Source organism: Pinus tabuliformis, chromosome 5_2 (genome assembly GCF_031772625.1).
Source record: "Pinus tabuliformis cultivar Carrire ecotype Pingquan chromosome 5_2, CPIR1, whole genome shotgun sequence".
Taxonomy (NCBI): Eukaryota; Viridiplantae; Streptophyta; class Pinopsida; order Pinales; family Pinaceae; genus Pinus; species Pinus tabuliformis.
In genome coordinates this window covers 192,778,827-192,850,915 of record NC_142306.1, presented here as the reverse complement: position 1 = coordinate 192,850,915, position 72,089 = coordinate 192,778,827, and the positions used below count along the sequence as shown (strand labels likewise).

General features: G+C 33.6%; 2 protein-coding genes across 2 annotated transcripts; both read left to right on the top strand.

Annotated features, from left to right (window-relative positions):
* Positions 1 to 28,650: 28,650 nt before the first annotated feature.
* Positions 28,651 to 29,898, top strand: LOC149158219 (subtilisin-like protease SBT2.5). The gene is made up of 3 exons (XM_089437724.1): positions 28,651 to 28,883; positions 29,301 to 29,442; positions 29,588 to 29,898. The coding sequence occupies exons 1-3, from the start codon at positions 28,813 to 28,815 to the stop codon at positions 29,651 to 29,653; spliced, it is 279 nt and encodes a 92-aa protein (XP_089293850.1). The 5' UTR covers positions 28,651 to 28,812; the 3' UTR covers positions 29,654 to 29,898.
* Positions 29,899 to 56,847: 26,949 nt separating this feature from the next.
* LOC149158218 (subtilisin-like protease SBT2.5) lies at positions 56,848 to 58,150 on the top strand. The gene is made up of 3 exons (XM_089437723.1): positions 56,848 to 57,121; positions 57,539 to 57,680; positions 57,826 to 58,150. Exons 1-3 carry the CDS (start codon positions 57,051 to 57,053, stop codon positions 57,889 to 57,891), a joined length of 279 nt encoding a protein of 92 aa, XP_089293849.1. The 5' UTR covers positions 56,848 to 57,050; the 3' UTR covers positions 57,892 to 58,150.
* Positions 58,151 to 72,089: the final 13,939 nt, after the last annotated feature.

The following is a 72,089-nucleotide window of genomic DNA, read 5'->3' as shown; positions in this document are numbered from 1 at the left end:
TTTTTGCAGGACTATGCCAAGCAAAGAAAAAAGAATAATATGATTTCCAAACTCCAAGGCCCTGATGGAGTGATAGTTTCACATTTAGAAGGTCCTACAACCCTTGCAAAGAGCCACTTTGAACATCTCTTTTGAGCCCCTGTTAAACCCTCATTGGCATAAGTGAATAGAGTAGTGAAAATGTTTCATAAGCTTATGAAGGAAGAAGAGAATATGTAAATCATGAAGGAAATCACAAAAGATGAACTCAAAATGGTTTTATATAGTTTTTAGAAAGACAAAATCCAAGTACTGCATGGTTGTATAATTATTCCTCAAGGTTTATGACATCATTGAAACTGATCTCCTAGGGTGGTTGAGGAATCAAGGATGGAAAGGTATATGTTTCCATCCTTCAATCAAACCTTCATTGCTCTCATTACAAAGTTTTATCATCCTTCTTCTCTGGAGGATTTCCATATTATCTCTCTTTTCAATGTCATTTACAATTTGGTGGCAAAAATGATATCTTTAACAGCTAAACCCATTCTCTCAAGGTCCATCTCCCAAGAGATTCACTTTTCTTGAAGGGAGAAAAATTCATGAGATGATAGGAGTTGTGAAGGATGGTTTACACAATCTAAAAGGAGATGCCATGAGGATTACCTTTCAAAAGCTTATGATTATGTCAACTGGATTTATCTCAAGCTTCTATTGACCCAATTCAGTCCATAATTCATTGAATGGGTTATGAGTTGCATCCATGCTATATCTTTCACTACACTTATCAATGGCTCGACTTCCCCATTCTTTCATGTTCAAAGGGGACTTAGGCAAGGTCACCCCCTTTCCCCATTGTTGTTTCACACCCTAAAAAGCCCTAAGGCACTTCAATTGCAGAGTTTTTACCCATCAAGCTTCTGATTTCAACGAATTCCTACTGGATTTTAGAAAAATTAAATTGGAAATGTTTTCAAAGAGTCACATTAAGACAACTCGATTTTAAATTAGAAAAATTTAAATGTTTTAAGTATTTTTCCCCTTTTCAACAAAGTTTTGCATCAATTTTTTGCAAAATTTAGGAAGATGTGTTAGAATTTTAGGTTTGAGTTATGGAGTCTAAGATAAATTCACACATATCCAAATAATGTTTATATTATATTAGTTAGTTTAATAAATATTATATAGCGTTAGTAAACATTTATTAGTTATATTTAAAACATCGAAATAATGTGACTCGTTACTTTTATTATAATGGTTGTATAAAAAAATGTTGTAGGGAAAGTTAGTCATTGTCACTCAAGTTAAAAATTATATTCCAAAAAAATTTCTATATAAGATCATTATGTCCAAATTAACTCAGAATCATTTAATGGTTTTGCCGAAGTTCATCTTGTGTTATAATTAATAGGAATTTGGAGGAGTTAGGGAAATGGATATCATATAAAGGCTAAAAATATGAAATGGATGTGGTATCATTTCTCATAGATTTGTATTCCTAAATAAAAATTCTCAGTCAACTTCCAACCTATATGTTGTATAGTCCTCTGCATGGTCAAAACAAGGCCCTCAAAGACATGTGTGAAGCAGCAGAACAAAGTGTATGGAGTTAATAATGTTAGCTTTCACCTTCCTCAATTCTAGAGTGTCATGGTTATTCATATCAACCTTAAAAATTACTCTATTAAGATAGATTGATATGTACATGAACATAATACATTGATATGTACATGAACTTTTGCATAATTTTGAAGTGTGAAAAAATCATATTTGTGAAGTCAAACATCTATTAGCTACCTAAATTCAATAGTGAATAATGTTAGCTTTGACCATCCTCAATTAAAGGGTGTCATTGTTATTCATATGAACGTTAGCAATTACTACACTAAGATGGATTGATATGTACATGAACTTTTCGAAAACATTATTGTTAGTCGAAATTATGATGAAAGCTCCAACAATCATGCATTTAAAATCCAAAATTATATTATTGTTCAAAAACATAATTACAAAATAGTTAGGGATTATTAAATTGTGGTCAATGGTTGAGAATTCCAATGAAATTCATGGATGAAAAATTCCAAACAGAGCTCATAGTTAACAGAGCCTATAGTTTTTACACCTAGAGCCGCTTTGCATCCTAGTATGATAGAGGTGTTGTAATGTTTAACATTTTCATTAGGTCAAAATAAAATAAAATAAAATAATTAATGATTATAATTGTTAATAAGAAAATTTAACTTCGTCACATTACATGAAACTTGAAAATAAAAATAAAGAATAGAAAACATAAAAAATAAAATTAATAATTAGAATTAATTAGAATTAGTTGAGTCGAGAGGCTCATTCTATAGCCTAGTGTGAAGACGATATCTAAGTATGTTTTTCCCTCTTAAAATAAAAATGAAATATTCTCTAAATAGAAAAACAATATCCACTATAATAAAATAGAAAACAAATCTCCTATGCATATTTAATTAGTTGTCCATATGACCGAATATACTTTTATATAAATTAATTATAAGTAAAAGGAAATATGTGCGTAAAATGTTTAAACCTTATACTTTTCAGAAATATTTTAACACATGATATCAACTTCATATATATCTATATATCGAAAAATATATTGAAGAAAATATTTTAATGTTATAAAAAATAAAATATCCAATGTGAGTTATGAGTAAAATATTTTAATATGAATTAATAATGACATATATCCGTATATCCCACTTTTCCTCCTTTAACCTTTTTTGGGCAGAATAAAAGTCCTTTGAGTGCATGCGGGTTCGCTCCCTCATGTGATTATAAAGGGAAGGGATGTAAAGGGTGGCGATGGAAATGGTATGTAGCACCTTGTAACATCGTAAGGCCTCTAATTTAATTTAATTTTGACATGATAGGTATGAAATCATCTCTGCGTCAACCATTTTCTATCCAAGGTTGATTTAGGGAAGAACTTGTGACTAAGGAGTCTTTTTAATTACAACAAAATCCAAGTCAATGTTTTTATATTTTCCTTATGCAATGCAACCTCTAGGTCGGTCTTTGAACTTGTGGTCATGATCCCCTCCTTATCATTGCAGGGCCTTGATTTCCTAGGTATTTCTTTCAACTATTCGGTTTTGGTGTGTGGGATCTGGTACCTTAGCAATTTTTTGTTTTGGTTTTAGTGGTTTAATCATCACTAGTTCCTCAGAGTCAGAAGGGGGATTATCATACTTTCTACGTTGTAATTTGGTATGGGTTTGTTTTCATTTCAAGTTCACACATGACTTTCCCTAGTGTTGGTATAATGAAGGTTGCAAAACCCTTGGTCCACACCTAATTATTGATTATCGTCTTACTCTCTTGTTACAGGTACTTGTCTACTGTATCAATGTTACTTCTTACTTCCCTCTATTTTCTACCGCAGTTTATTATGGTGTGCTCCCTTTATCACAAGTTGCCTTGGTTCTTTCTAGAGTATCAATTCTAATTCCTTTTTTCCGTCTATCCAGAGGTTTTTTAAGAAGGTGGGACTTGTCCCTAGCTCTATGTATTGTGGGTTGTGGTGATGAAATCATCCTCTTTCGAAGCCCGTCATATCTATATTTTTTGAATATGCTCCTTAGTTTAGTCAAGAGCCCTAATGGTAGTTTTGAAGCTTATCTTTATTTCCTTTCTCGGGCAATTCTCTTTGCAACTATGCCACCTTGTTAGAGAATGGAAAGTCATAGGGGATGTTCCAGTTCATGGTCCAATTCTCACTCTAGACACATTTTTTAATGGACGTCTATGGCATCTTTATTTGATATAATACCCTCGGAAGTTCGAAAGGAATTTTAAAATCTGGAATCTTAGAAATTTGGGGACAAAGATTATTTTTCAAATTTGGAAGTCAGAAATCTCTAACTCAAGTCGATTCCTAACCTTGGTAAATTTCGAAATAAAAAGTTGCACTTCCTACATTGTGTTGCAGGTTATCAACAACTCGACTCCCTACTATGTTTGGTTATCCATGACAAACAAGTGGATCATTATTGGATATTTGTAGGGCAGGAAGATTCTATATGCCTTCTCAAAAGCATTTGATACTGCTTGGATGATATTCGAGTATGCGTACAAAAGGTGGAAATATATTTTTTGTTGGAGTGAGATTGTGTCTCGAGAATCGTCTTTTATGCTCTTGCGGTGATTATTACTCCACTGCTCAACATTGCTACCCCTCTCAACTATGTCCCTTTAGCGAACGGAGACCCAATGTTGCGAGTGGTCATTCCTGAATAGTAATACATGCTTCCCTGTCACTTTTTGTTTTGGTATTTTTTCTCCATATTCTTGGCTCTCTCCCGCCGTGGTGGATTTCACAACTATCAGCATAGAACATCAGAGTAGTTGCACACTTTTGTCCCTGCTAGCTCTTCGATCACCTTGGTTCTTTTTTATCTTTTTGTATTAAGAGAATATAGCTTTATAATGTATATGTGTGCTAGAGCTTGATAGTGGGTACATTTGATGCAATAGTTAGTTTGCACCTAAAAAAATTTGATCACTTTTTGTTCATCTTAGATTTCTGCTTAAGATACATGTACGCTAGTAATTGGATCAAGGTATATCCATGTTAATTCCATGTCTACCAAGCTTCCAAAGGGTTCATATCTCTTGAGATGAAAATCTCTTTTAGAATGCAAAGAAATTTGATCCCTAAATCTAGAGTTCGAATCTAGGATGATTTTACTTATATTTTCAAAAATAAAAATTGATTAGTTTTCCATAAAATTGTGATAAAATATTACCACACAAATATCCAAAAACCAAAATATTGAAAGAAAAATTATGGTAAAAATTATTTAATTTAATAATCTTGAAAAATAAGTATTTAGTTTTCAAATTAAAAATTATAATCTATATGAATCCATCCTAAACTAATAATAATCCACCATTGCCAATTAGCCATGTAAACGGTAACGTATAACTGAGCAAATCTAAAAGCTAAAAATACCTGTTTCTGAGATATTGTGACCAAAATCATAGGCGAACATAAAATTCAGTTGAAACCTTTCGAACCATCGGTCACACCTCAGTTTTTCAAACTCTCCAAAATTAAGGTTTTTTTTTTGCTTAAAGAACAAAGTAATGCTTCGACATTACAACCCTAACGTCATATTCATTCATGGGCTATGACAAAGTATACTTACCCTACTAGTCAAGGCCTTTTGCAAAATATCGTAGGATACTAGTCAAGGCCTTTTGCAAAATATCGTAGGATCCAAGTACTTTCTTTCATAAATGTAATGATATTTTTGCTTTAGCTGTGGTTAACATCTCATCTCAAACAGTCAATATGGACTGATACATCTTACCCAAAAACACCATATTATCTCTCCGACTCCGCGCAATCTCTCAAGATTTAGCTACACTATATATGAAGAAAGCTTCTCAAGATTCAATTACAGTGGGGAGTTTCTCAAGGGGTGGTGCCATACTAGTTGATTTGTGCATGCAGAAATTCACCAAACGAGATTGATGTTTATGTTAACAACAAGCATGACATGGTACTGCAGAAAACACTGGAGGCAGGGACTTATAAAAAGCATTTTTCTTGGGTTATTGTGGATGGCTTCGCCATTGAGATCACATCTGAGCAGGTACTGTATATATATAACAATTCCTTCCATGCCCCTTTTCTTCTATTTATTTGTTTAATTTTTATCTTACCTGTTCTATGGGTAAGCGGAAGTGCTGAGATCCGCAGGAGGAGTAAGGGCTGTCGTGAAGGATCGGGAAATCGGCCTCTGAAACTATTGCCGGCCTTTGCACCATCGCAGTTGTTAATTTATTTCTTCTCGTATTATTGTGCGGCAAATAATTGTGTTGGCCGTCTGTCTGTTTCAGTTTGATGTAGGATTGCTTGATAATCTAGCAGTATTTCATAGATCTGCGAATCAAATTGTCAATGACCAGCTAGAGAAATTGGACACTTATCTCTGTTTATGTGCATGTGTTGATTGTAATGCAATTTGCAAGTAACTGTAATCAAATAAAAAGAAGCACCAACATCAAATAAAATGAGCTTTTCGTCAGCGAAGCCCTTACTCTACATAATGTGTTTGACAACGGATTTATGGATTTAGCTTTCACACCACTTATTTTTATATCCAGTGATCTCTGTAATGTGTATATTCTTAGTATGTAAGCAAACCCACAAACCACTTGCCAGCAAAACAAATGGCCAACCTTACACTGACCAACGGTAAGGGCAGATGGACAATTACACTTACACTTACTCTTTATATCAAGTACACTATCCGCACATTTTCTTCCTAATTTCGCTCACTCCTTGTGAGGTTTGTTTGTTTGGTAGTTGGTTTGCTTATAATAATTGCAAATCTCACTACTACCGTGGCATACAAATTTATTGGGCCCTTTTTTGTTTGCCGTTGTTATGTTCATAATAATTTTGATTCTTAATATTACTGCAACATATCATTACGTTGGGATTATGTTCTATATTAATAGTGTTTTATATCCATTTTGTTTGCCAAAGGTTGGGATTATGTTTTATATTAATAGTTTTCTATATCCATTTTGTCTGCCAATTTTGGACTGAGTGACTGGATCTGTTTTTGCTATATAAATGGTCCAAAACTAGCAAATATAAAAATCAAAGTCTATGGGTTTCCAATCACTCGTTTGAAATACAAAAAAAAAAATTGATCAGAAATGTAATTATTAATGTGGAAAATAAGTCTAGCAGGGTGATGCATTGCTGGCCTGTGGTTCTCATAAGTTATTTGAGATAAAGATAAGTTATTTTTTATTAATTTAAAAATAGGGGTTGCATGATTAACAAAGATTATGTAGTTATGTGTCAAACATTTTTAAAAATCAATGTCTATATATGCAATTTCAAGCTCTGTCACAATTCCTCACATAGTTTGTTGAAAGATGCTAACTCAATGGAAGAATCCTTGACCTAATATGATTTAAATACTTTTATATTAATTTATTTCAATAGTGAGATATTTTTTTGGATCCATTATTTTATATTGTCTTTAAAAAAATAAAAGCGCTATTGTATTGTCTTTAAATATAATATGTTATTGTCTATAACGTTCAAGACATATTGTCTCTATGAAGACAATATATCTTTGATTTGAACTATTATCTTTTGGGAAACAAAAATGAATTTTGTCTTCTGTGAGACAATAACGTTTGTGTTATATATTGCTTTTATAGAGGCAATTTTTTAAGACAATAATTTGAAACACAAGCTTAAAAAAAATATTAAAGACAATAGACAAGTATTTTTTGTCTCATGTTAAGATAATTTAACAAAAAATTGTCTCAAAATACTTATGTAGAGTGTTAAGACAATTTTTTAAGACAATAATTTGAGACACCAGCCTAAAAACAATATTTAAGACATTAGACAAATTTTTTTATCTCAAATTAAAATAATTTAACCAAAAATTATCTCAAATATTATTTTAAAACCCCTTATATATTATAATGCTATAATCATTGACTTTAAAAAATTAAAAATTAACAGTATCAAATAAAATGAGCTTTTCCAGCCAAGCCCATACGTTGCAGAATATGTTTGCTTAAAAATATCGTTGCAGCCAAACCTACAAACCCTCAGTGACATGTGTGCCTTCTTGCCATAGCTTTACCATTTATTTTTTATATCGAGTGATCTCTGTAATGTGTATTTTCTTAGTAGAATGTAAGAAAACCCGCCAACCACTAGCCAGCAAAACAAGTAGCCAACCTGACACTTAATAACGGCAAGGGTAGATGTAATTACACTTACTCTTTATATCAAGTACACTCTGTGCACACTTTGTTTATAATTTCTGTACTTACTGCAGGTTTATGGAACTTGACAGTGACAACATAAGAACAACCGTACAACGTCTTTACTTACCAGAAAATGATATTTTGGCGCAGGGTATTTCTACAAAAATGTTAGATGACGAATTCGAATCTTGAGATGAAAGTGAGAACTTCGTTAATAATAATAATTTAATCTTAAGTTGATTGTTGAATTATATATTAAATAGGTATATTTGATGCTATGATTTGAAAATTTATGAAAATGTGTATATAATGAGATGATCTTTAGGATTAATCACGGCATGAAAATAAGTATATATTAATTTTTTAAATTTTATTATATAATAATTTTTTTTGAATCTATATATATATATATTATTTTTATTCATTTAAGTAATATGATCGAAAAATAAATAAATAAAATTACAAATTAATATTCAAAACTATTAAATCTATTTATTATTTTATAAATAAGTGGTAAATATGAAGATTATTATAGAATATTTTTCTATATATCATTTATACACACTATTTATTAAAATTTCAAATCTTGTTTGAAGTAATACTATTCTTCTTTTTTAAATTGATCATATTTCCTTTTTTCAATACTTTTTAAGAAAGTCACGTATTTCTTTATGTAAATTTTTTAAAAAAGTTCATTGTTACACCATCCTATTCCAATTGGGTGTATTCTATTTTCCTGAACATTCTTCATCTAGCATTCAAATGTTTCCCTTTCATTTTGATACACAAGCTTGTGTGAAGCCATAGCTATTATGCTTCTAATTTAGAAGAAAGTCTGACGAGATTATCATTAGAAGAATTTATGAAGATTGAGGGGCTTTCTATTGAAAGGCATGGGATCATTACTGGAATGTCCACCATAATTGAAACCATTATTAAACTTGCAACAATATTATTATTAATCTTTTTTACTTTCAACTAAGTGTTTTCTTTCATGACATTCTACTAAGTGTTTTTTTCCCTGACATTCCAGTAGGAAACCATTAATCTCGGACTCTTTCTATATGTAATGAAAAGGAAGAAAAATCCTAAAGAAACGACCGAGCCGAAAAAGAAAATCTTCCTGTCTTCAAAACAAATAATGGTACGATGGTAAGTGATGATTGGATGAGGACTTATAGTGTTTAATGCGGAAGACATGAGAGTAATAGGTTGGTCTAAATATTACAGTCTTCTAGGAGATTACTGTGCAACAGAGTCCATTGTTGATGCTTACAGTTGGTGGGGACTTTTTAACGGTTGATTTGAAAGACCTGCCTCCAACTACACATAAATAATGGTGGTTGAGAAGAGTAGGGAAATTGTCTTTTGAATCGATTACCGGGCATTGCATAATCTCATTAATATTGTGGCGAGTATTGACGTAGGGAGTTTTTGGTTTCTCCTTTCTGCTCAATCGAGGATTGTTTGATATTATCATTATTTCGGATACCTTCCCATCAAAATGGCAATGACCAGCTAACAGTTACGTGCTGGGACACTTATCTCTGTCTATTTTAGTGGTGCGGAACGTGATAAATGTTATAGACTATTTCTATAGTTTTATATGAGGTTGTCTTTGTAACATGATTTGCAAGTAAAGGTACTCAAACGAAATGAGTTTTTCATCATTTCTGAATCTGCTGAAAGATCGTTTTAGGAGACAAACGTTCTGTCCATCGACAAATCTCGTACGTAAACAAATGACGTTAGCAGAATGGATTTAAAAAGCAGTTACATGACATAATCCATTCTCACGCCACTATTCCTTTTATATTTTGAGGCTCCAAATCGAAGAAGAATAGTATCGTACCACTCACTCTTCGAGTAAGCATAGTGAAGAATCAATTTATTTATGAAACCGGCAATTGCAAAACCTTTCTACCCAGAAACAATAATACTGCAGCGAACTCAGAAGGTACCGTCCAAAAATTCTAAGAACAGACTTATCTACCACGGCTTTCACGCCACTTAATTCTATAACATGCAGTGTATCTGCACATTTCCCTCACAGAATCTAATAATGCCAAACCTTACACTTCAACAGATCATAAACTCTCATTTTCTTAATCACAAGTAGTGTCCGTGGACAGTTGCTTCATGGAGTCTATGCTTACAACGTACAACTGTGGGTTTGAGAAACGCTAGTTTAACTTTGTGATGTGCGGGAAAATAATTCAATTGCTCCGACTAATAATTAGCACATGGTATTTCTATAATCTGGATCCAGTAGGTTATTCTTTCCGAATAAAACATTAGGGCCAAAACCTACTTCGTCGGCAATTTTTTTTTGGGTTTTATACCAATTACAGAAATAAAAAGCGATGGATAAAATTATTTGTGAACCTCCATATTATTAAATTCGTTTGAGAAATAAACTACTATTTTATTTTAGTCATATTCGTTTTTAATATCGTTAGATTTTTGCTGATTGAGTTTGGAATAAGTGATCTTTACATTTGTAAAGAGTGTTTTAATCATACACCTCATTACAATCTATTCTACACCGATATGCCACCGGATATGCCATAAAATGATAGAATAAATGCCATAAAATGATAGAATAAATCAAACTATAATAGAATAAATCAAACTTTTCATGATTAGGTAAATATATTTTTTATGGGAGAATTTATATTTTAATTTATTTTTCATAGCATTCTTTTATTAAAATATATGATAAATTAATTATGTATAATTTGTAGTGTTATTGAAAATTTTATATTTTTTTGTTGTGTGGCTTATAATGATTAAATTTTATGGAAAGATTGTATTGTTTTGAGTATCTCTTTATTTTATAACTTCATAAAAATTGATAATAAAAATATATATAATTTGGTTAAATTATAATAATGTTTAAAAAAATATAAAGTATTTAGTTAAAATTATTGAATATATGTATAAAGGTCTTAGGCATAATTATTATTTACATAAATTCCAAAACAATTCTTCATAACTTAAGTTTTTCTTTGAAAACATATAATATTTATGAACACTTAAAAAAATTATAACATATAATATGACGTAAATTTGATGCTAGACTATATAAAAGTTTTTATTTTTTATTTTTTGAAATGTATGATTCTCTTTTGATATTGTTATAGTATTATACCATAGATAAAAGTAAACAAATAATGAAGGACACTCATTTCTAACTGAATACATCTAAGGACACTGAATTGGACATAAGCTAGAATTTGAAAATCCTAGCCACGATGATGTGGAACTATGACCCATTCATTTATAGTTATATTTGGTTGTGAAGACTTAAACGGACAATTCAATATCACAAAGAAGACACACAATGTAGATATATGTAGGGATGGAATCAAAAGAACAATTCAGTACTGCTAAGAAGAAAATTGTTGCGGATATATATAGAGATGGAAACAATAGAACATTTTCTCTAATGGAGGTAACAAAATATGCCTCATCATCAGATAATGATGAGTATCAAATGATTGAAAAATGATATCTTGAAATTAGGTAACCAGAAATGGACGTTGGGCTATCCATTTGTACAAATGAGTTGGGATAAACCTAATATCTAGTTGGAAGATAAATAAATTGAAGTAGAATTCAATAAGGGATTTATAAATCAACAAAAAGGCCCTTAAAGCAGAGATAGTGATGCAGGGGAATAACACCTCCCCAAATCAAATCTAATTTCATGAGGCCTCTCAAAGGAGCAACGTGGTAATCTTGAAAAAAGGATATGATTTCTTCTCATTTTTGTAATTTGTAAATGAATATTGCAAGCCTCTAGAAGGTGTGAGGTGGCAGAAGACGAGATTCCTCATTCTATTAATGTTTTTTTTGTTATATTAGCAACCTACGTTTATGTTGAGCCATCTGATACCATATAAAAGTAGGCCAAGAGAAGGACCTCAGGCCTTGAGATGCCATATCTGTAATCTTTCTTTTGTGTATATGTAGCCTATGTTTTATTTGAATCTATGTTGTTTACTTTTGTTCATGCAAACCATGTTCAAATAGTTGTGTTGGCCATGTCCTAATTGCTATATTGTTTTTAGAGATGGGGGTTATCAAGAATTCATACAAGGACCATAGTCAAAACCCAAACGAATATCCAAGAGAGAGTGTAGATTTTCTGTAAGATAATAGCTTTGGCCCATTGATTTCTGGAATTGTGTGATTAATCAAGAGCTGAGTGGACTGAACTAAAAATAACGTTGGTCCTATGTTTTTATTTCAAGTGATGACATGGTGAAAGTTTGGTAAATTAGAGTTAAGGGTTCACTGCTACATAGAAAGGAGTTTTTTCATGGGATAATAACACACAAGTCTAGGAGATTGAAACTTGAAGAGTGAGATTTAAATGTTTTTCATCAATTGGTATCAAAGTAGGGAAATATTTCTCGCATGATGATTGAGAACAAATTCCAACTACTGTAGGATAAAACTTGTTAAGGAAATTCCACAGTTTTGATTGTGGGTAAATTTTTTAAAAGGTGAGCATTGTGCAACAACAAGAGGAGTAATGGAATAAGAAAGAGGAGATAGCTTGGTGAGGTGTCAATGAAGGCTTAGTTGCAGCTCATTATTGATACGAGCTGAAGCTCAACAATACATGAGGAGAAAGAAGACTGAGATGGAGATGAACGAGATGCAGCATTGGGATCACATGATTGGTGTATCATGAAGATGTTCAACTACAAGAGTATAATGCAAGGGAATATAACTCCCCCTACCCCCACCCAAAATCAAATATGATTTCCCCAAGCCTTCATAATGAGCAACAGAGCAATCATGGAAAGAGGACACAATTTCGTCTCATCTTTCTAAATTGTAAACGAATATTGTAATCCTCTAAAAGGCATGAGGTGGTATAGGATGAGATTCTTCGTTCTGTTAGGGCTTTTTTTTATTTCTATTTATATTGGAAGCATGTGATTATTTCAGGGCAACTCACACCATGTAAAATTAGGCCAAGAGAAGGCCCTTAGGCCTTGAGAGGTTGTATATGTAACCTTTGTTTGAATATATGCATCTTGTGTTTTATTTGAATCTATTTTTTTTTATGCACACTATTTTCATAGTTGTGGTGGCCATGTCATGATTATTATGTTCTCTTTGAGAGATGGGGGTTATTGAGGATTCTTAAGAGGTCTATAGTCATGGCCCAAAGGAATATCCTAGTGAAGGTGTAGATTTCGTGGTTGGATAGCGACCATCAATTTCCAGACTTGTGTAACAAATCAAGAGATGATAAGATCAAACTAGACAAGAAAAATGGTCTTGTGTTGTTTTATCAAGTGTTGGCATAGTGAAATTTTGGGGAATCATAGTTACAAGTTGATTACTGATAAAAAATTCAAATTTTCATGGTCCCATAAAGGAAAGGTCCAAGAGATTGAACCTTGAAGGGTCTGATTTAAACAATTTTCATCAACTAGTATCAGAGCAGTAAAGGATTGGATGTAGTATGAAGGAGAACAACTTCCATATACTCTTGGGCAGATGTTGTTGAGGCAATTCCATAGTTGTGACTGTGGGTAAAACTGTTAAGAGGGGTGAGCAGCATGCAACAACTAGAGTAGCAGAGGAAACTTGAGCGGTTTCAGATGAGATGAATCCAAGATGAGAAAAAGAATAAGTCAAAAAAGATAGATTTGTGAGGTGTCAGTGGAGGCTAGGTTACAGCTCACCAGTGAGTACAAGTTGAAACTCAACGAAACATGAGGAGAAAGAACACAAAGATGGAGATGAATGATATGCAGTAATGAAAAAACATAATTGGGAGATCATGAATATTTTCAACAACATGCATCATGTAAGGGCCTTACTCACTGAAGCCTCTGAAAGGAGTGACGTGGCAATCATGGAAGGAGGACATGATTTCCTCTCATTTTTGTAAATTTTAAATGAATATTATAGACCTTTAGAAGTCATGAGGTGGTAGAGGATAAGGTTTCTCCTTATATTATGGTTTTGTTTTTATTTATGTTTATATTGGTAGCCTATGATTGTGTTAAAAATAACGACAAGAAATTCCAATTTAATTTGTCATAAATTAAATTGTTAATTAAATCAAAATTATACTCCTATAGCACCTTGTAATAGTTAACTAAATTAAGTTGACTTAACTAGATCATTAAATTAGATTTGAAAGTCTATCTAGAGTCATTGTTATGAAACCAGCTCAAGAAAAGATAGATCAACGCCTTAGCATTCAGCCTCTTCGAGGGGTCAACCTCCTTTACATTACATAAATGAACAATTCTCCGATGATACAAATGAAAAGACCTCCTTTCTATATATAGGAGTCTAAGGGTTTATAACATAATCAGAGCCGACATAACAATAATAATGTAAGGGCACAATAATAACAATAGTGGGCTTCTATGGGGCACAATAGTAACAATATGGGCACTACATGGGTACATCAATATAATAAGTGGGTTATACTAATAACAATGAGGGGTTACACTAGTAGTATAGGCGCCTAACATGCCCCTCTCCGTCAAAAAGCATTGTCCTCAACGCTTGAGTAGTTCTTGATGCTTCTGTATAAAATTATTGTCCTCCCATGTGGAATATTCAGCGGGTAAGTTCTTCCACTTGATGAGGTACTCTGAAATTGATCGATTTCATAGCTGTCGGGTTCTTGTTTCTGTGACTGCTCCAGGTTCCAATATGATTTTTCCTTCCTCTTCAATTTCTGGCAATATTGCTTGAATTGGGATCTTTTGCAACTTTTGAATAAGTGGCCATACTTCTTCGTCCTTCTTCCATTCATCCCTTGCTTCCTTTATCCAATCTGGTTGGATAATATAAATAGCACAAAACAATGCTTCCACATCCTCATCCTTGAAGAGTCTTCCCATTCGGTAAGGTTGCCATTTTTTAAGTGCATGTAGTAATGCCAACATTTCCTTCTCATAAATAGCTTGCTTGAGATGTAGTAGTAAAAATACCCAACCACCTACATCAAAACATTTTTCACTACGATGTTGATCTACCTGTTGTTTCGTTTGATTTTGCACCGAAGTGGCATTATCCTTTAAAAGTTGGAGAAGTTGTTGTTGATGCTCAATGTAATCTTTCTCTGCTTGAACCTTTTTCTTCTTGATATGTCCTTCTATATTTTGAGGAGTGGTAATTTCTTCCAGTCCTTTACAAGATATGGTCGGATTCATTTCTTGATGCTCGATGTGATCTTTCACTTCTTGAACATTTTTCTTCTTGATATGTCCTTCTATCTTGATAGTTTGAGGAGTGGTAATTTCGAACAATGAATTACAAGATATGGTTGGATTCATTTCTTCTTTCTCAATGTGATATTTCACTTCTTGCACCTTTTTCTTCTTGATATGTCCTTCTATCTTGAGAGTTTGAGGAGTGGTAATTCTTGCCAATGCTTTACAAGATATGGTCTGATTCATTTCTTCTTTCTCTGGGGTAGGGTCCTGGCGTATATCTTCTTATTTTGATGTTTCTTGATCCTTTTCTTCCTCCTCTTTATATTCTATGTAAAATAATTTCTTCTCAACACACTTATGACCTTTAGTGCATTTGCTATCACAATTGTAACAAAGCCCATTTTCTCTTTTTTATTCCAATTGTTGTGGTGTAACCCTTGTAGGTTGTGGAAGGCTAGGAGAAACAACACTTCCGTCTTTATAGTTGTGAGGGGTACGCTTCCTGGTTTCCATAATTTTGCTTTCCACTATGTCACAAAACCCTTTTACTCTTTCCAATGGTTGTGGTGTTTCTCTAAAGAAGGTGTTGCTCTTTGTATCCTCATAATGTGCTATCATTTCCTCCGTGAAAATTGACCACGTAACAAGTTGTTTACGAGAACAAAGCCCTTCGTACCATAAAAATTGATCTGGTTCTAAATATGAAGATGCAATACATACCTTTCGTAACAGTTTTACACCATGTAGATCAAAATATTGCTCCATTTGAAGTATCCAATTTGCCGGATCCTTGCCATCAAACTTCCTCATCTTGCTTTTTCTTGATTTTAGGAGCTCGACCTTGAAACGACTGTAACTCTGCACTTTTGGATCTTTAAGTTCTGAAATTGCAACTTGTAGGATCCTTCTATGTCCTCTTTCGAATGCCACTACTCTGATCCAAATTGGATTCTCCAAGAAAGAGTTATGCACAATCTCCCGCGGTGACCTGATTGTAGACTAGTTCAGTAGAGCGAACTTGTATGAAGTGCCACGTGTCACTGTTTCAAGATTTGACTCTGAAAAATATATAAAAGAAAACTACAGTCCGTCCTCTTTCTGTAGATTCTTGCGAAATTTCGATCCGATGCTCAGAAAGAAAGTTATGATGATTTTCCCCAAGTCACCTGTTTGGAATGTAATTCAGGAGTCTGCAAAAAGACCAACTTCCTCAGATCATATCTCCGCAAATATCGCGCGAAAAGATCTGAAATTTGGAACCAAGGTTCAGCGCGATTTCTTCTCAAATTGGTTTTTTTTTGCAACTTCTGAAACGTCACAGAAAAAAGTTATAGCGAAAATGCCACGATGACTTGTTTGGAGCAGCGAAACCCTAGAATCCAAAGCTTTGATACCAAATGTTATGAAACCAGCTCAAGAAAAGATATAAAAGATAGATCAACACCTTAGAATTCAGCCTCTTCGAGGGGGCAACCTCCTTTACATTACATAAATGAACAATTCTTCGATGATACAAATGAAAAGACCTCCTTTCTATATATAGGAGTCTAAGGGGTTATAACATAATCAGAGCCGACATAACAATAATAATGTAAGGGCACAATAATAATAATAGTGGGCTTCTATGGGGCACAATAGTAACAATATGGGCACTACATGGGTACATCAATATAATAAGTGGGTTATACTAATAACAATAAGGGGTTACACTAGTAGTATAGGCGCCTAACAGTCATGCATAGTGAACCCTAAATTTTAGGGGCCCAGGTTGAGTTCTTTTGAATTGTAATTAATTAACTCAGTCTAACTGAGTTATAGTCAATTAAACTAGTTCTAACCATTGGAGGAACTAGTAGGAGGTCTGATAGTGGGGATGGGCACCAATGCATCCTTAGTGCCACACTATTTAACTAGATATTCACTCATAAATAACTCATGCATGTCACTTCATAAGAAGACCCAATTGAGATTATATTTCAGGGACAATGTAGTATGACTTGTATAATTTTCCAAGTTGTACAGATGATGTATGAAATCAATTCTGGGCCTATGGATGGATTTTGTAGTTATGGAGTGAGGATTTCCCAATTAAATACGTGCTAATTCTCTCAGGAATTTCATGAGGAAGGAGGGGCTTGATAGACATCATATTTGGCTAACTGTTGGCTTGAACTGGCTTGTGAGGCAGAGAGTTAGATTGTACTAGTGCAAGAATTTTTTGGGTTGAAAAAACATTGTATTTTCTTCTTAGATATTTTCGCTAACGCAATATAGATAGTCAGCGTTTTGAGAAATTTCTTTCCCTAGAGAAATTTCTTTTATGTGATTGATCTTCTTCATTTTTTCTTATTGTTTTCATCGATCAATTTTCATTTCCGCTGAAAAGTAGAGTAGATTCTTGTATTGTGTTTTAGCATACCACATAAGTTGTTGAATCTACAATAAAAATATACATGGTATCAGACTTGAAGATAGTATAGAAGAGTATAATTTGAGCTTGTTGTGCAAGTGTAATCAAATTTGCGATTTCTTACTTCATATTCAACAATATGTCATTCTACGGTTTGAGACTTGAGTATGGCCTAGTCGCCAAATCGAATTACATATCTTGGAAGGACAGGATGGAGGTAATGTTGGAAGAGAATGTTCTGAAGGAATTCATAGATCATGATATTCTGAAGCCTCCAACATTTGATGCTAAAGATCTAACTGAATGGAGAATGTGTGTGGCAAAAGTGAGAAGGATTATCCTAGAAGGAGTTAGAGATCATATTGTCTAGAATCTCCATGGTAAGGACACTCCATTTGCAATGTGGAAGGCATTGATAGACCTGCTTAAAAATAGCAGCGACCATAGGAAGTTCACACTGAAGGAAAAACTCAGAAATATCAAGATGGAGAAGGGCGACTCAATTTCTAAGTACTTGACCAAGTTCACTCAATTTTGGGATGAGATTGTAAGTGTCGAGATTATTATTTCTAAAGAGGATCTAGTGAACCTAGCACTTTTAGGAATTCCCAAGAGCTGGCACAATTACCAAGACTCTGTTAATGGGAGGGAGAAGCTACCAGAGTTGGAGCAGTTATTGTCCGACTTAATATAGGAAGATATTATGCATAACACTAGAGAGGGATCCTCATAAAAGCATGATGATGAGGAGAATTGTTCCTTAGTAGGTAAGGAAAACAAAGGGAAGGGGAAGCCATCCCATTCCAAATTCAATTCTTGTCAGGGTGGTAAGAAGAAGAGCATGTCAAAATTCATGTGCTTCAATGTCATGAGTTGGGACATTTTTCCACAAAGTGTCTGCTAAAGAAGGCTGGTAAGAATCCCTTCGGAGGAGTGGTAGTTGATGCTCTTGCCTCCCAATTTGAACTGGCTTTACCCACATCTCTTGTATCGTATCATAGATGATGGGTAGTGTTTTGTACCTGGATAGTAGAACTTCCTTCCACATGACTAGTAACAAAGAGCTCTTCAGTAACTTAGAGGAGAAGGACCTCCATATGCATATCGAGATGGGTGATGATGGGAGGTATAGCACAATTGGGATTGATAGTGTTACCTTTTAGAGGGAGTGAGGTTCTCCCCTCACTTTGCGAGATGTTATGTATGTTCTTGGTTTGATGAAGAGTTTGGTATGTGTTTCAATGTTAGAGGATAGAGTTTATGATGTGACATTTAGTAATGGAAAGGTGTTCCTTCATGACATATCCATAGGACAGGTGAAGAGGATAGAGGTTCGAGTGAAGAATCTCTATGAGTTGGATGTAGAATATTGTGTTTCCTTGATCACGAAAGCAGAGAAGGTATAAAGCCAAGACATCAGTGAGTTGTGGAACAAGAGGTTGGGTCACTTGCATCATGGTGATTTGAAGATCATGTAGCTAATTTCTATTGGTCTTCCCAAGGTTAGACTAGGGAAGGTAGACACATTTAAATGGTGTGCATTAGGAAAGTACAACAAAGCTTCCTTTCATGACAAATGTAGTCATGCATACACAATCCTCAATCGAGTTCACTCAAATGTGTGTGGACCATTCTCGACAACCTCCATGACCAAGGACATGTATGATGTTATATTTGTTGATGATTTTTCTCATAAGTGTTGGATCTTCTTCATGAAGAAGAAAGATCATACATTTGCAAATTTTTGTGAATTTAAAGTATTGGTTGAGAAGGATATTAGCAGGAATGTTAAAGAACTCAGGAGTGATAACGGTGGAGAGCATGTCTCAAATGAGTTGAAAAGATTCTGTGCATCAAAAGGCATTCGACGGAAGTTGATAACACCTCATAGCCCACAACATAATGTGGTGGTTGAAAGTGAAAATTGAAGCATTGTAGGAGAAGCACGAGAAATGCTACATGATCAAGGCCTACCACTACATTTTGTTTTATGAAGCATGCAAAAGAATTTTTTATTTGTAGAACAAAAGCCCTATCGAATTATTGGGATGAGTAAACTAGAAGAGTCATTTTCAAGGATTAAACCAGATGTGGGACAATTCCGGATTTTTTGTTCAACAATCTACATCGATGTAACCAAAGATGCATGGAAAAAGATTGAGCCAACAATTGAGTTGGGGATATTTGTGGGGTGAAATAATACACCTCACAACTATTGGGTGTACTTTCCAAGCAACAGCATGACAGTGGTTTGCAGAGGTGTAAAATTTGATGAACAGAATACCATGAGATGTTTACTTGAGAGCGAGCTTCAGCTACATGAAGATGAGAAGCTTCTATCAAGTAAGGAGGAACCTTGGGATGATGTGGAGCAGCCACATGCAGCGGATTAGGGATTGGACACCCACTCATGAAAACTATTCTAGAGATGGGAGAAAGCACACCATAGAGGCTGACAGGTTATTTCATGATTCTAGAGAGAATGTGGGAGCACCCACATCACAACGTAGGTAGAGGAGGTTACAGGAGAGGTACACTAGCTACATGGCTCTGATGAGCAGATGTGTAGATATTGAGCCATCCTATTTTAAGGAATCGATACAATAACGAGTTTGGGTTGATGCCATGGTTGAGGAGTATGACTCCATTGTCAGGAACAATGTTTGGGATGTTGTCCCAAGACCGACAAACAAGTCAATGGTGAGTTCCAGATGGATTTACAAGGTAAAGAATGTAGTAGATGGTAGTGTATAGAAACACAAGGCTAGGTTTGTGGTGAGAGGTTTTTCTCAGGTGGAGGGGATTGATTACGATGAGAACTTTTCTCCTGTTGCAAGGTACTCATTAGTTAGATCCATTCTATCACTGTCAGTGCAGATGGGATGGAAGATATATCAAATGGATGTAAATACAACATTCATCAATGAAATAATTGAGGAAGAGGTGTATATTGAGAATCCTTAAGGATTTTATAACTTTGACAGAAAGTCACATGTGTGTTGACTCAAGCAAACAATGCATGGACTAAAATATGCACCCTGTGCTTGGTACACTAGGATCCATATTTATTTCACCGGGTTGGGCTTCACCAAAAGTGAAGCAGATGTGAACCTTTACCATATTGTGGTTGTAGGTAAATTTTTTATTATTGTTTTATATATCAATGATTTGATTCATACATGTGATGATAAGTTGATCAAGTCTTGCAAAGAGGATCCTACAAGAGAGTTCGAAATGAAGGACTTCAGGCTCATGCACTACTTTCTGGGTATGGAAGTATGCCAAAGTGATAAGGAAATTTTTGTTTCTTATGAAAAGTATGCCAAAGAGATACTCAGAAGGTTTCAAATGGAGAGCAATAAATGCAGGGAGACTCCCCTAGCAGGTAACTAGAGGAAGGAGGTTGCTACTTATGGTGAAGTAATGGAGGCTACTATTTACATGCATCTCGTGTATTTGGTGAACACGTGAATGGACATGTGTTATGCAGTTAACCAACTTAGTCAAGCAATGGTTAACTGGAACAAGATGTATTAGAAGGTAGCAACAAATGTGTTGAGATACCTTAGAGGCACTACTCCATATGGTTTATGGTATAGACGGGTAGAGGGAGTGAAGCTTCAAAGCTTCAAAGATGAAAATTGGGCAGGGATTCCATCTAATAGGAAGAGAACATCAAATGGGATCTTCAGTATTGGGTCAAAAATTGTTTCATGGTACAACAGGAGTACATTGCTTTGGGTAGAATCACCCTAGGTTCTTGGGTTGGGTAAGGGAGATAAGGTAAGAATTCGGTCTTATCCTTGGTCGGGTAGTGGTCAAGGTCATATCCTCCCACCCCCTCTAATTTATTTTTTTGTGAGATGAGATGTCTTCGATCTCATTCACATAACAAATCATTATACAACAACAATTTCGATATAGGGGTGTCTCTCTGCTAATGACATGGGTTTGGAAGGGGATTTCATGGATTCATGGAATTATTTCTTGAATTCTTTATTAGTTGTACACATCCAACTTATAGATAGATAAGATGAACTTGTGTAAAGTATCTCTCCCTTTGGTTGGTATTTTCCCAAGTTGGGCTACATTATGCTATTGGCTATTAGAAAGGATACTGGTAGCAAGTTGCGGTGGAAGGTTTTTTGGAAATATAAGTGCCTAAAAAAATCCAAACTCTTTATATGGAATCTGATGAAAGAAAAGTTTCAAACATGGGACATTCTTCAGAAGATATTTTTCATTAGGACTCCACCCCTTCATATTGATTTTATTTTATTTGTTCCTTCCCCTCAAACTATTCCGGAAAACACCTTGAAGTTTCCTATGGAAAAATGAGGAGGAATCTACAATCCACATCTTAATGAATTCCCCTTTTTTCAAAAAGTTTGGAATGCATGAAAAATGTTCCTGGGTAATACTAGGGCTTAGGATGCAAAGGATTTAGAGGGACTTGGAGGGGTTGGCTCTCTGATCCCCTTCTTATCGATCCTCCAAATATTTTCCCCTCCTCATCATATAGGGAGTCTAGCTGGATTGAAGAAAATACATCTTCTAGGACACACACTCTATTCTAAATCATTTGACCATGGAAGCTCTCCTTTTTTTGGCACATTTCCCTGAGGAAAAATCCACATAACCTTCCAAAATTATTTTAGCGAAAATTTTTGATCTATCCCTTCCTTAGGATTTATTCCACGGAACTTCAAATAATATGGTATTTAAAAGTCGTGGGGAATTCAACCTTTTCCCCTCTGATGCACATTTGTCCCAGGTCAACATGTATTTTGGACCAGCATCCAACATTATGGCAAAAATTATGGCATATAAAAATATATTTCTCTTTGCTTTAGAAAATAGAATGCTCACAATTTCAAGTTTTTGGTGGCTCAAAGCTTATTATAAATTGACTATACAATTTTTTATGTTATAAGAACATTACTCTTAAACCACATTTGAAGGAAACTATCAGGCTAAAAAATGATTTTAATTTCTTCATATCCTTAGATATTTACAAGGAAAGGAATGAGGTAGTTGATCACCTATAAAAAGAGGGTTTGCTAATGGAAACAAGTACATGGGAAGTAACGGAACATTCGAATGGCATGACCAACTATAATTTCTATCACAACCCATTACAACATCCTTTTACATGGACAACAAGTTCATATTTTTTTATAAAATGTGGTTTCTTTCTTGGCATATTACAAATTACCAATCTATCTTTGATTGTTGTTGATGGGCCTTTACGCTCCCTACAAGATTATAAAGTAAACATCTACAAACTTTATTCTGGTCCTCTTTTCATTACCAGAAATTTTATATGGCTACTATATTTTGTGCTTTTGTTTTAGATAAAAAAAAATATGGGTCCCTCGACCTCGTATACAATATATTTTACTATTTTATAGAATGTATGGTTAGCATGCATCTACAAATATAATTTTGTCATTTTCCAAATGAAAGAAATTATTGTTTTTTGCTTCGAAAAAGATAAGAATCATTTTAATTAAAAATATATTTAATAATGAATATACATAATATCCGCTTTTAGAGTGAAAAGAGATTTGATCTCTCTCTTCAGATTATGATCAAATGACCTTCTCTCGAGCATTTTTTGTAGTCAATTATGTTCAAAACATATTTGAAGATCACAATTTTAAGTTTTTTAATTGGAAAACATGAGTGACATAGGGGTTTTCTAAGTGTTGAATCTATTTATGTATTCAAAAGTGTATTTTAAGGAATAAGAAATCATAATCTTGCTAAAAATTGTATTGTTTGATTCAATCCAAAAATCCAATTCTTCTATTAGCTAACCTATGCCTTAAAAAATATTAATAATGATAGGTTTATAATTGGACACAAAATCTCAATTTTTCCTTTAAAAATGGGGGCAATTTTAAATTTGAAATGATATTTAATAATGAATCAACATAATATGCTTGATTTATAAATTAATTTTCTTTTAAAACAAACAAAATATTTTATAAAACCTATTTTTTATTTCATTTTTTAACAATTTTGAACATGTGTTATATTGGAGTAATCTCCCCAAGGTCTAGGATCATTTCTTTTTCCTATTATTATAACATCAAGAGTACATCTAATAACCACAAGAAATATATACCAATAACTTATGATTTAACAATAGTTTGAGACATTCCAAATGATACGATGAGGGAGGAAGCTCTATTCAATGGTCATGTACTCCTCAAGCCTTTTCATAGCCGGCCAACTTATCTCAAAGAATGAACTCAAATGGAGAGATCACTTATTGAATTGGTTATTATTTTGTTTTCCATTTGAAAATATAGAAAATTTTAAATTTACATGGATACATTTAATAATGAAACAAAGTAATTTCCGTAATTAAGTAATTAATTATTCTTTAAAAAAGCAATCCAAATATTTTTTAAAAGGAATTATTTATGATAGAAGGCAAATGAAAATTGGAAAGGTCAACACAGTTGCGCCTTTGACCTAATGTTTAATAATGAAGCAACATAATGTTAATCTATTAATTATTGTTTCATGACAGAGAGTGAATCTAAGGACAATTTTAAATGGAGTTTCCTTTAATGTGACTTCTTGAAGTTTCTGGTGGATTTTCTAGCTAGAATATGGTAGAAGACTTTGAGGTGAAATCTTGATTTTTGTTATTTAAATTGGTTTTTTACGGCATATATGGATTCAACACCCTGAAAAACCCTAAGGCACTTCTATTGCCCATATTTTACCCATCAAGGTTGTGATTTCAATGAATTCCTACTAGATTTTAGAAAAATTAAATCAAAAAAGTTTTCAAAAAGTAGTGTTAAAGAAAACTCGATTTTAAGTTAGAAAACTTTAAATGTTTTAAGTTTTTTCCCCTTTTCGACAAATTTTTGCATCAATTTTTCACAAAATTTAGGAAGATGTGTTGGAATTTTAGTTTTGAGTTATGGAGTCTAACATAAATTCACACATATCCAAATTACTTTTATATTATATTAACTACTTTTAATAAATATTATATAAAGTTAATAAACATTTATTAGTTATATTTAAAACATCAAAATAATGTGACTCATTACTTTTATTACAATGATTGTATAAACAATTGTTGTAGGGCAAGTTAGTCATTGTCACTCAAGTTAAAAAAATTATTTTCAAAAAAAAATCTATATAATATCATTATGTCAAATTAACTGAGAATCATTTAATGGGTTTTCCAAGTTTATTTTGTGTTATAATTAATAGGAATTTGGAGGAGTTAGGGAAATGGATATCATATAAAGGCTAAAAATATGAAATGGATGTGCTGGAATTTCTCATAGATTGTATTTCTAAAGAAAAATTCTCAGTTAACTTCCGACCAATATGTTGTATAGTTCTCCACATGGTCAAAACAAGGCCCTCAAAGAAATGTGTGAAGTGGCACAACAAAGTGTAGTGAGTTAAGAATGTTAGCTTCCACATTCCTCAATTCTAGAGTGTCATGGCTATTCATATCAAACTTAACAATTAATCTATTAAGATAGATGGATATGTACATGAACATAATACATTGATATGTACATGAACTTTTGAATAACCGTGAAGTGTGAAAAAATCATATTTGTGAAGTCAAACATCTATTAGCTACCTAAATTCAAGAGTTAATAATGCTAGCTTTGACCATCCTCAACTCAAGTGTGTCATTGTTATTCATACGAACGTTAGCAATGACTACACCAAGATGGATTGATATGTACATGAACTTTTGGAAAACATTATTGTTAGGCGAAATTATGATGAAAGCTCCAACAATCATGCATTTAAAATCCAAAATTATAGAATTGTTCAAAAACATAATTACAAAATAGTTAGGGATTATTAAATTTTGGTCAGTGGTTGAGAATTCCAATGAAATTCATGGATGGAAAATTCCAAACAGAGCGCATAGTTTTTACACCTAGAGGAACTCTGCATCCTAGTATGATAGAGATGTAATGTTTAACATTTTCACTAGGTCAAAATAAAATAAAATAAAACAATTGATTATTATAATTGTTAATAAGAAAATTTAACTTGGTCAAATGACGTGAAACTTGAAAATAAAAGTAAAAAATAGAAAACATAAAATTAACAATTAGAATTAATTAGAATTAGTTGAGTCGAGAGGCTCATTCTATAGCCTAGTGTGAAGGGGATGTGTAAGTATGTTTGTCCCTCTATATATATATATATATATATATATATATATATATATATATATATATATATATATATATATATATATATATATATATATATATACTCTAAATAGAAAAACAATATCCGCTACAATAAAATAGAAAGCAAATCTACTATGCATATTTAATTAGTTGTCCATATGACCTAATATAATTTTATATAAATTAATTATAAGTAAAAATAATTATGTGAGTAAGATGTTTAAACCTTGTACTTTTCAAAAATATTTTAACACATGATATCAACTTCATATATATCTATATATCAAAAAATGTGTTGAAGAAAACATTTTAATGTTATAAAAAATAAAATATCCAATGTGAGTTATCAATAAAATATTTTAATATGATTAATATTGACATATATCCGTACAGCCCACTTGTCCACCTTTACCATTTTTTGGGCAGAGTAAAAATCCTTCCAGTGCATGCAAGTTTGCTCCCTCATGTGATTATAAAGGGAAGAGATGCGAAGGGTGGTGATTGAAATGGTATGTAGTACCTTCTAACATCGTAAGGACTCTAATTTTATTTTATTTTTACATGATAGGTATGACATCCTCTCTGCGTCAACTATTTTCCATCCAAGGTTGATTTAGGGAAGAGCTTGAGAATAAGGAGTCTCTTTAATTACAAAAAACTCCAAGTCAATGTTTTTTATATTTTTCTTACATGGTGCAGCCTCTGGGTTGGTATTTGAACTTATGGTCATGCTCCCCTCCTTATCATTGCAAGGCCTTGATTTCCTAGGTATTTCTTTCAACTATTCAATTTTGGTATGTGGGGTCTGGTACCGTGGCCATTTTATGTTTTGGTTTTAGCGGTTTAGTCATCACTAGTTCCTCAGAGTCACAAGGGGGATTATCATAATTTTTACCTTGTAATTTGGGATGGGTTTGTTTTCATTTCAAATTCACACAAGACTTTCCCTTGTCTTGGTATAATGAAGGTTGCAAAACCCCTGGTCCACACCTAATTATTGATTATCATCTTACTCTCCTCTTACAAGTACTTGTGTGTTGTATCAATGTTTCTTCTCACTTCCATCTATTGTCTACCGCAGTTTATTATGGTGTGCTCCCTCTATTGCAAGTTGCCTTGGTTCTTCCTAGAGTATCGATTCTAATTCCTTTTGTCCATCTATCCAGAGTTTTTTTAAGAAGGCGGAGCTTGTCCCTAGCTCTGTGCATTTTGGGTTGTGGTGATGACATCATCCTCTTTCGAAGCTCGTCATATCTATATTTTTTGAATATGCTCCTTAGTCTATTCAATAGCCTTAAGGGTAGTTTTGAAGCTTATCTTTATTTTCTTTCTCGTGCAGTTCTCTTTGCAGCTATGCCTCCTTGTTAAAGAACATAAAGTCATAGGGAAGGTTCGAGTTCATTGTCCAATTCTCGCTCTAGGTGCATGTTTTGATGGACCTCTATGGCCCCTCTATTTGATACAATACCCTTGGAAGTTTGGGAGGAGTTTTAAAATCTGGAATCTTGGAAATTTGGGGACAAAGATTATTTTTCAAATTTGGAAGTCAGAAATCTGTAACTCAAGTTAATTCCTAACCTTGGTAAATTTCGAAAGAAAGAGTTGCACTTCCTACATTTTGTTGTAGGTTATCGACAACTTGACTCCCTACCCTGTTTGGACATCCATGACAAACAAGTGGATCATTAGAGGAAATTTGTAGGGCAGGAGGATTCTATATGCCTTCTTAGAAGCATTTGATACTGCTCGGATGATATTCGGGTATGCGTACAAAAGGTGGAAATATATTTTTTGTTGGAGTCAGACTCTGGCTCGGGAAACATCTTTTATGATCCTACGGTGATTATTACTCCACTGCTCAACATTGCTGCCCCTCTCAACTATGTCCCTTGAGCGAATGGAGACCCAATGTTGTCAGTGGTAATTCCTGAATAGTAGTACATGCTTCACTGTCACTTTTGGTTTTGGTACTTTGCCTCCATATGCTTGGTTCTTTCCCGCCTTGGTGGATTTCACAACTTTCAACATAGAACATCATAGTATTGCACACTTTTGTCCCTACCAACTCTTCGGTCACTTTGATTCTTTTTTATCTTTTTGTATTAAGAGAATATAGCTTTATAATGTATATGTGTGCTAAAGCTTGATAGTGGGTACATTTGATGCAATAGTTAGTTTGCACCTAAAAAAATTTGATCACTTTTTGTTCGTTGAATTTAAGCTTCTGTGATCCATATCAGGTTTTTTGAGAAGAATTTTTAGCGTAAATCACATTCAAATGCATTTGTTGACACGTTTCAAACCAACGAGTGTGGTTCATCATCATGACAAGTTGAAGAATCAGATCGAGACTGCATGTTAAATAGTCAGAGCACAACACTTTTTGTTCATCTTAGATTTCTGCTTAAGATAAATCTATGCTAGTAATTGAATCAATGTATATGCATGTTAATTCCATATTTACCAAGCTTCCAAAGGGTTCATATCTCTTGAGATGCAAATCTCTTTTAGAATGCAAAGAATTTTGATCCCTAAATCTAGAGTTTAAATCTACCTTGATTTTACTCATATTTAAAAAAAAAATGAATTAGTTTTCCATAAAATTATATGATAAAATACTACCACACAAATATCTAAAAACCCAAATATTAAAGGAAAAATTATTTAATTTAATAATCTTCCAAAATAAATATTTAGTTTTCAAATTAAATATTATAATTTACATTAATTCATCCTAAACTAATAATAATCAACCATTGCCAATTAGCCATCTAAACATAAACTTATAACTGAGCAAATCTAAAAGCTAAAAGCACTTGTTTCTGAAATATTGTGACCAAAATCATAGGCGAACACACAAAATTCAGTTGAAACCTTTCGAACCCTCGGTCACACCTCAGGTTTTGAAAATCTCCAAAATTAAGGGTTTTTTCTTAAAGAACAAAGTAATGCCTCGACAATACAACCCTAACGTCATGTTCATACATGGGCGATGACAAAGTACACACACGCTACTAGTCAAGGCCTTCTGCAAAATATCGTAGGATCCAAGTACTATGATCATATTATTGTCTCCTACCACCAGCGGGAGCTGCCAACCCTGTCACTCTGAGATCCTTCCCCCTTTACCTATCCTTCTTCCACACTAATCATAATATATAGCCACGCAAGGATTCCACACAGCGCAGAGTAGCAGACGAAAGCAAGCAACACAGCAGAGCCCAGCAGCCCAGCGAAGGCCATGGAACATAAAAATGTCTACATGGTGATGATGCGATATGATTCAGAATACGAGCGTCTCAGGACTGACAGGTATTCCTACTCATATCTCACTCTCCATTTTTACTTACTATCTCTAAAAATGTTAGAGGATAAATGTTTCCCAGAGGTGTTGTTATCACCTCTACTCAAATACTCAACGGAGATGTTGTTATCTAATATTCCTATAGTAATGACTCACTTTCTCACTTTCTTTCATGGGACTGAAAGATATATCTCACTTTCTTTCATAAATGTAATGATATTTTTGCTTTAGCTGTGGTTAACATCTCGACCCAAACAGTCAATATGGACTGATACATCTTACCCAAAAACACCATATTATCTCTCAAACTCCGCGCAATTTCTCAAGATTTAGCTACACTATATATGAAGAAAGCTTCTCAAGATTCCATTACAGTGGGGAGTTTCTCAAGGGGTGGTGCCTTACTAGTTGATTTGTGCATGCAGAAGTTCACCAAACGAGATTGATGTTTATGTTAACAACAAGCATGACTTGGTGCTGCAGAAAACACTGGAGGCAGGGACTTATAAGAAGCATTTTTCTTGGGTTATTGTGGATGGCTTCGCCGTTGAGATCACATCTGACCAGGTACTGTATATATAATAATTCCTTCCATGCCCCTTTTCTTCTATTTATTTGTTTAATTTTTGTCTGACCTATGCATCTGTTTAAATCTGTTCTACTAACCTGGTTCTTTTAATATCTGTGGGTGGGTGGGAATTTCAATGGGTAGGCGGAAATGCTGAGATCCGCAGGAGGAGTAAGGGCTGTCGTGAAGGATCGGGAAATCGGCCTCTGAAACTATTGCCATCGCAGTTGTTAATTTATTTCTTTTCGTTTTATTGTGCGGCAAATAATTGTGTTGGCCGTCTGTCTGTTTCAGTTTGATGTAGGATTGCTTCATAATCGAGCAGTATTTCATAGATCTGCGCATCAAATTGTCAATGACCAGCTAGGGAAATTATGTAGGGACATTTATCTGTGTTTATGTGTGTGCGTTGATTGTAATGCAATTTGCAAGTAACTGTAATGAAATAAAACGAAGCAGCAACATCAAATAAAATGACTTTTCGTCAGCGAAGCCCTTACTCTACATAATGTGTTTGATAATGGATTTATGGATTTAGCTTTCGCACCACTTATTTTTATATCCAGTGATCTCTGTAATGTGTATTTTCGTAGTAGAATGTAAGCAAACCCACAAACCACTTGCCAGCAAAACAAGTGGCCAACCTTACACTGACTAACGGTAAGGGCAGATGGACAATTACACTTACTCTTTATATAAGTACACTATGTGCACACTTTCTTCATAATTTCGGTCACTCCCTGTGAGGGTTGTTTGTTTTGTAGTTGGTTTGCTTATAATAATTGCAAATCTCATTACTACCGTGTTATACAAATTTATTGGGCTCTTTTTTGTTTGCGGTTGTTATGTTCATAATAATCTTTATTCTTAATATTACTACAGCATATCATTAGGTTGGGATTATGTTCCATATTAATAGCTTTGTATATCCATTTTGTTTGTCAAAAGTGGGGATTATGTTTTATATTAATAGTTTTCTATATCTATTTTGTCTGTCAATTTTGGACTGAGTTACTGGATCTGTTTTTGCTATATATATGGTCCAAAACTAAAAAATATAAAAATCAAAGTCCCTGTGTTTCCAATGACTTGTTTGTAACAAAAAAACAAAAAATTGGATCAGAAATGTAATTATTAATGTAGAATATAATTTTAGCAAGGTGATGCATTTCTGGCCCGTGGTTTTAATAAGTTATTTGAGATATAGATATGTTATTTGTTATTAATTCAGAATTAGGGGTTGCATGATTAACAAAGATTATGGTTTTATGTGCCAAAACATTTTTTAAATCAATGTCTATATATGCAATTTCAAGGTCTGTCACAAGTCCTCACATAGTTCTTTAAAAGATGCTAGTTCAATGGAAGAATATCTATCTTGACACGAGGTTGGTGGTTCTATTCTATTGTGCCCTAATATGATTTAAATACTTTTATATTAATTTATTTCATTAGTGAGCTACTTTTTTTATCCATTATTTTATATTGTCTCTAAATATTCTATTGTCTTTAAATATAATATTTTATTGTCTATAACATTTAAGACATATTGTCACTATGAAGACAATATATCTTTGATCTAAACTATTATCTCTTGAGAAACGAAAATGAATTTGTTTTCTGTGAGACAATAATGTTTGTGTTATATATTGCTTTTATAGAGGCTATTTTTTAAGACAATAATTTGAGACACAAGCTTAAAGACAATATTTAAGATAACAGACAAGTATTTTTTTGTCTCATGTTAAGACAATTTAACAAAAATATTGTGAAATTTTTTTTTAAATCAATAATTTGAGACACCAACTTAAAAATAATTTAATAAAAAATTATCTCAAATATTATTTTAAACCCCCTATATATTATAAAATATATTATAATGCTATAATCATTAACTTTAAAAAATTAACAATATCAAATAAAATGAGCTTTTCCAGCCAAGCCCATACGTTCCAGAATATGTTTGCTTAAAAATATTGTTGCAACCAAACCTACGATCTAATAGCAGACTTAAAGATGGATAACAGTAAAGGCTCAGCTACATGTGTGCCTTCTTGCCACAGCTTTCACACGACTTATTTTTATAGCTTTCAGCGACGTGTATTTTCTCCGTAATGTGTATTTTCTTAGTAGAATGTAAGAAAACCCACAAACCACTAGCCAGCAAAACAAGTAGCCAACCTGACACTGAATAACGGCAAGGGCATGTAATTACACTTACTCTTTATATCAAGTACACTCTGTGCACACTTTGTTTATAATTTCTGTATTATGAAACTCGACAGTGACAACATAAGAACAGCCGTACAATGTCTTTACTTACCGGAAAATGATATTTTTGCGCAGGGTATTTCTACAAAAATGTTAGATGACGAATTCGAATCTTGAGATGAAAGTGAGAATTGGGTAATAATAATAATTTAATTTTAAGTTTATTGTTGAATTATATATTAAATAGATATATTTGATCTTTTGATTTGAAAATTTATGAAAATATGTATATAATTAGATGATCTTTAGGATTAATCACAGCATGAAAATAAGTATATATTAATTTTTTAAATTTTATTATATATATATATATCATTCTTAAATTCATTTAGGTACGAGTTAATATTCAAATTATTAAATTTATTTATTATTTTTATAAATCACTGGTAAATATGAAGATTATTATAGAATATTTTTCTATGTATCATTTATACACAAAATTTATTAAAATTTTATTTTCTTTTTCTTTTTTGAAGTACCAGTTTTTTTTTTTTATATATTTTTATGTTTTCTATCATATTTCTTTTTTACAATACTTTTTAAGAAAGTCACATATTTCTTATGTAAATTTAAAAAAAAAAAAATCATTGTTACACCATCCTATTCCAATTGGGTGTATTCTATTTTCCTGAACGTTCTTCATTCTAGCATTCAAATGTTTTCCCTTTCATTTTGATGGACAAGCTTGTGTGAAGCCATAGCTATCATGCTTCTAATTTCACTTTGATGGACAAGCTTGTGTGAAGCCATAGCTATTATGCTTCTAATTTAGGAGAAAGTCTGACGACATTATGATTAGAAGAATTTATGAAGACTTAGGGACTTTCTATTGAAAGGCATGGGATGGCTTTGATGAAAAAAATCATTACTGGAATGTTCACCATAATTGAAATCGTTATTAAACTTGCAACAATATTATTATTAATCTTTTTTACTTTCAACTAAGTGTTTTCTTTCATGACATTCTACTAAGTGTTTTCTTCCCTGACATTCCAGTAGGAAACCATTAATCTCGGACTCTTTCTATATGTAATGAAAAGGAAGAAAATTCCTAAAGAAACGACCGAGCCAAAAAAGAAAATCTTCCTGTCTTCAAAAGAAATAAAGGTATAACTGTAACTGATGATTTAAAGGTATAATGGTAACTTATGAGTGGATGAGGACTTATAGTGTTTAATGCGGAAGACATGAGAGTAATAGGTTGGTCTAAATATTACAGTCTTCCAGGAGATTACTGTGCAACAGAGTCCATTGTTGATGCTTACAATTGGTGGCGACTTTTTAACGGTTGATTTGAAGGGTAGGGAAATTGGCTTCTGAATCGATTACGGGGCATTGCATAATCCCATTAATTACTTTGTTTATTTTCGTAATATTGTGGCGAGTATTGACGTAGCGAGGTTTTGGTTTCTCCTTTCTGCTCAATCGAGGATTGTTTGATATTATCATTATTTCGGATGTCTTCCCATCAAAATGGCAGTGACCAGCTAACAGTTATGTGCTGGGACACTTACCTCTTTGTCTATTTTAGTGCTGCGGAACGTGATAAATGTTATAGACTATTTCTATAGTTTTATATGAGGCTGTCTTTGTAACTTCATTTGCAAGTAAAGGTACTCAAATGAAATGAGCTTTTCGTCAGTGCTGAATCAACTGAAAGGTCGTTTTAGGAGACAAACGTTCTGTCCATCGACAAATCTCGTACGCAAACAAATGACATTAGCAGAATGGCTTTAAAAAGCAGTTACATGACATAATCCATTCTCACGCCACTTTTCGTTTTATATTTTGAGGCTCCAAATCCAAGAAGAATAGAATCGTACTGCTCACTCTTCGAGTAAGCATGGTGAAGAGTCGATTTATTTATAAAACCGGCAGATTACAAAACCGATCTACCGAGAAACAATAATACTGCAGCGAACTCACAAGGTACCGTCCAAAACTTCTAAGAACAGACTGAAGTTGACTAATAATGAACGCTGATCGACATGTGTAGTTATTTACCACGGCTCTCACGCCACTTAATTCTACAACATGCAGTGTATCTGCACATTTTCCTCAAAGAATCTAATAATGCCAAACCTTACACTTCTACAGATCATAAACTCTCATTTTTATAATAACAAGTAGTGTCCGTGGACAGTTTCTTCATGGAATCTGTGCTTACAACGTACAACTGTGGGTTTGAGAAACGCTAGTTTAACTTTGTGATGTGTGGGAAAATAATTCAATTGCTCCGACTAATACTTAGCACATGATATTTCTATAATCTGGATCCAGTAGGTTATTCTTTCCGAACAAAACATTAGGGCCAAAACCTACTTCAGCAATTTTTTTTTTGGGATTTATACCAATTACAGAAGTAAAAAGGGATGGATAAAATTATTTATGAATCTCAATATTATTAAATTTGTTTGAGAAATAAACTACTATTTTGTTTTGGTTATCTTAGTTTTTAATATGGTTGGATTTTTCTTCACTGATTTTGGAACAAGTGACTTCTATATTAAGAGTGTTTTAACCATATACTCTATCACAATCTATTCTACACCTCATATGCCATAAATTGATAAAACAAATTAAATCTTTCATGATTAGGTAAATATATTTTTTATTGGAGAATTTATCTTTTGATTTTTTTTGATAACATTTTATTATTAAAATATATGATAAATTAATTATGTATAATTTGTAGCACGTTGTTGAAAATTTTATAGTTTTTGTTTTATAGTTTATAATGATTAAATTTTATAGAACGATAATATTGTTTTGAGTATCTCTTCATTTTATAACTTCATAAAAATTGATAATAAAAATATATATAATTGGGTTAAATTATAATAATGTTTAAAAAAATATAAAGTAAGTGGTTAAAATTATTGAATATATATATATATATATGTTTTAGGCATAATTATTATTTAAATACATTCCAAAAGAATTCTTCATAACTTAAGCTTTTCTTTGATAACATATAATATTTATGAACATTTAAAAAAATTATAACATATAATATGACTTAAATTTGATGCTAAACCATATAGAAGTTAATTTTTTTTTTTTTTTGAAATGTATGATTCTCTTTTGAGATTGTTATAATCTTATACCATCGATAAAAGTAAACAAATAATGAAGGACACTCATTTCTAACTATATACATTTAAGGGCATTGAATTGGACATAGGCTAGAACTTGAAAATCCTAGCCATGATGATGTGGAACTACGACCCATTCAATATAGATATATTTCATTGTGAAGAGTCAAGACTTAAAAAAAGGACAATTCAATACCACAAAGGAGACACATAATGTAGATATATGTAGGGATGGAATCAAAAGAACAATTCAGTATCGCCAAGAAGACACATGTTGCGGATATATGTAGGGATGGAAACAATAGAACATTTTCTCTAATGGAGGTTACAAAATGTGTCTCACCCTCACATAATGATGAGTATCGAATGATTGCAAAATGATATCTTGAAATTAGGTAACCATAAATGGACGTTGGGCTATCCATTTGTAGAAATAAGTGGGGATAAATCTGATATCTAGTTGGAGGATAAATTAATTGAAGTAGAATTCAATAAGGGATTTGTAAATCTATAAAAAGGCCCTTAAAGTAGAGATAGTGATGCAGGGGAGTAACATCTCCAAAATCAAATCTGATTTCATGAAGCCTCTGAAAGGAGCAACGTGGTGATCCTTAAAAAAGGATATGATTTCTTCTCCTTTTTGTAAATTTTAAATGAATATTGCAAGCCTCTAGAAGGTGTGAGGTGGCAGAAAAGAAGATTCCTCATTCTATTAATGTTTTTTTTTTGTAATATCAGCAACCTACGTTTATGTTGACCCAGCTGATACCATATAAAATTAGGCCAAGAGAAGGACCTCATGCCTTGAGATGCCATATATGTAGAAAAAAAAAATTGTGTAATTTTTTTTAGAGATGGGTTTATCAAGAATTCATACAAGGATCATAGTCACAACCCAAATGAATATCCAAGATAGAGTGTAGATTTTACTGCAAGATAATAGCTTTGACCCATCGATTTCTAGAACTGTGTGATTAATCAAGAGTTGAGTGGACTGAACTAAAAATAACGATGGTCCTATGTTGTTCTGTCAAGTGATGTCATGGTGAAAGTTTGGTAAATTGGAGCTAAGGGTTCATTGTTACATAGAAAGGCGCTTTTTCATGGGCCCATAACCCACAAGTGTAGGAGATTGAACCTTGAAAATACATATTTAAATGTTTTTCATCAAGTGGTATCAACTTCTATAGATCATAAACTCTCATTTTTTTAATAACAAGTAGTGTCTGTGAACAGTTTCTTCATGGAGTCTTGCTTACTATTGGGAATAATGCTTCATTAGTCATGTAAATTGCAGACAAATTAGTCAGCAAATTTTTTGTTATGTGCAAAATTAAGGCAGCAAATTGTTAGGGTGGTCAGTGCCGGAAATTAGTTGTAGTAGTGTTGGAAATTAGTTGTAATGCCAGTGGATTTATTTCAGAGTTGATTGATAAACATTCTAGTAATATTTTTACTATATAAGAATGTAGTTAATGGTTCAATTAATATACGAGATTTGCAGCAGTTTTTAGCTCACACAGTAACTGTGTTTCATTTGTTTTATATGTATTTTTATTCATAGTATTGTTGTCTTATCAGCTGGTTCGAAATAAGTCATTTCATATTCTACAAGTGGTATCAGAGTAGGTAAAATTGTTTTGTGTTAAATTTTTATTCTTGGATTTTCACCAAAGTTAAACATGTCGAATTCTAACTAGATGCTAGTTCTAGAATTTGATGGTAACGATTATGATTATTGGTGTATTAAGATGCTAGCCTTTTTTATTGGAAAAGATTTGTGTGAGATAGTTGAATTAGGATATGAGGAGCTAGCTGATTGGAACGCCCTTACACTCAATGAAAGAAAAACAAGAAAGGAAGCAAGGAAGAAGAATGCTGAAGCTTTGTTTCACATTTAGATAGCTCTTGATAAGAGCTTATTTCCAAGAATATTAGGGGCAAAAAATGCCAAAGCTGCTTGGGAGACTCTACAAGAAGCTTACCAAGGCAGTCATCAAGTTAAGGTGATCAAGCTTCAGACATTGAAGCAAGAGTTCAAGAATTTGAAGATGAAAGAAGCTTAAAGTGGTAGTGACTATTGTGTGAGAGTCAAAGATGTGGTCAATAAAATGGCTACACTTGGAGAAACTGTAAGTAATTAAGTTTTAATTAAAAAGTATTGAGATCTTCAACACATAGATGGAATCATGTTGCAATAATCATGGAAGAAAGTAAGGATTTGACAAAACTACAATTTGATCAATTGGTTGGATCTTTGATGTCTCATGAAGAAAGATTGAAGGACACTTTTGAAGGTGTAGAGAAAGCTTTTTCCTCTAAACTACAAATTACAAAGAATGAAGATGCAAGTAGCAGTAGTACCAAAAGCAATCAAGGTTAAGGTAAATGACAAAGCCAAAATTATTCAAGAGGTAGAGGAAGAGGTGGCTCAAGTGGAAGAGATAGTTTCATAGGAAGAGGTACAGGTAGATTTGATAAGAGAAATGTTCAATGTTACTATTGTAATAGGTGTGGCCACTTTGAAAGAGAATGTAGATTGAAAGAAGGTAAAAATGCTAATTATGCTCAAGAAAGTGGTGAGTATCCTCCAGATCACTGATTTTTAACTTTTGCCAAAGGTGAAAATACTAGTAAAGATGTTTGGTACCTAGATTCTGGATTCTATAACCATATGACAGGGAATGAGAAGTTGTTTTCAACAAAGGATGGAAGTTTCAAATCCAAGATCCAACTTGCTGATGATAAACCATTGGAGGTTGCTGCCAAAGGAGCTATGGAGGTCCAAACAAAAGAAGGTATAAAGAGTATTCATGACATTTATTATACTCCACAATTGAAGAATAATTTGTTGAGTGTAGGGCAGCTATGTGAGAAAAATTATAAAGTAGTCTTTGAAAATAAGACATGTACTATCTATGATAAGAATAAGGGAAATAGGATAATCATTGTTGTGCCTATGAAAAGAAATAGGATGTTTCTCTTGAGGTTTGATGAACATAACAACAATCTTGCAAATATGGCTTATGAGAACTCAAGCTGGTTATGGCATCTCAGGTATGGGCATTTAAATTTTCACAGTTTGAAGTTTCTAACCTCACATGCATTAGTTTCTGGTTTGCCCAAGGTAGAAGGGCATAAGGAGGTTTGTGAAGGATGTGATAAAGGAAAGAATGCAAGGGAAAGGTTTCCAAAGGGAACCACATGGAGGGCTCATCACCCACTTCAGCTTGTTCATTCAAACATATGTGGTCCTATGCACACTAAGAGTTTGGGTAAGTCATCATATTTCATCACTTTTATTGATGATTACTCATGAAATTGTTGGGTATATTTTTTGAAGGCCAAAAGTGAAGCCCTGTATACATTCAAGAAGTTCAAAGCCCTTGTAGAAAATGAGAGAGAGTGCAAGATCGAATGATTGCAGACTAACCGTGGAGGAGAATTCTGCTCAAAATCTTTTGAGAGTTATTGTGATATGAATGGCATCAAGAGGGAGCATACTACAACATACACACCCCAACACAATGGCATGGCTGAAATAAAAAATCGTACTGTGGTTGAAATGGAAAGATGCATGCTACAAACTAAGGGATTGAGCAACTCTTATTGGGGAGATGCAGTTGCTAAAGCAGTATACATCCTCAACCGTATGGAAAAAGGCCTAATGTTAATCATTTCAAAGTTTTTTGTTGTTTGGCTTATGTTCATGTACCTGATCAAAATAGAAAAAGTTAGATGCAAAGAGTTAGTTATGTATTTTTACTGGGTATAGTGAGACAAGCAAGGCTTATAAATTGTATAATCCTCTAACTAACAAGCTTATTGTCTCAAGAGATGTATTTTTTGATGAGGGGGGAGTCTATGGTCGTCAAAAAGGCCATGTTGAGAAGACAAAATCTGTTTTGAATGATGATATAATTGTTGAAAATGATCATGAGTAGCCAACTAATGTTTCTATAACTAGTGGCTTAACTCCACCAAGCAGCCCTTCATCAATTTCTTCAACATCAAGTTCAAGTTCAACTTATTCTCCAAGTTCTACAAGGAAGGTAAGAAGATTGAGTGATATTTATCAGAGGAGTGCAAATCAAGCATGTGAAGAAATCCCAATAGGTGAGATAGTCAATTTTTCTTTATTAGCCAAGGCTGAATTTGAACCATCATGTTTTGAAGATGTATATACTAATCCAGTTTGGATGCAAGCCATGCAAGAAGAGATGGATTCCATTCAAAGGAATGAAACTTGGAAGTTGACAGAGCTTCCACATGATAAGAAAAAAATTGGCACCAAATGGGTCTATAAGATTAAATTTAACAGTGATGGGAGTGTTGAAAGACACAAAGCAAGACTAGTTTCTAAAGGATTCACACAAAAGTATGGAATTGATTATGAGGAGACATTTGCACCACTAGCAAGACAGGAGACCATTAAAATGTTGATTTCATTAGCAGCTCACAAAAAGTGGAGAATACATCATATGGATGTGAAAAGTGCCTTCTTGAATGGGTACTTAGAAGAGGAAGTATATGTGGAGTAGCCAAAAGGTTTTGAAGTGGAAGGAAAGGAGAATAATGTCTAGAAGTTGAGGAAGGCTTTGTATGGCCTCAAGCAATCACCAAGAGCGTGGTATGCAAGGATTGATGGATACTTTCAGGAAAATGGCTTCCAGAGTAGTAAGAGTGATCCTACCCTTTACTACAAACAAGAAGGTATTGATACTCTAATCATAAGTTTGTATGTTGATGATGTAATGTATATGGGTAGTAGTTCTAATATGAATGTTAAATTCAAAGTTGCTATGATGAGTGAATTTGAGATGAAATATCTAGGCATCATAAAATATTTTCTAGGAATGGAGGTTTATCAAAGTAAGGATGAAATTTTCATTTGTCAAACAAAGTATGCCTAGGATATGCTAAATAAATTTGATATGCTTGATTTTAATCCATCCCCTAATCCAAGTGCTCATGGAGTGGTGTTATGTAGAGATGATGGTGCTGATTTAGTTGATGAGAAAACTTACAAAAATATTGTGGGGAGCTTGATATTTCTAACACACACAAGGCCTAATATTACATATTCAGGTCTACTTGTTTCAAGGTATATGACAAATCCATATGAAATACATATGAAGGAAACAAATAGGATTTTAAGGTATGTGAAAGGAACTCTAAATTTTGGTATTCATTACTACTCTCCTGAAAAGTTAAATCTTGTTGGATTTAGTGATTCAGATTGGGGAGGTAGTCTTGATGACCGTAAGTCCACATCTAGAAATTGTCTCTCTTTTGGTTTTGGTTTGATTACATGGAGCTCAAAAAAACAAAACATTGTTGCCCTTTCATCCACAGAAGCAAAGTATGTTGCAGTTACCTTAGCAAGTACACAAGCTCTTTGGCTCAGAAAAATTTTCGAAGAAATTGGAGAAAAAAAAATTCAGCCTATAGTGATTTATTGTGATAATGTAAGTGCCATCAAGTTAGCAAAGAATCTAGTTCATCATAGCAGGACAAAGCATTTTGACCTTAAATATCACTTCATTAGAGATTTGGTGCAGAAGAAGGATATTGAATTGAAGCATATAAATACTCAGCATCAACTAGCAGATATCTTCACCAAAGAAGTTGCAAAAGATCAGTTTTTGGCACTACGAGATAAGATACTAAATCCTCATTAATCATTAAGGGGGACTATTGGGAATAATGCTTGATTAGTTATGTAAATTGTTGACAAATTAGTCAACAGATTTTGTGTTCTTTGCAAAATTAAGGCAGCAAATCGTTAGGGTGGTCAATGCTGGAAATTAGTTGTAGTAGTACTAGAAATTAGTTGTAATGCTAGTAGATTTATTTCAGAGTTGATTGATAAAAATTTTAATAATAATTTTACTATATAAGAATGTAGTTAATGGTTCAATTAATATATGAGATTTGTAGCAGTTTTTAGCTGACACAGTAACCGTGTTTTATTTGTTTTATTTTTTTATATGTATTTTTCTTCATAGTATTGTTGGCTTATCAGCTGGCTGGAAATAAGTCATTTCATATTCTAAAAGTCCCATAACCCACAAGTCTAGGAGATTGAACCTTGACGATACATATTTAAATGTTTTTGATCAAGTGGTATCAACTTCTACAAATCATAAACTCTCATTTTTTTAATAACAAGTAGTGTTCGTGGATAGTTTCTTCATGGAGTCTGTGCTTACAACTTACAATTGTGGGTTCGAGAAATGCTATCAAGACAATAATGCTAGTTTGACTTTGTGATGAGTGGGAAAATAATTCCATTGCTCTGACTAATACATAGCACATGCTATTTCTATAATCTGGATCCAATAGGTTATTATTTCCGAATAATTCATTAGGGCCAAAGCCTACTTCTTTAGCAAAAAAAAACTGGGTTGTATACCAATCACAGAAATAAAAATGGATGGATAAAATTATTTGTGAACCTCCATATTATTAAATTTGTTAGAGAAATAAGCTAGTATTTTATTTGAGTCATATTATTTTTTAATATGGTTAGATTTTTGCTCAGTGAGTTTGGAATAAGTGACCTTTACATTAAGGAGTGTTTTAACCATACACTCCATCACAATCTATTATACACCCCATATACCATAAAATGATAGAATAAATCAAATCTTTCATGATTAGGTAAATATATTTTTTTATTAGAAAATTTATATTTTAATTTATTTTTCATAACGTTTTTTTGTTAAAATATATGATAAATTAATTATGTGTAATTTGTAGTGTTGTTGAAAATTTTATATTTTTTGTTGTCTAGCTTATAATGATTAAATTTTAGGGAACGATTGTATTGTTTCGAGTATCTCTTTATTTTATAACTTCATAAAAATTGATAATAAAAATATATATAACTTGGTTAAATTATAATAATGTTCTAAAAAATATAAAGTAAGTAGTTAAAATTATTGAATATATATATATATATATATAAAGGTTTTAGGAATAATTATTATTTACATAAATTCCAAAAGAATTCTTCATAACTTAAGCTTTTCTTTGATAACATATAATATTTATAGACACTTAAAAAAATTATAACATATAATATGACTTAAATTTGATGGTAAACCATATAAAAGTTTTTTTTTTAATTTCTTTGAAATGTATGATTCTCTTTTGATATTGTTATAGTGTTATACCATAGATAAAAGTAAACAAATAATGAAGGATACTCATTTCTAACTATATACATCTAAGGACACTGAATTGGACATAAGCTAGAACTTGAAAATCCCAGCCATGATGATGTGGAACTACGACCCATTCAATTATTGTTATATTTGGTTGTGAAGACTTAAAGGGACAATTCAATACCACAAAGAAGACACGTAATGTAGATATATGTAGGGATGGAATCAAAAGAACAATTCAATACCGCCAAGAAGACAAATGTTGCGGATATATGTAGGGATGGAAACAATAGAACATTTTCTCTAATGGAGGTTACAAAATGTTCCTCATCATCAGGTAATGATGAGTATCGAGTGATTGAAAAATGATATCCTGAAATTAGGTAACTAGAAGTGGACGTTGGGCTATCCATTCGTACAAATGAGTGGGGCTAAATCTGATTTGTAAATAAGGGATTTGTAAATCTATAAAAGGGCCCTTAAAGAAGAGATAGTGATGCAGGGGAATAACACCTCCCCAAATTAAATATGATTTCATGAAGCCTTTGAAAGGAGCAACGTGGTGATCTTCAAAAAAGGATATGATTTCTTCTCCTTTTTGTAAATTGTAAATGAATATTGCAATCCTCTACAAGGTGTGAGGTGGCAAAAGTCGAGATTCCTCATTCTATTAATGTTCTTTTTGTTATATTAGCAACCTACGTTTATGTTGAGCCAGATGATACCATATAAAATTAGGCCAAGAGAAGGACCTCAGGCATTGAGATGCCATATATGAAATATTTTTTTGCGTATATGTAGCCTATGCTTTATTTGAATCTATTTTGTTTACTTTTGTTCATGCAAACCGTGTTCAAATAGTTGTGTTGGCCATGTCCTAATTTCTATATTGTTTTTAGAGATGGGATTATCAAGAATTCATACAAGGACCATAGTTAAGGGTTCACTGCTACATGGAAAGGTGCTTTTTCATGGGCCCATAACCCACAAGTATAGGACATTGAAACTTGACGAGCGAGATTTAAATGTTTTTCATCAAGTGGTATCAAAGTAGGGAAATATTTCTCGCATGATGATCGAGAACAAATTCCAATTATGGTTGGATAAAACTTGTTGATGAAATTCCACAGTTTTGATTGTGGGTAAAATTGTTAAAAGGTGAGCATTGTGCAACAACAAGAGGAGTAGAGGAATCTTGGGAGTTTCTAGAAGAGGTGGACTTGAGATGCCAAAATAGTAAGAAAGAGGAGAGAGCTTGGTGAGGTGTCAAAGGCAGATTAGTTGTAGCTCACTATTGAGTACGAGCTGAAGCTCAATGATACACGAGGAGAAAAAATACCGAGATGGAGATGAATGAGATGCAGCATTGGCATTGCATGATTGGTGTATCATGAAGATTTTCAATTGCAAGAGTATGATGCAAGGGAATATAACACCCCCGCCCTAACCCAAAATCAAACATGATTATCTCAAGCCTTCAAAATGAGCAACATAGCAATAATGGAAAGACGACACAATTTCGTGTCATCTTTCTAAATTGTAAACGAATATTGTAATCCTCTAAAAGGCGTGAGGTGGTATAGGATGAGATTCTTCATTCTGTTAGGGCTTTGTTTTTATTTATATTTATATTGGAAGCACATGATTATGTCAAGGGAACTGAAGCCATGTAAAATTAGGCCAAGAGAAGGCCCTTAGGCCTTGAGAGGTTGTATATGTAATCTTTGTTTGAATATATGCAACTTCTGTTTTATTTGAATCTGCTTTTTTTTTATTATGAAAACTCTACTTTCATGGTCGTGGTGGCCATGTCTTGATCATTATGTTCTCTTTGAGAGATGGGGGTTATTGACAATTCTTAGGAGGTCTATAGTCATGGCCCAAAGGAATATCCAAGTGAGGGTGTAGATTTCGTGGTTGGATAGTGGCCATTGATTTCCAAACTTGTGTAACAAATCAAGAGATGATAAGATCAAACCAGAAAAGAAAAATGGTCATGTGTTGTTTTATCAAGTGTTGGCATAATGAACTTTTGGGGAATCAAAGTTACAAGTTGATTATTGAACAAAAATTCAAATTTTCATGGTCCCATAATGGACAGGTCTAGGAGATTAAACCTTCAGGGCTCTGATTTAAAAAAATTTCATCATGTGGTATCAGAGCAGGAAAGGATTGGGTTTAGTATGAAGGAGAGCAACTTCCATATATTGTTGGGTAGATGTTGTTGAGGCAATTCCATAGTTGTGACTATGGGTAAAATTGTTAAGAGAGATGAGCAGCATGCAAAAATTAGAGTAGCAAAGGAAACTTGAGAGGTTTCAAATGAGGTGAACCCAAGATGCGAAAAGAATAAGCCAAAGGAGAGAGATTTTTGAGGTGTCAGTGGAGGCTAGGTTACAGCTCACTACTGAGTATGAGTCGAAGCTCAATGAAACATGAGGAGAAAGAACACAAAGATGGAGATGAACGATATGTAGTAATGAAAACACATAATTGGGAGATCATGAATATCTTCAACAACATGCATGATGTAGGGGACTTACTCACTGAAGCCTCTGAAAGGAGTGACGTGGAGATCATGGAAGGAGGACATGATTTCCTCTCATTTTTGTAAATTGTAAATGAATATTATAGACCTTTAGAAGCCATGAGGTGGCAGAGGACAAGATTCCTCTTTATATTAGGGTTTTGTTTTTATTTATGTTTATATTGGTAGCCTATGATTATGCTAAAAATAGCGACAAGAAATTCCAATTTAATTTGTCCTAAAATTAAACTGTGAATTAAATCAAAATTCTATTCTTATAGCACCTTGTAATAGTTAACTAAGTTAAGTTGTCTTAGTTGGATCAGTAAATTCAAGTTGAAAGTCTATCTAGAGTCATGCAGAGTGATCCCTAAATTTTAGGGGCCCAGGTTGAGTTCTTTTGAGTTGTAATTAATTAACTCAGTCTATCTGAGTTATAGTTAGTTAAACTAGTTATAACCGTTGGAGAAACTAGTACAAGGTCTAATAGTGGGGATGGGTACCAATGCATCCTTAGTGACAAACCAGTTAATTGAAGATTCACTCATAAATAACTCATGCATGTCAGTTAATAAGAAGAGCCAGTTGAGATTAGATTTCAAGGACAATGTACTATGAGTTGTATAATTTTTCGAGTTGTACAGATGATGCATGCAATAAATTGTGGGCCTATGGATGGATTATGTAGTTATGGAGTGAGGATTTCCCAATTAAATATGGGTTAACTCTCTCAAGAATTGCATGAGGAAGTGGGGGCTTGGTAGGCATCATATTTGGCTAAGTGTTGGCTTGAGCTAGTCTGTGAGGTAGAGAGTTAGATTGTACTAGTGCAGGAATTTTTTGGGTTGAAAAAACATTGTATTTTTTTCTCAGATCTTCTGGCTAATGCAATATAGATAGTGAGGGTTTTGAGAAATTTCTTTCCCCAGACAAATATTTTTTTTATGTGATTGATATTCTTCATTTTCTACTTATTGTTTTCATCGATCAATTTTCGTTTCCGCTGAAGAGTAGAGTAGACTCTTGTCTCGTGTTTTATCATACCACATAAGCTGTTCAATCCAAAATAAAAATATACATGGTATCAGAGTTGAAGATAGTATAGAAGAGCATAATTTGAGCTTGTTGTGTAGGTGAAATAAAATTTGAAATTTCATACTTCATATTCAACAATATTTCATTCTACGGTTTGATTCTTGAGTATGACCTAGACGCAAAATCAAATTACAGAGCTTGGAAGGACATGATGGAGGCAGTGCTAGAAGACAATGGCCTCAAGGAATTCATAGATCATGATATTCTGAAGCCTCCAACATCTGATGCTAAAGATCTAATTGAATGGAGAATGTGTGCGGAAAAAGCAAGAAGGATTATCCTGGAAGGAGTTAGAGATCAGATTGTTTCAAATCCCTATGGTAAGGACACTCCATTTGCAATCTGGAAGGCATTGATAGACTTGCTTAAAAATAGTTGTGACCATAGGAAGTTCACACTGAAGGACAAACTCAGAAATATCAATATCGAGAAGGGCGACTCAATTTCGAAGTACTTGACCAAGTTCACTCAATGTGAGGATGAGCATTGCTATTACTAAAGAGGATCTAGTTAGCCTAGCACTTTTAAGAAATCACAAGAGCTGGCATAGTTACCAGGACTCTGTTAATGGGAGGGAGAAGCTACCATAGTGGGAGCAGTTATTGTCTGACTTGGTATAGGAAGAGATTATGCATAACACTAGAGAGGGATCCTCATAAAAGCATGATGATGAGGAGAATTATTCCTTAGCAGGTAAGGAAAACAAAGGGAAGTGGAAGTCATCCCATTTGAAATCAAATTCTTGTCAGGGTGGTAAGAAGAAGGACATGTCAAAATTCAAGTGCTTCAATGTCACGAGCTGGGACATTTTGCCCCAAAGTGTTTGCTCAATAAGGCCGGTAAGAATCCCTTCAGAGGAGTGGTAGGTGAGGTTCTTGCCTCACAATTTGAACTCGACTTTACCCTCATCTCTTGCATCATGTCATCGATGATGGGTAGTGTTTCATACCTAGATAGTGGAACTTCTTTCCACATGACTAGTAACAAAGATCTCTTCAGTAACTTAGAGGAGAAGGATCCCCAGATGCATATTGAGATGGGTAATGATGGGAGGTATAACACTATTGGGATCGGGAGTGTTACCTTTTAGAGGGAGTGAGGTTCTCACCTCACTTTGCAAGATGTTATGTATGTTCCTGGTTTGATGAAGAACTTAGTATTTTTATCAATTTTGGAGGATAGAGTCTATGATGTGACATTTAGTAATGGAAAGGCATTCCTTCATGACATATCCATAGGACAGGTGAAGAGGATAGGGGTTCGAGTGAAGAATCTCTAGGAGTTGGATGTAGAATATTGTGTTTCCTTGATCACGAAAGCAGAGAAGGTATAGAGCCAAGACATCAGTGAGTTGTGGAACAAGAGGTTGGGTCACTTGCATCATGGTGATTTGAAGATCATGTAGCTAATTTCTACTGGTCTTCCCAAGGTTAGACTAGGGCAGGTAGACACATTTAAATGGTGTGCATTAGGAAAGTACAACAAAGCTTCCTTTCATGACAAAGGTAGTCATGCATACACAATCCTCGATTGAGTTCACTCAGATGTGTGTGGACCATTCTCGACAACCTCCATGACCAAGGACACGTATGATGTTATATTTGTTGATGATTTTTCTCATAAGTGTTGGATCTTTTTCATGAAGAAGAAAGATCATACTTTTGCAATTTTTTTGAATTTAAAGTATTGGTTCAGAAGGATATTAGCAGGAATGTTAAAGAACTCAGGAGTGATAATGGTGGAGAGCATGTCTCAAATGAGTTGAAAAGATTTTGTGCATCAAAAGGCATTGAACGGAAGTTGATAACACCTCATAGCCCAAAACATAATGTGGTGGTTGAAAGTGAAAATTGAAGCATTCTAGGAGAAGCACGAGAAATGCTACATGATCAAGGCCTACCACTACATTTTGTTTTATGAAGCATGCAAAAGAATTTTTTATTTGTAGAACAAAAGCCCTATCGAATTATTGGGATGAGTACACCAGAAGAGTCATTTTCAAGGATTAAACCAGATGTGGGACAATTCAGGATTTTTTGTTCGACAATCTACATCAATGTAACCAAAGATGCATGGAAAAAGCTTGAGCCAACAATTGAGTTGGGGATATTTGTGGGGTGAAATAATGCACCTCACAACTATTGGGTGTACTTTCCAACCAACAACATGACAGTGGTTTGCAGAGGTGTAAAATTTGATGAACAGAATACCATGAGATGTTTACTTGAGAGTGAGCTTCAACTACATGAAGATGAGAAGCTTCTATCAAGTAAGGAGGAACCTCGAGATGATGTGGAGTAGCCACATGTAGAGGATTAGGTATTGGAGACACCCACTCATGAAAAATATTCTAGAGATGGGAGAAAGCACACCACGGAGGCTGACAGGTTATTGCATGATTCTAGAGAGAATGTGGGAGCACCCACATCACAACGTAGGTAGAGGAGGATACAGGAGAGGTACACTAGCTACATGGCTCTGATGAGAAGATGTGTAGATATTGAGCCATCCTATTTTAAGGAATCGATACAATAACGAGTTTGGGTTGATGCCATGGTTGAGGAGTATGACTCCATTGTCAGGAACAATCTTTGGGATGTTGTCCCAAGACCGAAAAACAAGTCAATGGTGAGTTCCAGATGGATTTACAAGGTAAAGAATGTAGTAGATGGTAGTGTATAGAAACACAAGGCCACGTTTGTGGTAAGAGGTTTTTCTCGAGTGGAGGGGATTGATTACGATGAGAACTTTTCTCCTGTTGCAAGGTACTCATTAGTTAGATTCATTCTAGCACTGTCAGTGCAGATGGGATGGAATATATATCAAATGGATGTAAATACAACATTCATCAATGAAATGATTGAGGAAGAGGTGTATATTGAGAATCCTTAAGGATTTTATAACTTTGACAAAAATTCACATGTGTGTTGACTCAAGCAAACAATGCATGGACTAAAATATGCACCCCATGCTTGGTACACTAGGATCCATATTTATTTCACCGGGTTGGGCTTCACCAAAAGTGAAGCAGATGTGAACCTTTACCATAATGTGGTTGTAGGTAAATTTTTTATTATTGTTTTATATATCAATGATTTGATTCATACATGTGATGATAAGTTGATCAAGTCTTGCAAAGAGGATCTTGCAAGAGAGTTCGAAATGAAGGACTTCAGGCTCATGCACTACTTTCTGGGTATGGAATTATGCCAAAGTGATAAGGAAATCTTTGTTTCTTATGAAAATTATGCCAAAGAGATACTCAGAAGGTTTCAAATGGAGAGCAATAAATGCAGGGAGACTCCCCTAGCAGGTAACTAGAGGAAGGAGGTTGCTACTTATGGTGAAGGAATGGAGGCTACTATTTACATGCATCTCATGTATTTGGTGAACACGTGAATGGACATGTGTTATGCAGTTAACCAACTTAGTCAAGCAATGGTTAACTGGAACAAGATTTATTAGAAGGTAGCAAAAAATGTGTTGAGATACCTTAGAGGCACTACTCCTTATGGTTTATGGTATAGACGGGTAGAGGGAGTGAAGCTTCAAGGCTTCAAAGATGAAAGTTGGGCAGGGATTCCATCTAATAGGAAGAGAACATCAAATGGGATCTTCAGTATTGGGTCAACAATTGTTTCATGGTACAACAGGAGTACATTGCTTTGGGTAGAATCACCCTAGGTTCTTGGGTTGGGTAAGGGAGATAAGGTAAGAATTGGGTCTTATCCTTGGTCGGGTAGTGGTCAAGGTCATATCCTCCCACCCCCTCTAATTTATTTTTTGTGAGATGAGATGTCTTCGAACTCATTCACATCACAAATCATTATACAACAACAATTTCGATATAGGTGTGTCTCTCTGCTAATGACTTGGGTTTGGAAGGGGATTTCATGGATTCATGGAATTATTTCTCGAATTCTTTATTAGTTGTACACATCCAACTTATAGATAGATAAGATGAACTTGTGTAAAGTATCTCTCCCTTTGGTTGGTATTTTCCCAAGTTGGGCTACATTATGCTATTGGCTATTAGAAAGGATACTGGTAGCAAGTTGTGGTGGAAGGTTTTTTGGAAATATAAGCGCCTAACAAAATCCAAACTCTTTATATGGAATCTAATGAAAGAAAAGTTTCAAACATGGGACATTCTTAGAATATAATTTTCATTAGGACTCCACCCCTTCCTATTGATTTGATTTTATTTGTTCCTTCCCCTCAAACTATTCCGGAAAACACCTTGAAGTTTCCTATGGAAAAATGAGGAGGAATCTACAATCCACATCTTCATGAATTCCCCTCTTTTCAAAAAGTTTGGAATGCATGAAAAATTTTCATGGGTAATACTAGGGCTTAGGACGCAAAGGATTTAGAGGGACTTGGAGGGGTTGGCTCTCTGATCCCCTTCTTATCGATCCTCCAAATATTTTCCCCTCCTCATCATATAGGGAGTCTAGCTGGATTGAAGAAAATACATCTTCTAGGACACACACTCTATTCTAAATCATTTGACCATGGAAGCTCTCCATTTTTTGGCACATTTCCTTCAGGAAAATTCCACATAATCTTCCAAAATTATTTTAGCAAAAATTTTTGATCTATCCCTTCCTTAGGATTTATTCCACGGAACTTCAAATAATATCGTATATAAAAGTCGTGGGGAATTCAACCTTTTACCCTCTGATGCACATTTGTCCCACGTCAACATGTATTTTGGACCAGCATCCAACAATATGGCCAAAATTATGGCATATAAAAATATATTTCTCTTTGCTTTAGAAAATAGAATGCTCACAATTTCAAGTTTTTGGTGGCTCAAAGCTTATTATAAATTGACTATACAATTTTTTATGTTATAAGAAAATTACTCTTAAACCACATTTGAAGGAAACTATCAGGCTAAAAAATTATTTTAATTTCTTTATATCCTTAGATATTTACAAGGAAAGGAACGAGGTAGTTGATCACCTATAAAAAGAGGGTGTGCTAATGGAAACAAGTACATGGGAAGTAATGGAAGATTCGAATGGCATGACCAACTATAATTTCTATCACAACCTATTACAACATCTTTTTACATGGACAACAAGTTCATATTTTTTTATAAAATGTGGTTTCTTTCTTGGCATATTATAAATTACCAATCTATCTTTGATTGTTGTTGATGGGCCTTTACGCTCCCTACAAAATTATAAAGTAAACATCTACAAACTTTATTTTGGTCCTCTTTTCATTACCAGAAATTCTATATGGCTACTATATTTTGTGCTTTTGTTTTAGATAAAAAAAAATATGGGTCCCTCGACCTCGTATACAATATATTTTACTATTTTATAGAATGTATGGTTAGCATGCATCTACAAATATAATTTTGTCATTTTCCAGATGAAAGAAATTATGGTTTTTTGCTTCGGAAAAGATAAGAATCATTTTAATTCAAAAATATATTTAATAATGAATATACATAATATCCTCTTTTAGAGTGAAAAGAGATTTGATCTCTCTCTTCAGATTATGATCAAATGACCTTCTCTCGAGCATTTTTTGTAGTCAATTATGTTCAAAACATATTTGAAAATCACAATTTTAAGCTTTTTAATTGGAAAACATGAGTGACATAGGGGTTTTCTAAGTGTTGAATCTATTTATGTATTCAAAAGTGTATTTTAAGGAATAAGAAATCATAATCTTGCTAAAAATTGTATTGTTTGATTCAATCCAAAAATCCAATTCTTCTATTAGCTAACCTATGCCTTAAAAAATATTAATAATGATAGGTTTATAATTGGACACAAAATCTCAATTTTTCCTTTAAAAATGGGGGCAATTTTAAATTTGAAATGATATTTAATAATGAATCAACATAGTATGCTTGATTTATAAAGTAATTTTCTTTTAAAATAAACAAAATCTTTTTATAAAACCTATTTTTTATTTCATTTTTTAACAATTTTGAACATGTGTTATATTGGAGTAATCTCCCCAAGGTCTAGGATCATTTCTTTTTCCTATCATTATAACATCAAGAGTATATCTAATAACCACAAGAAATATATACCAATAACTTATGATTTAACAATAGTTTGAGACATTCCAAATGATACGATGAGGGAGGAAGCTCTATTCAATGGTCATGTACTCCTCAAGCCTTTTCATAGCCGGCCAACTTATCTCAAAGAATGAACTCAAATGGAGAGATCACTTATTGAATTGGTTATTATTTTGTTTTCCATTTGAAAATATAGACAATTTTAAATTTACGTGGATACATTTAATAATGAAACAAAATAATTTCCGTAATTAAGTAATTAATTATTCTTTAAAAAAGCAATCCAAATATTTTTTTAAAGGAATTATTTATGATAGAAGGAAAATGAAAATTGGAAAGGTCAAAACAGTTGCGCCTTTGACCTAATGTTTAATAATGAAGCAACATAATGTTAATCTATTAATTATTGTTTCATGACAGAGAGTGAATCTAAGGACAATTTTAAATGGAGTTTCCTTTAATGTGACTTCTTCAAGTTTCTGGTGGATTTTCTAGCTAGAATATGGTAGAAGACTTTGAGGTGAAATCTTGATTTTTGTTATTTAAATTGGTTTTTTACGGCATATATGGATTCAACACCCTGAAAAACCCCTAAGGAACTTCTATTGCCCATATTTTACCCATCAAGGTTGTGATTTCAATGCATTCCTACTGGATTTTAGAAAAATTAAATCAAAAAAGTTTTCAAAAAGTAGTGTTAACGACAACTCGATTTTAAGTTAGTAAACTTTAAATGTTTTAAGTTTTTTCCCCTTTTCGACAAAGTTTTGCATCAATTTTTCACAAAATTTAGGAAGATGTGCTGAAATTTAATTTTTGAGTGATGGAGTCTAACATAAATTCACACATATCCAAATTACTTTTATATTATATTAACTACTTTTAATAAATATTATATAAAGTTAATAAACATTTATTAGTTATATTTAAAACATCGAAATAATGTGACTCATTACTTTTATTACAATGATTGTATAAACAATTGTTGTAGGGCAAGTTAGTCATTGTCACTCAAGTTAAAAAAATTATTTTCAAAAAAAAATCTATATAAGATCATTATGTCAAATTAACTCAGTATCATTTCATGGGTTTTCCAAGTTCATTTTGTGTTATAATTAATAGGAATTTGGAGGTGTTAGGGAAATGGATATCATATAAAGGCTAAAAATATGAAATGGATGTGGTGGAATTTCTCATAAATTGTATTCCTAAAGAAAAATTCTCAGTTAACTTCTGACCAATATGTTCTATAGTTCTCCACATGGTCAAAACAAGGCCCTCAAAGAAATGTGTGAAGTGGCACAACAAAGTGTAGTGAGTTAAGAATGTTAGCTTCCACATTCCTCAATTCTAGAGTGTCATGGCTATTCATATCAAACTTAACAATTAATCTATTAAGATAGATGGATATATACATGAACATAATACATTGATATGTACATGAACTTTTGAATAACTGTGAAGTGTGAAAAAATCATATTTGTGAAGTCAAACATCTATTAGCTACCTAAATTCAACAGTTAATAATGCTAGCTTTGACCATCCTCAATTCAAGGGTGTCATTGTTATTCATACGAACGTTAGCAATGACTACACCAAGATGGATTGATATGTACATGAACTTTTGGAAAACATTATTGTTAGGTGAAATTATGATGAAAGCTCCAACAATCATGCATTTAAAATCCAAAATTATAGAATTGTTCAAAAACATAATTACAAAATAGTTAGGGATTATTAATTGTGGTGAGTGGTTGAGAATTCCAATGAAATTCATGGATGGAAAATTCCAAACAGAGCGCATAGTTTTTACACCTAGAGGCACTCTGCATCCTAGTATGATAGAGATGTAATGTTTAACATTTTCACTAGGTCAAAATAAAATAAAATAAAACAATTAATTATTATAATTGTTAATAAGAAAATTTAACTTGGTCAAATGACATGAATCTTGAAAATAAAAATAAAAAATAGAAAACATAAAATTAACAATTAGAATTAATTAGAATTAGTTGAGTCGAGAGGCACATTCTATAGCCTAGTGTGAAGGGGATGTGTAAGTATGTTTGTCCCTCTATATCTATATATGTATATGTATATATATATGTATATGTATATGTATATGTATATGTGTATATATATATATATATATATATATATATATATATATATATATATATATATATATATATATATATATATATATATATATATATATATATATATATACATATTCTCTAAATAGAAAAACAATATCCGCTATAATAAAATAGAAAACAAATCTACTATGCATATTTAATTAATTGTCCATATGACCTAATATAATTTTATATAAATTAATTATAAGTAAAAAGAATTATGTAAGTAAGATGTTTAAACCTTATACTTTTCAAAAATATTTTAACACATGATATCAACTTCATATATATCTATATATCAAAAAATGTGTTGAAGAAAACATTTTAATGTTATAAAAAATAAAATATCCAATGTGAGTTATCAATATAATATTTTATTATGCTTAATATTAACATATATCCGTACAGCCCACTTGTCCACCTTTAGCATTTTTTGGGCAGAGTCAAAATCCTTCGAGTGCATGCAAGTTTGCTCCCTCATGTGATTATAAAGGAAAGAGATGCGAAGGGTGGCGATTGAAATGGTATGTAGTACCTTGTAACATCGTAAGGACTCTAATTTTATTTTATTTTTACATGATAGGTATGACATCCTCTCTTCGTCAACGGTTTTCCATCCAAGGTTGATTTAGGGAAGAACTTGAGAATAAGGAGTCTCTTTAATTACAACAAACTCCAAGTCAATCTTTTTTATATTTTTCTTACATGGTGCAGCCTCTGGGTTGGTATTTGAACTTATGGTCATGCTCCCCTCCTTATCATTGCAAGGCCTTGATTTCCTAGGTATTTCTTTCAACTATTCAATTTTGGTATGTGGGGTCTGGTACCGTGGCCATTTTATGTTTTGGTTTTAGCGGTTTAGTCATCACTAGTTCCTCAGAGTCACAAGGGGGATTATCATACTTTTTACCTTGTAATTTGGGATGGGTTTGTTTTCATTTCAAATTCACACATGACTTTCCCTTGTGTTGGTATAATGAAGGTTGCGAAACCCTTGGTCCACACCTAATTATTGATTATCATCTTACTCTCATGTTACAGGTACTTGTCTGTTGTATCAATGTTTCTTCTCACTTGCGTCTATTGTCTACCGCAGTTTATTATGGTGTGCTCCCTCTATTGCAAGTTGCCTTGGTTCTTCCTAGAGTATCAGTTCTAATTCCTTTTGTCCATCTATCCAGAGTTTTTTTAAGAAGGCGGAGCTTGTCCCTAGCTCTGTGCATTTTAGTTGTGCTGATGACATCATCCTCTTTCGAAGCCCGTCATATCTATATTTTTTTAATATGCTCCTTAGTCTATTCAATAGCCCTAAGGGTAGTTTTGAAGCTTATCTTTATTTTCTTTCTCGTGCAGTTCTCTTTGCAACTATGCCTCCTTGTTAAAGAACATAAAGTCATAGGGAAGGTTCGAGTTCATTTTCCAATTCTCGCTCTAGGTGCATGTTTTGATGGACCTCTATGGCCCCTCTATTTGTTACAATACCCTCGGAAGTTTGGGAGGAATTTTAAAATATGGAATCTTGGAAATTTGGGGACAAAGATTATTTTTCAAATTTGGAAGTCAGAAATCTGTAACTCAAGTTGATTCCTAACCTTGGTAAATTTCGAAAGAAAGAGTTACACTTCCTACATTTTGTTGTAGGTTATCAACAACTTGACTCCCTACTCTGTTTGGACATCCATGACAATCAAGTGGATCATTAGAGGAAATTTGTAGGGCAGGGGGATTCTATATGCCTTCTTAGAAGCATTTGATACTGCTCGGATGATATTCGGGTATGCATACAAAAGGTGGAAAAATATTTTTTGTTGGAGTCAGACTCTGGCTCGGGAAACATCTTTTATGCTTCTACAGTGATTATTACTCCACTGCTCAACATTGTTGCCCCTCTCAACTATGTCCCTTGAGCGAATGGAGACCCAATGTTGTCAGTGGTAATTCCTGAATAGTAGTACATGCTTCAGTGTCACTTTTGGTTTTGGTACTTTGCCTCCATATGCTTGGCTCTTTCCCGCCTTGGTGGATTTCACAGCTTTCAACATAGAACATCATAGTATTGCACACTTTTGTCCCTACCAACTCTTTGGTCACCTTGATTCTTTTTTATCTTTTTGTATTAAGAGAATATAGCTTTATAATGTATATGTGTGCTAGAGCTTGATAGTGGGTACATTTGATGCAACAGTTAGTTTGCACCTAAAAAAAATTGATCACTTTTTGTTCATTGAATTTAAGCTTCTGTGATCCATATCAGGTTTTTTGAGAAGAATTTTTAGCGTAAATCACATTCGAATGCATTTGTTGACATGTTTCAAACCAACGAGTGTGGTTCATCATCATGACAAGTTGAAGAATCAGATCCAGACTGCATGTTAAATAGTCAGAGCACTACACTTTTTGTTCATCTTAGATTTCTGCTTAAGATAAATCTATGCTAGTAATTGAATCAATCTATATGCATGTTAATTGCATATTTACCAAGCTTCCAAAGGGTTCATATCTCTTGAGATGCAAATCTCTTTTAGAATGCAAAGAAATTTGATCCCTAAATCTAGAGTTTAAATCTACCCTGATTTTACTCATATTTAAAAAAAAAATGAATTAGTTTTCCATAAAATTATATGATAAAATTCTACCACACAAATATCTAAAAACCCAAAACCCAAATATTAAAGGAAAAATTATTTAATTTAATAATCTTCCAAAATAAATATTTAGTTTTCAAATTAAATATTATAATTTACATTAATTCATCCTAAACTAATAATAATCAACCATTGCCAATTAGCCATCTAAACAGAAACTTATAACTGAGCAAATCTAAAAGCTAAAGGCACTTGTTTCTGAAATATTGTGACCAAAATCATAGGCGAACACACAAAATTCAGTCGAAACATTTCGAACCCTCGGTCACACCTCAGGTTTTGAAAATCTCCAAATTTAAGGGTTTTTTTCTTAAAGAACAAAGTAATGCCTCGACAATACAACCCTAACGTCATGTTCATACATGGGCGATGACAAAGTACACACACGCTACTAGTCAAGGCCTTCTGCAAAATATCGTAGGATCCAAGTACTATGATCATATTATTGTCTCCTACCACCAGCGGGAGCTGCCAACCCTGTCACTCTGAGATCCTTCCCCCTTTACCTATCCTTCTTCCACACTAATCATAATATATAGCCACGCAAGGATTCCACACAGCGCAGAGTAGCAGACGAAAGCAGGCAACACAGCAGAGCCCAGCAGCCCAGCGAAAGCCATGGAACATAAAAATGTCTACATGGTGATGATGCGCTATGATTCAGAATACGAGCGTCTCAGGACTGACAGGTATTCCTACTCATATCTCACTCTCCATTTTTACTTACTACCTCTAAAAATGTTAGAGGATAAATGTTTCCTAGAGTTGTTGTTATCACCTCTACTCAAATACTCAACGGAGATGTTGTTATCTAATATTCCTATAGTAATGACTCACTTTCTCACTTTCTTTCATAGGACTGAAAGATATATCTCACTTTCTTTCATAAATGTAATGATATTTTTGCTTTAGCTGTGGTTAACATCTCAACCCAAACAGTCAATATGGACTGATACATCTTACCCAAAAACACCATATTATCTCTCAAACTCCGCGCAATTTCTCAAGATTTAGCTACACTTTATATGAAGAAAGCTTCTCAAGATTCAATTACAGTGGGGAGTTTCTCAAGGGGTGGTGCCTTACTAGTTGATTTGTGCATGCAGAAGTTCACCAAACGAGATTGATGTTTATGTTAACAACAAGCATGACATGGTGCTGCAGAAAACACTGGAGGCAGGGACTTATAAGAAGCATTTTTCTTGGGTTATTGTGGATGGCTTCGCCGTTGAGATCACATCTGACCAGGTATTGTATATATAATAATTCCTTCCATGCCCCTTTTCTTCTATTTATTTGTTTAATTTTTATCTGACCTATGCATCTGTTTAAATCTGTTCTACTAACCTGGTTCTTTTAATATCTGTGGGTGGGTGGGAATTTCAATGGGTAGGCGGAAATGCTGAGATCCGCAGGAGGAGTAAGGGCTGTCGTGAAGGATCGGGAAATCGGCCTCTGAAACTATTGCCATCGCAGTTGTTAATTTATTTCTTTTCGTATTATTGTGCGGCAAATGATTGTGTTGGCCGTCTGTCTGTTTCAGTTTGATGTAGGATTGCTTCATAATCGAGCAGTATTTCATAGATCTGCGAATCAAATTGTCAATGACCAGCTAGGGAAATTATGTGGGGACATTTATCTCTGTTTATGTGTGTGCGTTGATTGTAATGCAATTTGCAAGTAACTGTAATCAAATAAAACGAAGCAGCAACATCAAATAAAATGAGCTTTTCGTCAGCGAAGCCCTTACTCTACATAATGTGTTTGATAATGGATTTATGGATTTAACCTTCACACCACTTATTTTTATATCCAGTGATCTCTGTAATGTGTATTTTCGTAGTAGAATGTAAGCAAACCCACAAACCATTTGCCAGCAAAACAAGTGGCCAACCTTACACTGACTAACGGTAAGGGCAGATGGACAATTACACTTACTCTTTATATAAGTACACTATGTGCACACTTTCTTCATAATTTCGGTCACTCCCTGTGAGGGTTGTTTGTTTTGTAGTTGGTTTGCTTATAATAATTGCAAATCTCATTACTACCGAGGCATACAAATTTATTGGGCTCTTTTTTGTTTGCGGTTGTTATGTTCATAATAATTTTTATTCTTAATATTACTACAACATATCATTAGGTTGGGATTATGTTCCATATTAATAGTTTTGTATATCCATTTTGTTTGTCCAAAGTGGGGATTAGGTTTTATATTAATAGTTTTTTATATCTATTTTGTCTGCCAATTTCGGACTGAGTTACTGGATCTGTTTTTGCTATATATATGGTCCAAAACTAAAAAAAATATAAAAATCAAAGTCCTTGTGTTTCCAATGACTTGTTTGTAACAAAAACAAAAAACAAAAAATTGGATGAGAAATGTAATTATTAATGTAGAATATAATTCTAGCAAGGTGATGCATTGCTGGCCTGTGGTTCTAATAAGTTATTTGAGATATAGATAAGTTATTTGTTATTAATTCAAAATTAGGGGTTGCATGATTAACAAAGATTATGGCTTTATGTGCCAAACATTTTTTAAATCAATGTCTATATATGCAATTTCAACGTCTGTCACAACTCCTCATGTAGTTCTTTAAAAGATGCTAGTTCAATGGAAGAATACCTATCTTCACAGGAGGTTGGTGGTTCTATTCTATTGTGCCCTAATATGATTTAAATACTTTTATATTAATTTATTTCATTAGTGAGCTATTTTTTTTTATCCATTATTTTATATTGTCTCTAAAGAAATGAAAGTGATATTCTATTGTCTTTAAATATAATATTTTATTGTCTATAACATTTAAGACATATTGTCTCTATGAAAACAATATATCTTTCATCTAAACTATTATCTCTTGAGAAACGAAAATGAATTTGTTTTCTGTGAGACAATAATGTTTGTGTTATATATTGCTTTTATAGAGGCTATTTTTTAAGATAATAATTCGAGACACAAGCTTAAAGACAATATTTAAAATAACAGACAAGTATTTTTTTGTCTTATGTTAAGACAATTTAACAAACATATTGTGAGAAAATTTTTTAAATCATAATTTGAGACACTAACTTAAAAATAATTTAACCAAAAATTATCTCAAATATTATTTTAAAACCCCTTATATATTATAATGCTATAATCATTAACTTTAAAAAATTAACAATATCAAATAAAATGAGCTTTTCCAGCCAAGCCCATACGTTCCAGAATATGTTTGCTTAAAAATATCGTTGCAACTAAACCTACAATCTAATAGCAGACTTAAAGATGGATAACAGTAAAGGCTCAGCGACATGTGTGCCTTCTTGCCACAGCTTTCACACCACTTATTTTTATAGCTTTCAGCCACATGTGTATTTTCTCCGTAATGTGTATTTTCTTAGTAGAATGTAAGAAAACCCACAAACCACTTGCCAGCAAAACAAGTAGCCACCCTGACACTGAATAACAGCAAGGGCATGTAATTACACTTACTCTTTATATCAAGTACACTCTGTGCACACTTTGTTTATAATTTCTGTATTATGAAACTCGACAGTGACAACATAAGAACAGCCGTACAATGTCTTTACTTACGAGAAAATGATATTTTTGCGCACGGCATTTCTACAAAAATGTTACATGACGAATTCGAATCTTGAGATGAAAGTGAGAATTTCGTAATAATAATAATTTAATTTAAGGTTTATTGTTCAATTATATATTAAATAGATATATTTGATTTTTTGATTTGAAAATTTATGAAAATATGTATATAACCAGATGATCTTTAAGATGAAAGTGAGAATTTGGTAATAATAATAATTTAATTTTAAGTTTATTGTTGAATTATATATTAAATAGATATATTTGATTTTTGATTTGAAAATTTATAAAAATATGTATATAACGAGGTGATCTTTAAGATTAATGACAGCATGAAAATAAGTATATATTAATTTTTTAAATTTTATATATTATTTTTTTAAATTTTATTAGATAATATATATATATATATATATATATATATATATATATATATATTTAAATACAAGTTAATATTCAAATTATTGAATTTATTTATTATTTTTATAAATCACTAATAAATATGAAGATTATTATACAATATTTTTCTATATATCATTTATACACAAAATTTATTAAAATTTCATTTTTTTTTTGAAGTACCAGTTTTCTATTTTATATATTTTTATGTTTTCTATCATATTTCTTTTTTTTTGCAATACTTTTTAAGAAAATCACATATTTCTTTATGTAATTTTTTAAAAATATTCATTGTTACACCAAAAATATTCATTGTTACACCATGCTATTCCAATGGGGTGTATTCTATTTTCCTGAACATTCTTCATTCTAGCATTCAAATGTTTTCCCATTCATTTTGATGGACAAGCTTGTGTGAAGCCATAGCTATTATGCTTCTAATTTAGGAGAAAGTCTGACGAAATTATGATTAGAAGAATTTATGAAGACTTAGGGACTTTCTATTGAAAGGCATGGGATGGCTTTGAGGAAAAAAATCATTACTGGAATGTTCACCATATTTGAAATCATTATTAAACTTGCAACAATATTATTATTATTGTTAATTTTTTTACTTTCAACTAAGCGTTTTCTTTCATGACATTCTACTAAGTGTTTTCTTCCCTGACATTCCAGTAGGAAACCATTAATCTCGGACTCTTTCTATATGTAATGAAAAGGAAGAAAATTCCTAAAGAAAATTCCTGTCTTCAAAAGAAATAAAGGTATAATTGTAACTGATGATTTAAAGGTATAATGGTAACTGATGAGTGGATGAGGACTTATAGTGTTTAATGCGGAAGACATGAGAGTAATAGGTTGGTCTAAATATTACAGTCTTCCAGGAGATTACTGTGCAACAGAGTCCATTGTTGATGCTTACAATTGGTGGCGACTTTTTAACGGTTGATTTGAAGGGTAGAGAAATTGGCTTCTGAGTCGATTACGGGGCATTGCATAATCCCATTAATTAATTTGTTTATTTTCGTAATATTGTCGCGAGTATTGACGTAGCGAGGTTTTGGTTTCTCCTTTCTGCTCAATCGAGGATTGTTTGATATTATCATTATTTCGGATGTCTTCCCATCAAAATGGCAATGACCAGCTAACAGTTATGTGCTGGGACACTTATCTCTTTGTCTATTTTAGTGCTGCGGAACGTGATAAATGCTATAGACTATTTCTATAGTTTTATATGAGGCTGTCTTTGTAACTTGATTTGCAAGTAAGGTACTCAAATGAAATGAGTTTTTCGTCAGTGCTGAATCAGCTGAAAGGTCGTTTTAGGAGACAAACGTTCTGTCCATCGACAAATCTCGTACGCAAACAAATGACATTAGCAGAATGGCTTTAAAAAGCTGTTACATGACATAATCCATTCTCACGCCACTTTTCGTTTTATATTTTGAGACTCTTCGAGTAAGCATGGTGAAGAGTTGATTCTTCTATAAAACCGGCAGATTACAAAACCGATCTACCGAGAAACAATAATACTGCAGCGAACTCACAAGGTACCGTCCAAAAATTCTAAGAACAGACTGAAGTTGACTAATAATGAACGCTGATCGACATGTGTAGTTATCTACCACGGCTCTCACGCCACTTAATTCTGTAACATGCAGTGTATCTGCACATTTTCCTCAAAGAATCTAGTAATGCCAAACCTTACACTTCTACAGATCATAAACTCTCATTTTTTTAATAACGAGTAGTGTCCGTGGACAGTTCTTCATGGAATCTGTGCTTACAACGTACAACTGTGGGTTTGAGAAACGCTAGTTTAACTTTGTGATGTGTGGGAAAATTGTTGAAATCTAATTTCAACGCCGATGTACCAAGCCAGAAACCGTTCACCGGAATTTTCTCGGAGCAATTTGATGAAGGAATAATCCGGCAAGGAGCTTCGATATAATATGGAGCTGACACGTGGTTCACCACTGACGTAATGCAACGTAGTTTTCTCGGCGATAAAGTTAGGTGACAAAGTGCCTTCCGATATCGTTGTCCACCGTCCGATTTAATTGATTGTTCTCCGTCGTTGATCACGGAGCTGCATACGAACCCGCATCAAATTAGAACCTGCATCAAATTAAAACTATTGCGTGGAGTGTTTGATTTTTGGGTTGACCGCCATGGAAGAAAAGTCATGAATTTAATGTTGCTAGGTAGATTTAGGTGGCCCCTTTTTAATATGGCGAAAAAGATGATGATGGTGCAGTAAAAAGAAAAACACACCAGTGTGTAAAAAGAAAAGAACAAGGTTGTAATGTGTAGTGTCCCATTTTGTAAAACTGAGGAGTAGCGAAAAACCATGTGTGGTTTTGCACAGCAGTGCATAAAGAAAATGCTGGAGCGAATTTTCGTAAGCCTGTGTAAATTTTATTACAGCAGTAAACTTATGTAAACTTTTTATTATAGCAGTAAGTTGTTTTTCAAAGCAGTGAATATAAAAATGATTTTACAGTGGTAAATCCCTCTCAGTAAAAGAGGATGAAGTTTGTATCAGTTTTTAATGAATAGAATGTTTTAATGGTGGTGAAATACTCTCTTTCTCAGTGAAATTTTTTTTACCTCCCTGTGCACATAAAAGATCCTGGAGTCAAAGAACAGAGCATTGTCTCTGTGTTTAGTTTGAATCTTGGTTTTGGTATTTTCCCCATGTAAAAATACCCAACAGTGGTATCAGAGCAGGCTCAGGCTCTTTAAAGAAGTTAAAGAAGCTGAAGGGAGAAGGTTGTTGCTGCAGCAAAACTTCTCAGGCAGTTAGAAGACTCAGACAACGAAGGATTCAGGTATTTGTCAAAGTTTTTTTTGTGTTGCTGAAGAATCAGTCAGATGTTTTTAAACACACAGTCAAGGAATGGCTAGCACAAGCACTGGTATGGGTATGTTTAACACCCAGCTCCCACAGTTTAATGGGAAGAACTATGACTACTGGTCAATAACTATGAGAGCCCTGTTTGCCTCTCAAGATTTATGGGAAATAGTTGAAGATGGTTTTGAAGAACCAGCAGATGAAACTGAGTTCAATGCATTAACTCAGGGAGAGAGAGATCTCCTGAAGAGCAATAGGAAGAAGGATGCAAAGGCCATTTTATTGTTGTATCTAGCAGTAGACCAGAGTATATTTCCAAGGATAGCAACAGCTAAAACATCAAATGAAGCATGGCAAACTCTCAAGACAGCCTATCAAGACATGGAGAGAGTGAAGACAGCAAAACTACAATTGCTGAGAAAAGATTTTGAAAACTTGAACATGAAGGAGTCAGACAACATTGAATCATTCTTCACTCATGTGATTGGTGTAATCACACAAATGAGAACTCATGGAGAAACAATTGAAGATAGAAGAATAGTGGAGAAAATATTGAGGGTCTTACCCTCAAGGTTTGATGCCATAGTGACCACCATTGAAGAGACAAAGGATCTCTCAAACTATTCAGTTGATGAGCTACATGCATCACTGATAACACATGAGCAGAGGTTGAGTATGAATGAAAACTCATCTCTTGAGCAAGCCTTCAAGACCCAGATGTTCTTTGGAAGAGGAAGAGGAAACAGAAGAGGAAGAGGCAGAAGCCAGAACAGAGGTGGAAGGAACAGCCCATCAAATGCACAAGGAAGAGGCAGCAATACAAATCAGAACTAAGGTCAAGGCAGCAGCCAACAAAGAGATCAGTATCAGGCTCAAGGACAAAGGTATGATAAATCTAATGTTCAATGCTATTATTGCAAAAAGTATGGACATTATGCTAGTGATTGTAGAAAGAAACAACATGATAAGAACAGCAGACAAAATGCAAATGTCACAAGAGAAAACAGCAGTCAAGAAAATGTCCTGTTAGCTTGTAACATGGCTGAAACACATAGTGAGGACATATGGTTTTTAGACTCAGGTTGCAGCAACCATATGACAGGGAATATAGCCCTCTTTTCAGCCTTAAATCAGAATTTGAAATCAGAGGTCACACTAGGAACTGATTGTAAAGTGCCTGTTATGGGAAAAGGGGAGATAAAAATATTTACAAAACAAGGAGAAAGGAAAACCATAGCAGATGTCTACTATGTCCCCGGAATGAGATGTAACCTCTTGAGTGTTGGACAGCTTGTCCAAAAAGGTTACAATGTTTACTTTGTAAATGATGTGTGCACCATCATGGACATACCACCCAGCAAAAGATGCATTGCTGAAGTGAAGATGACAAGGAACAGGATGTTCCCTCTCCGGATCAGGGCAAACATGAAGAACAAAAGGGAAATGGCAGCAGTCACCCAAGAGGCCTTCCAAAGCGTGCCAAAGGATGAGAACTGGTTATGGCACTTGAGATTCGGGCATCTAAATTTTGGAGGTCTAAACTTATTGAGCAGAAAAGGAATGGTAAAGGGATTACCATTGATAGAGAAACTGGACAGCCTATGTGAAGGCTGCATTTTGGGAAAACAACACAGAAAGTTTTCCATCAGGGAAGAGCATAAGGGCAAAGACACCCTTAGAGATTATCCACTCAGATTTGTGTGGACCAATGCAAGCTCCATCATTAGCTGGCAGCCTATATTTCTTGACATTCATTGATGATTTTACAAGAAAGACTTGGATATATTTCCTCAAGAACAAAAGTGAAGTCTTTGAGAAATTCCAAAATTTCAAAGCACTTGTGGAGAACCAAAGTGGGCTGCACATAAAAGTATTGAGAACTGATAGAGGAGGTGAGTATATCTCAAATGAATTCCTAAAATTTTGTAGAGAAAATGGAATTCATAAACAGTTTACAACTCGGTACACCCCACAGCAAAATGGAGTTGCTGAAAGGAAGAACAGGACCATCATGGATATGGCGAGGAGCATGCTGAAGGCAAAGCATTTGCCAAATGAGTATTGGGCTGAAGCTGTACATTGTGCAGTTTATATATTGAACAGGTGTCCTACAAAAGCAGTCATGAACAAAGTGCCAGAAGAGGCATGGAGTGGGAGAAAGCAAGGAGTCACCCACATGAGAGTTTTTGGGTGTGTGGCCTATGCACACATACCAGATCAGCTAAGGAGGATGTTGGACAGCAAAGGGGAGAAATGCATCTTCATTGGATACAGTGATGAATCCAAAGCCTACAGGCTGTACATCCCATCTACCAAGAAGTTCTTTGTAAGCAGGGATGTTCAATTCATTGAAGAGGAAGCTTGGGATGGAAGCATAGAGAAAACAGTGAATGTCAAGAACTGTTTGTCTCATGATGAAGATGAAGAGGAGGTGGCTGAAATGCATCCCCAAACAGCAGCGCCAACACAAGGACAGCAAGGGACACCATTGAGGATCAATGAGAGTGCTTCTCCAAGCACACCACAAGGAGGAAATTCAAGTGCATCTTCAAGCACTTGCACACCAAGTGAACGAGCTAAGAAGTTTACAAATCTAAGTGAAATTTATGAAGAAGGAATGAATTCCTTATTTGCCTTGTATTGTCATGTTGATGATCCTATTCATTTCGAGGATGCAATTAAAGATAGGAAATGGATAGAAGCTATGGATGAGGAGATGAATGCCATAGAGAGAAACAAAGCATGGGATTTGGTTGAGTTACCAAAAGGCAAAGAAGTCATTGGTGTGAAATGGGTCTATAAGACCAAGAGCAATGCTGAAGGCAAAATAGAAAGACATAAGGCAAGGCTGGTTGTCAAAGGGTACAAGCAGCAGTATGGGAGAGATTATGAGGAGACTTTCGCACCGGTTGCAAGAATGGAAACAGTGAGAGCAGTGCTATCCATAGCAGCACAAAACAAATGGAAAGTCTACCAAATGGATGTGAAATCAACATTCCTAAATGGAGTGTTAATGGAAGAAGTCTATGTGGAACAGCCTCTCGGATATGAGAAGAAAGGTGAAGAGCACAAAGTGTGCAAATTGAAGAAAGCTCTTTATGGGTTGAAGCAAGCGCCAAGAGCATGGTACAGCAGGATAGATTCATATCTATTAGATAATGAATTTGACAAATGTGAAGGAGAACCCACAGTCTACATCAAGGAAAAGGATGGTAAAATTTTAATTGTTGTCTTGTATGTAGATGATGTTATTTTTACTGGAAATGATATTTATCTTATTGAGAATTTTAAATCAGTCATGAAGGATGAATTTGAAATGACTGACATGGGTTTGTTGAGATACTTCTTAGGCATAGAAGTATATCAAAATGAAAAAGGAATTTTTATATCTCAAGCAAGATATGTAAATCAAGTTTTGGGCAGATTTAAGATGGAAGAATGCAAGGCAACAATCACTCCCACAGTGATGGGATTAAAACTCAGCAGAGAGGACAGCAGCAAGGATTTTGATCCTAGCCTGTATAAAAGCATTGTGGGCAGCCTTATGTATTTAACATCAACTAGGCCTGATTTAATGTATGCTGTTAGTTTAATTTCCAGGTTCATGGAGAGGCCAAAGGAGGCACATTGGCAGGCAGCAAAAAGAATTTTGAGGTATGTCAAAGGTACTAAAATTTTGGCATATTATATAGTGTCTCAGAAAGTTCAGATTTAATTGGATACACTGACAGTGATTGGGCTGGAAGTGTAGATGATCGGAAGAGCACTTCCGGTTATGTTTTTAATATGGGTTCAGGAGCCATTTCATGGGCTTCTAAGAAGCAGTCCATTGTAGCATTGTCTACAGCAGAGGCTGAATATGTGGTAGCTACAGCAGTAGCATGTCAAGCAGTGTGGATGAGAAGAATGTTGAGAAGCTTAGGCCAAGAGCAGGCAAAAGCGACAGTGATTTTTTGTGACAATAGCTCAGCTATTGCATTGTCAAAGAATTCAGTGTTTCATAAGAGAACGAAACACATTGATACCAGGTTTCACTACATCAGAGAATTAGTGAACAATGGAGAAATTGTCCTAGAAAATTGCAGGACTCAAGAACAGGTAGCAGACATCTTGACAAAGCCACTGGATCAGAAGAGCTTTGAATTTTTGAGGAAGTGTCTCGGTATGACCGAATGCCCAGCTGTTGAAATTAAAGGGGAGTGTTGAAATCTAATTTCAACGCCGATGTACCAAGCCAGAAACCGTTCACCGGAATTTTCTCAGAGCAATTTGCCGACGAAGGAATAATCCGGCAAGGAGCTCCGATATAATATGGAGCTGACACGTGGTTCACCACTGACGTAATGCAACGTAGTTTTCTCGGGCGATAAAGTTAGGTGACAAAGTGCCTTCCGATATTGTTGTCCACCGTCCGATTTAATTGATTGTTCTCCGCCGTTGATCACCTGGAGCTGCATACGAACCTGCATCAAATTAAAACTATTGCGTGGAGTGTTTGATTTTTGGGTTGACCGCCGTGGAAGAAAAGTCATGAATTTAATGTTGCTAGGTAGATTTAGGTGGCCCCTTTTTAATATGGCGAAAAAGATGATGATGGTGCAGTAAAAAGAAAAACACACAGCAGTGTGTAAAAAGAAAAGAACAAGGTTGTAATGTGTAGTGTGCCATTTTGTAAAACTGAGGAGTAGCGAAAAACCATGTGTGGTTTTGCACAGCAGTGCATAAAGAAAATGGTGGAGCGAATTTTTGTAAGCCTGTGTAAATTTTATTACAGCAGTAAACTTATGTAAACTTTTTATTACAGCAGTAAGTTGTTTTTCACAGCAGTGAATATAAAAATGATTTTACAGTGGTAAATCCCTCTCAGTAAAAGAGGATGAAGTTTGTATCAGTTTTTAATGAATAGAATGTTTTAATGGTGGTGAAATACTCTGTTTCTCAGTGAAATTTTTTTTACCTCCCTGTGCACATAAAAGATCCTGGAGTCAAAGAACAGAGCATTGTCTCTGTGTTTAGTTTGAATCTTGGTTTTGGTATTTTCCCCATGTAAAAATACCCAACAAAAATAATTCAATTGCTCCGACTAATACTTAGCACATGGTATTTCTATAATCTGGATCCAGTAGGTTATTCTTTCCGAACAAAACATTAGGGTCAAAACCTACTTCTTTAGCAATTTTTTTTGGGATTTATATCAATTACAGAAATAAAAAGGGATGGATAAAATTATTTATGAATCTCAATATTATTAAATTTGTTTGAGAAATAAACTACTATTTTGTTTTGGTTATCTTAGTTTTTAATATGGTTGGATTTTTCTTCACTGATTTTGGAACAAGTGACTTTTATATTAAGAGTGTTTTAACCATACACTCTATTACAATCTATTCTACACCGGATATGCCATAAATTGATAAAACAAATTAAATCGTTCATGATTAGGTATATTCTACACCGGATATGCCATAAATTGATAAAACAAATTAAATCGTTCATGATTAGGTAAATATATTTTTTATGGGAGAATTTATATTTTGATTTCTTTTTATAACATTTTTTTATTAAAATATATGATAAATTAATTATGTATAATTTGTAGTGTTGTTGAAAATTTTATATTTTTTGTTTTATAGCTTATAATGATTAAATTTTATAGAACCATAGTATTGTTTTGAGTATCTCTTCATTTTATAACTTGATTAAATAAAAGTATATATAATTAGGTTAAATTATAATAATGTTTTAAAAAATATAAAGTAAGTGGTTAAAATTATTGAGTATATATATATATATATATGCTTTAGGCATAATTATTATTTAAATAAATTCTAAAAGAATTCTTCATAACTTAAGCTTTTCTTTGATAACATATAATATTTATGAACAATTAAAAAAATTATAACATATAATATGACTTAAATTTGATGCTAAACCATATAGAAGTTAATTTTTTTTATTTTTTTTGAAATGTATGATTCTCTTTTGAGATTGTTATAATCTTATACCATAGATAAAAGTAAACAAATAATGAAGGGCACTCATTCCTAACTATATACATTTAAGGGCACTGAATTGGACATAGGCTAGAACTTGAAAATCCTAGCCATGATGATGTGGAACTACGACCCATTCAATATCGATATATTTCATTGTGAAGACATAGAAAAAGGACAATTCAATACCACAAAGAAGACACATAATGTAGATATATCTAGGGATGGAATCAAAAGAACAATTCAGTACCGCCAGGAAGACACATGTTGCGGATATATGTAGGGATGGAAACAATAGAACATTTTCTCTAATGGAGGTTACAAAATGTGTGTCACCCTCACATAATGATGCGTATCGAATGATTGCAAAATGATATCTTGAAATTAGGTAACCATAAATGGACGTTGGGCTATCCATTTGTAGAAATGAGTGGGGATAAATTTGATATCTAGTTGGAGGATAAACAAATTGAAGTATAATTCAATAAGGGATTTGTAAATCTATAAAAATGCCCTTAAAGTAGAGATAGTGATGCAGGGGAGTAACACCTCCCAAATCAAATCTGATTTCATGAAGCCTCTGAAAGGAGCAACGTGGTGATCCTGAAAAAAGGATACGATTTCTTCTCCTTTTTGTAAATTGTAAATGAATATTGCAAGCCTCTAGAAGGTGTGAGGTGGCAGAAAAGAAGATTCCTCATTCTATTAATGTTTTTTTTTGTAATATTAGCAACCTACATTTATGTTGACCCAGCTGATACCATATAAAATTAGGCTTAGAGAAGGACCTCATGCCTTGAGATGCCATATATGTAAAAAAAAAAATTGTGTAATTTTTTTTAAAGATGGGTTTATCAGGAATTCATACAAGGACCATAGTCACAACCCAAATGAATATCCAAGATAGAGTGTAGATTTTACTGCTAGATAATAGCTTTGGCCCATCAATTTCTAGAACTGTGTGATTAATCAAGAGCTGAGTGGACTGAACTAAAAATAACGATGGCCCTATGTTGTTCTGTCAAGTGATGACATGGTGAAAGTTTGGTAAATTGGAGTTAAGGGTTCATTGTTACATAGAAAGGCGCTTTTTCATGGGCCCATAACCCACAAGTGTAGGAGATTGATTCTTGACAATACATATTTAAATGTTTTTTATCAAGTGGTATCAACTTCTATATATCATAAACTCTCATTTTTTAATAACAAGTAGTGTTTGTGGACAGTTTCTTCATGGAGTCTTGCTTTCCGTTGGGAATAATGCTTAATTAGTCATGTAAATTGCGAACAAATTAGTGAGCAAATTTTGTGTTATATGCAAAATTAAGGCAGCAAATTGTTAGGGTGGTCGGTGCTGGAAATTAGTTGTAGTAGTGCTGGAAATTAGCTGTAATGCCAGTTGATTTATTTCATAGTTGATTGATAAACATTCTAGTAATAATTTTACTATATAAGAATGTAGTTAATGGTTCAATTAATATATGAGATTTGCAGCAGTTTTTAGCTCACACAGTAACTGTGTTTTATTTGTTTTATATGTATTTTTCTTCATAGTATTGTTGGCTTATTAGCTGGCTAGAAATAAGTCATTTCATATTCTACAAGTGGTATCAGAGCAGGTAAAATTGTTCTGTGTTAAATTTTTATTGTTGGATTTTCTTCAAAGTTAATCATGTCGAATTCTAACTAGATCCTAGTTCCAAAATTTGATGGGAACGATTATGATTATTGGTGTATTAAGATGCTAACCTTTTTGATTGGAAAAGATTTGTGGGAGATAGTTGAATCAGGATATGAGGAGCCAGCTGATTGGAATGCCCTTACACCCAATGAAAGAACAACAAGAAAGGAAGCAAGGAAGAAGAATGCTCAAGCTTTGTTTCACATTCAGATATCTCTTTATAAGAGCTTATTTCCAAGAATATTAGGAGCAAAAAATGCCAAAGCTGCTTGGGAGACTCTACAAGAAGCTTACCAAGGCAGTGATCAAGTTATGGTGGTCAAGCTTCAGACATTGAAGTAAGAGTTCGAGAATTTGAAGATGAATGAAGCTTAAAGTGCCAGTGGCTATTGTGTGAGAGTCAAAGATGTGGTCAATAAAATGGCTACACTTGGAGAAACTGTAAGTAATGAAGTTTTAATTAAAAAAGTATTGAGATCTTTAACACATAGATGGAATCATGTTGCAATAATCATGGAAGAAAGTAAGGATTTGACAAAACTACAGTTTGATCAATTGGTTGGATCTTTGATGTCTCATGAAGAAAGATTGAAGGACACTTTTGAAGGTGTAGAGAAAGATTTTTCCTCTAAATTACAAATTACAAAGAATGAAGATGCAAGTAGTAGTAGTACCAAAAGCAATCAAGGTCAAGGTAAATGACAAAGCCAAAATTATTCAAGAGGTAGAGGAAGAGGTGGCTCAAGTGGAAGAGGTAGTTTCAGAGGAAGAGGTAGAGGTAGATTTGATAAGAGAAATGTTCAATGTTACTATTGTAACAGGTATGGCCACTTTGAAAGAGAATGCAGATTGAAAGAAGATAAAAATGTTAATTATGCTCAAGAAAGTGGTGATTATCCTCCAGATCACTTATTTTTAACTTATGCCAAAGGTGAAAATACTAGTCAAGATGTTTGGTACCTAGATTCTGGATTCTCTAACCATATGACAGGGAATGAGAAGTTGTTTTCAACAAAGGATGGAAGTTTCAAATCCAAGATCCAACTTGGTGATGATAAATCATTGCAGGTTGCTACCAAAGGAGCTATGGAGGTCCAAACAAAAGAAGGTATAAAGAGTATTCATGACATTTATTATA

Excerpts from the sequence above, each read along its gene's own strand:
- LOC149158219 (XM_089437724.1), top strand. The coding sequence starts at position 28,813 with ATGGAACATAAAAATGTCTACATGGTGATGATGCGATATGATTCAGAA. Across the intron at positions 28,884-29,300 it reads GAGCGTCTCAGGACTGACAG|AAGTTCACCAAACGAGATTG; the intron begins GTATTCCTACTC and ends TTGTGCATGCAG. Across the intron at positions 29,443-29,587 it reads TTGAGATCACATCTGACCAG|GCGGAAATGCTGAGATCCGC; the intron begins GTACTGTATATA and ends TTCAATGGGTAG.
- LOC149158218 (XM_089437723.1), top strand. The coding sequence starts at position 57,051 with ATGGAACATAAAAATGTCTACATGGTGATGATGCGCTATGATTCAGAA. Across the intron at positions 57,122-57,538 it reads GAGCGTCTCAGGACTGACAG|AAGTTCACCAAACGAGATTG; the intron begins GTATTCCTACTC and ends TTGTGCATGCAG. Across the intron at positions 57,681-57,825 it reads TTGAGATCACATCTGACCAG|GCGGAAATGCTGAGATCCGC; the intron begins GTATTGTATATA and ends TTCAATGGGTAG.